This window comes from Drosophila arizonae, chromosome 5 (genome assembly GCF_054131065.1).
Source record: "Drosophila arizonae isolate 15081-1271.41 chromosome 5, UAZ_ARI_1.0, whole genome shotgun sequence".
Taxonomy (NCBI): Eukaryota; Metazoa; Arthropoda; class Insecta; order Diptera; family Drosophilidae; genus Drosophila; species Drosophila arizonae.
Window position 1 is genome coordinate 15,656,895 of NC_142925.1, and position 65,300 is coordinate 15,722,194.

Sequence of the window (65,300 nt, forward strand, 5' to 3'; positions counted from 1 at the left end):
TTTTAATGAGAAATAAAATAAATAAATGAAAAAATAAAAAAGTAAAAAAATCCTTTAAAACTTTCCCAAATAAAAAAGTAAAGAAACTTGTAAAATTCAACCAAAAAATGGTTATAGAAAATAAGTCGTATTACTTAGATATAAGTGGTATTATTATATGCATAGAACGAGCGAGTCGAAGTGGCATTGCAGCGATCCAGAATCTGAAACGAAAGCCCCAGCGCGTATAAGCAAAGCCTATGTGCTCCATTCATTCATGTTCTTTGCAGTGTAATTAAAAAATTAATTAAACAGTTTAAATAATAAAATAGTTTTAATTTTCTATGAAAATATTTCCAAAAATGAAATCACATTTCATAAAATTTTTATCGAAGAGAAATTTTTATTTTCGATTTAAAAGTTTTTAGTGAGCGAACAAAATATTACATATAATTTTTTTTTTTTAATATTTTCTTTTGTTTTGCATAAAAGTATAGAATTATGTTAATAAGGCTTAGCTAAGAAATAATATCTTTTTTTTTTTAATAATATTTTTTGTTCTTGTTTTCTTTATGTTTTATTTTTATTTATTTTATTATTATTATCATTTATTTATTTATTTATTTAATACTTTTATTATTATTATTATTATTATTATTATATATATATATATATATATATATATATATATATATATTTTTTTATTTTTATTTTTATTTTTTGTTTGTTAAAAATTCCTTAAAACTGAATTTTTCATTTGATAGTAATATACTAGAAACAAATTTGTTGTTATATAAACTCGGTTTATTTCGTTTGACTTTTGGATCAATTTAATGCAATTTCAATTTTCAATTAAATTTCAATTTAGTTTGACAATCAATTAAGCTTTCTGACTAGACTTGAGTTTCACTTCTGTTTTTACGAATAGTTTGAGCAATGACAAATTCAATGAGCATCAAATCTTGAGCTAAGCCAACAACGAATGCTCGTTTTTATTTGAGTCTCACATTGACACTCAAAGACCTCTAATTATATTGCAAGAATCATCTATAGAGGAAAATCCAAACACTCTTATCCTAATCATCATATATCACCCCTTCAATTATCTTTAGTTATGGCCATTGGCTCAACTGTTTATAAAACTCTTTAAGTCCTCAAATTCCCTTTATATAAAATTGAAAATTTTTTCCAGTTTTTAATAACTCTTTGCCCCCACAAAATTCAATTTTAGCTCTTATACATTTCACTTGAATACCCTCTAGACAAAGCTTAACTAAACAAGGTGAAATTAAACATGAAAAGCAAATTGAAAACAAAAAATTCCAAATATATTTATGAAATATTTTTTTTAATTTTCCCCTACTCTAATCCAACTGCATCGCTGCAGTGCCCAAAAAATAAGTTACAGAGATTTACCCACAACAATAATGAAACGAGAGAAAGAAAATCCAACAAAAAATAGAGCGTAGAACACATATTTTAGATGTACGTCAGAATAAAATGTAAGAAATTGAAAATAAAATACAAAAATAATAAAAACGAAAGAAAAACGTAAATAAACGCAATTGGGTGGGAAAAGGAGAGATCAGAGCGAAGTGACGGTAAATTTGTAATTGAAACGGGATTTCGGGAAGCAAAGCAGTTGGCAGCACCGCCGGATGGGCCCAGTGATGATGCGACCCTGGTCGGCAGCTGTCAAAGAGGCGAGGACGAGAAGAGAAGTAAACAAAAGCTCAAAAAGGCAAGCAAATGCGAGCAAACGCGAAGAAAACGAACCCACAGCGATTTATATGTCAGCTGGCCCAAACCGAAACCGCTCGTCAGGGGGCAGGCACTACTGTCAAATAGAAAGGGACCGGGTCCGATTCTGAAAAACAGACGCAGATAGCGACGCGCATGAAAAAGCAAATTCGTTGAAATTTATAAACGCGATAATCGAATCAACTACACACACACACAAAAAAAAAGCAAGAAACAAAAGAGAAAAAGAGAGAAAAAAAAGCCGTAAAATCAGAGCCGCAACTTTGAATTCCAATTGATTTCTAGCCAAGATCCTCATCCAAGAACTTTATTCTTCATGGAGCGCACCGCAGTGCCACGAGGCAAACGACCCAGAGTTCAGGTCTCCATGGACGACAAGGAGCGCGCCATCGCTCGCATACGCAATGGTGAGACGAAGGCGGGCATCTCACGCGAGCTGGGCGTGCCGGAGTCGACGGTGCGCGGGTGGGTGAAGCGAGCCGATCAGCGCATGGCGCGCGAAGCGAACGAAGGTAAGAGAGAGAGAGAGAGAGAGAGAGAGATATATATCCTATATACCCCATTTTCCCATATATATGTATATTTGGCTAGGCTCTGCCACTCCGTCGCCGCCCTTGATGATGACGCACTCCCTGAAGCTGCCCGCCAAGCGGGACTCCAATGGGCAGCCGCGCACCCGCTCCGCGGGGCCCATGAACGTGGCCGTGCCGCTGCCCATGCAGCTCTTCCAGCAGGCAGCCAACAGCCAGCTGCAGCTGAACGGCTGGCTGCACATCTTCAATGCGGGCATTCTCAACTTTACGCTGATTGCCACCGCCGCCTATTTGAGGGCGCGCGTGCGCGGCACCACGGATCGCCAGTCGCTCTGGCAGATCATCTGCGAGTATGTGGACGAGGCTGGGCGCAATGTGGCCGCCAATGGGGGGCAGTATGTGGCAGCAGGAGCAGCAGCAGGAGCAACAGCAATGCCACCAGCAGCAGCAGCAGCAACAACAACAGCTGCAACAGACTCATTCAGTCGTAAGCCTAGCCCATCGCCGGCCATGGGACGCAGTGGCGGCTTTGTGGCGCCACGACTGCACATCACGGCCGAGGATGACGAGGATGCCGAGCTGGAGCCGAGTCCATGACAACCGCATCGATTCGATTTATGTACATGTATATGCAAATAAAGCGCCCGTCAATGGGATTATGTTGTTTAAAGCAAATAATTGCATTTTAATTAGCAGCGAAATAAGTGCGATAATTGGCTCCCAGATCTGAGTCCAGTTAAACCCATGCAAATTTCCAATTGAAATTGTAGTTGTTGTTGTTGTATATTTCCATTGTTGTTATCCTGTCGTGTTCTCTCACCCTCACCCTCTCTCTCTCTCTGTCTCCGGTCAGAGTCACGTAATTAAGCGGTTTTATTTGCGGCTTTGCCACACATTAATTGCGTATGTTAAATGTAAAATTTATTTAGTACGCCAACAAAAAATGTAAAGAATTCACAATATATAAATATATATTTTTTATATATTTTCTGTTTTTTTTTTGTGTTTTTTTTTTTTATTCATTCACATTTGCATTTTTAGTTGCAGCTCGCAGTTCGCTTGACTGCGGATTAAACATGAATTCGTTTTAGTTTTTATCAAAGTTTTATTGGTTTTTTTTTCTTAATTTCTTTTTGTTCTCTTGCACAATTAAATATGAGCGAAAAAAATTAAAAGTATTTCAGTGTCAGAATATATTAATTTTATAGAATTCATATGCCATTATTATGTGTAATTAATTGAGCCTGTCGGCAGCTCTAGCAAATCGATTTATAAATAGTTTAGAGCATGTAACTGACTTTACAGTCAAATATAGGAATATAGATTCGTATTCCTATTCCCTAATAGAGGTTTGAGTAATTGCTCAACTAGAAAATTCGTTATATAGATATATATATATAATATAAGTATATAGTATATAGATATGGATATATAGAAGTTGCTTGAGTTATTTTCAATAATTTGTGGACTGAAAATATGGATAAGGATAAGGCTCGATAAGGATAAGATTTTCATATTTCTAATGAGTAACTTTCCAAGAGGTGCTATAAGAAAAGAGCAAGCACAATCGATAAATCTATGTCAGTCTCTACATAAAAAATAGAATAGAGTAGAATCCCGATAATTCGAAAGTGCAAGAGATAATTTTTTTTTCCATTTACACATTTCAAGGCGATAGAATTTTTTTCGATTTATCGCGAATTTCGATTTAGCGGGTTACAAATTATCGAGACTCGACTGTATTATATTGCATTTATATAGACAGAAATTTATATTGAAGAAATTATATAGACAGTGAATATATAGTCTTTGTGAAACATAAAGCTCTTCATATCGAAACATTGTTCTAGAACAATATCTATAGAGTAGACAACTACTACTCTACTTTATATCAGACTTTAAACTGCTGCCTTATGCTTAGCTGTCTAAAAATCTAGTGCTAACTAAACTTTATGAGGCTTAGTAGTATCAGAAGGAAACTCCCTCTATGAGCAGAGTCCAATTACTTTGAGGCATATGCAGGCTACATAAAGTGAAACACCTAATTGAAGGCTAATCAGAGGCGAGCGTTTCGCTCGCTTTTTACCTTTTTTTGGGCAAGCAAAACGAGAGAGAGAGAGAGAGAGAGAGAGAAAGGGAGAGAGGAAGCTAAGCCAACTAAGCCAATATCCAGTGGGCAATGTAGCACGCAGCGATTATCCGGCAGTTCATCGAAAAATATTACTTCCTTAACACGAAACTTTTTCCATTTTCATTTTGCACGCCGGACCATAAAAAATATGGAAAAAGGGCGGCCCAAGAAAATGGCGGCTGCTGCTGCTGCAGGCGCCGTGTCTAACTATGTAACATGTATGTATGTATGTGTGTGTGTGTAGGGGATTTGGTTTGTTTTGCGGATTTCTGGCGATTTTCGGAACATTTTTTTTTTTCTTTTTTTTTTTGGCTGCCTGCGTGTGGAGCAAGTCAAAGTCGTAGGCCTATCAAAGTTGATTATCGTGAAATATTTTGCGGGCATGAATTGAGCTGGAGATTTGTGCGGCCTGTGGCCTGTACCGGATTTAGCGCCTAAGCCGCAGGGATTTGCGACCCAGATTGGACACGCCGCAGCAGCAGCAGCAGCAGCAGGAGCAACATTGATTAACTTGATGAAAAAGTGCAGCAGAGCAAACGCATAAACGCGTTTTGGCATGCGAGCTGGAGCTGCCTCCACATGGCCAAGTCATAAAGGTGTGCGCAGCGCTTTTAATGGCCTGCAATAGAAACTGCAACTGAAGCTGGGCGCAAAGCAACGAGCATCAGTCCAAGCAGAATGGACGCAATTCCAATTGGAATTGCGGTTGGCAGCTGCACAGGCAGCCCCTACGCCACCCTAACACGCCCACCTGGCCGTGCTGGAAGTCATAAATCAAATACGTTTAATTAAACTTTTCCACGTGCCGCCCGAAGGGCACGAGGCGGGCGAAGCGGACAAAGGGGGGCGTGGCAAACTTTTGCGCGCCAACTAAGTAAAAATGCAATTAGAAGTGGCATTGGACACGTTGCCAGCGACGTGCATAATGTTTGCAGTTCCAGCCGCGAATTGTGAATCGTTAACAGACTGAGAGAGAGAGATAGAGAGAGAGAGAGAGTGAAAGCGCGCTCAAAAGTATGCTATAATTTGTGAACAGTGCACCACAAAATTAAACTAATCGAACGGAAAGCCATCGAGTTGTCTGTTTTATCAACACTCGAAATTCGATCATGGAAAATCAACAGATGAACGAGGTTAGTAAACAAACAGTTAATATTGCACTCTATTTCTGGTTAATGAAATGCTCTGAAAAGCTTTCGATTTGCTGCTCCTGATGTGTGGAGCAGTCGGTGAAATAAATTAATGAGCTATGCTGCATCAGGGAATAGAAGTTAAAATATATATTAACTTGAATATGAACAAATTCTAAATATATAAAGTAAATAAAGCAAGTTTTCAATATAACGAATATTAAATATTTTGAATAAATTTGGGTAGTTATGTTAAATATACTTATATGATATATGATAACAAAATGAGCATTATTTAAAGTTAATTTACGATTTTAAAAAATAGTTTGAATTTTTGTTTATATTTTTCTATCAACTATTATATTTTATTTATTTTATTTTTTAGTCTTATTTTTTTATAGTTATTGATTTTTTTTATATATATAAATACATTATTTTAAATAAATTATATTACATAATTTATTGGCGTCTTGGCGTTATTAAACTTGAATATTTTAGATATATAGAGTCGAATCTGATTTTAAGAGAAATACACATATAGCAATATTTTTATAAAAAATTATTTACCGCAAATAAAGATTTTATAAATATTAAGACATTCGAGATATTTATACCAATTGGTAAGTTAATCAATTGTAAAGTAAAAAAACCAAAAAAAAAAAAAAAAAATTATTGATACTCAAAATGCAAAAGCATTTTTTATTGTTTATAATACAGTTCAAAACCCTTAAAGTACAGCTTCACACAAAATCAACGAATGCAAATATCAAGTAATCGAAAAGTAAGTATAGAAAATAGCAGTTGGTTCATGAACAATTTCTTGGCAGAGCTCAAAAATTTGGTAAAGAAACAAGTGCTAACTATGCTCGCTCGCTCGGGCCAGCAAAGTGTGAGAATGTCCAAAAACTATGGGGAAACTTGTTAAAACTAAATAAATAAAGAAGCCGAACCACAAATACACTAACAGCGGCTGTAAATCATAGGGCAAAACATTTTGCCACCTTTAAACTAAAAACTGAGCGAACTGGGAGCCGTCGTGCTTAAAGTGGGAGTGGGAGAGGCGGAGCGTACTCTGGCTGCTGGGTTGAGTCATTGCAAAGGAAATCACGCAATAAACTAGGGGCGAAAACAAAACTTTAACTACTTTTTCCGTTAGCCGCGAAACTCAACTGGAAAAACTTTTCGAAACAATACAATTTATATTTATGCGATGTCGACGAGGACGAAAAGGACGACGAGGACGACGAGGACGACGAGGACGACGAGGACGACGATGGCGACGATGAGGACGAGTCGACGGTGACCCAGAAAAACGAAATGGCAAAGAAAATGCTGGACAGCATTCAGCACTCGCCCGTGCCAATGCAGAAGAGTTTATTTAAGTGTTGAAAACCACTTGACCCACTTTCTTGTGGTGTTGATAGCGGCCAGAGAAACTTCTTCATGTCAATTTAAAAGGCTCGTTGAGCAAAACTTCTACATGCAGGCCGACCAAAGAGCGAGAGACCACAATAAATTAACTGCATTAAAGCAGAATCGACATTCCGTTTCCAGAGAGCCCGAGACAAGCAGTCGAAGCTAAGGCTGTTAGCATTTTTCCATAATTTCAATTCAGCTAATGGCAGACAAAATGCTGGCCCCAGGGCTACATTAGCAGCTGCCCAAGAAGCACACTTGATTGGATCGCAGCTGGAGCGAGGAGCATCCCAAAGGATGTTCAACTATGCCAGCTCCTAATTAGTTTTGAGAAGAAATCTTATTGGACTCCGATTGGGCTGGCAGCATGTCATAAGCGAAACTTTCCAATCAATACAATTTACTCACATGAGCTGCAGGCTGAAGCAGAGGCTGAGGCTGAGGATGAGGCTGATGAACAATGAGTCGAGGTGAGGTAATTGGAAAAGCCCTGAGCTCAAGTTACCCTAAAGAAAATGCTGTGTTGAAATGAAAGATAGAAAATGTGAACTATGTAACTATCTGAATAATATATGTATATATTTTATTACAAATAAATTACAATAAATATAATAATAGATTCAGAATAAGTTAAACATCTCTTAGACAAGTTTCCTCATTCAATTTATCAAGCAAATCTTCACTTGTTCTACGCCTATTGTTCATCCAGCTCTAACCCCTTTAACAAAACAGGGTATTAGCACAAAGTTGATAGCAACAAATGACTGGCGGATATTGTGGATAGACCCCACAGAGAGACACACAGACAGACAGAGCGCATAATGACCCAAAATCCTATCAATCCAAATGAAAATTCCCCAGTCGTGCGGATAATTGGAATTAATACAAAAAGCAGCTGAGATATTTTGCTATCGAGCTGTGCTGTGCTGTGTGAGGGGGGGAGTGGGTCGAGGCTAATGATAGGGTTAGCTACAGAGACAGGCGTAGTTGTAGCTGTCATATGTAATATGATAGCTGGAGATATGGACCACCACATCCGCACATCCGCTGCCTGTTATTGAATTGTCTTGGACAACAACTGGCACAGAGTCCAGATTGAGTTGACACTGCGCCTGATATTCGATTCAATTAGCCAGCAAACAAATTAAAAACCAAAATGTGTTGAGCTAGAGCAATACATTTGCCTATGTTTAGGCAGTTGACAGAGGGAGAGAGAGAGATAGAGAGAGTAGTTAAAAGAGGGAAAAGAACATGAGGTAGATAAGTGACAAATTAATGTAAAAGTTATTGACAGACAGCAAATCTACAAATATTTCAATATCAATTTATTAATACATTTGCTTATTGTTTAGTATAAGACAGATTGCAAATAAAAATAGAAATAAAAAAAAAAAGTAAATAAACTTTATATTTTATAGTTTCCATTTGTTTGGAATGTTTTCTTTAAAATATGTGAGCGAAATGAACAATGCAGGCTGTAAGTACTGAAGAAAATGCCACACTTTATTATTAAAATTATTATTTTAAAAAATTATTAAAATTTAAAATTAAATAAATTAAATTGTATAAAAAAATTTCATAAATATGAAAAAAAAAAACAATTGTACTTATTACTATTAAAAATTAAATTTAAATAAATTAAATTACATAAAAAAATTCCTAAGTATAATCAAAATTGGTTGATTTAATATTATGAATATATTATTTATTTCTATCTATTAAAAATTAAAATAAATTAAATTACATAAACAAATTCATAAGTATAAACATTTAATATTATTAATATTTTATTTAAATCGTATTTATTAATATTTGTTAATATTAAATAAATCTCCTTTTTCCTGTTTATTAATATTTTTCCTTGATGTATTCCATTATCTATTATATGCTAGTTCCCCCTGTATATCACGCCCTTCACTTCAAATTCTCATTTTAAATTGATGGCGTACCAAAGTTTTTGCAGATGAGCGCGCCATTAGGCAATATTGTTAGGCAATATAAGCAATTGTGAAATATCGACTTTACATAAATATGGGCAGTGTATATAGGCGCATATATATTTTTCAATATGTCTGTTAATTATATAGAGAGCAATGAGTTCATAATGCAGAGATAAGAGATATTGTGAATCTATTAAAAGAAATGGAAATGGAAAGAACTTCTACTTTATGAAGAACTTTCACAATTTCTGCAAACTTAAATTCTTTAATTTTTATTGAAGTATGTTAAAGTTAGCAGCAGAAAATGTTACACAAAAATACGTTCATATACATATACATAGGCTATATAGTATATACATATATATATATATATATATATATATATATATATATATATATATATATATATATATATATATATATATATATATATATATATATATATATATATTTTTTTTTTTTTTTTTAAATTATTTTTCTTTAAATTAACTATATGTTGGTCAATATTCTTATAAATAAATTAATCATTTGTTTTTATTTTTTTTTTTTTTTTCATTTAATAGGAAAGCATTCAGAGCATATCTTTGCTCTATTATCAACCTCGTGTTCTATTATCAACCTTGTGACTACGTACAAATTCGAGGAACTTTCCCTGCATTCCAAAAGAAAAGGGTTTGCCTCCAAACCATTTTACTCCAGCCTATACAGCTCATGTCAATCAGGGAGGGATATAATCCTAATTAATCAATCAGTCAATGTATCAATCAGTATGCCTTGACACGTGAACAGTGAGTACAGTGAATGCACACGCATAACGGAATTTGGTGTAAACTTGTCACGCAAGATCAGATTATCAGCCGCAATGCCTTGGGGCTCACTTAGCTAATTAATTTTGCCTGGTCGGCCGAGAGGGGGGGGGGGGGGGCAGCCGCAGGTCTGTCAACTGTTTTGGTAGTCAATTAGTATTAGCCGCGAGTCGCAGCATGTTGCATCGTCGGCTGCGCCTGCTGCTCTACATCGGCTACAGCCAGGTGCTCATCTACGGGCTGCTGCCGTCGACGTTGCAGAGCAGCCTGGGCCGGGTGAGCGTGAGCAGAGTGTCCGCCGGATATCTGATCTATAGTGTGTGCCCGGCCCTGTTCGTGTTGGCCGAGACGCCGTTCATGATGGCCAGCGGCCTCTTGGGCAGCTATATGCGCCACAACATTGTCCTGCAGTGGTCCCAGCTGCTGATGACGTCTCTTCGCATTGTCGCCTTGCTCAGCTGCTATGGCACCGTTTGGCTGCAGCGCCGCCGGCTGATGCAGCTCTACGCGGACCTACTGCAGCGCTGGCACGCCCACTGGCCGACCCTGTGCCGAGTGAATGGTGCCAAGTCCCTGGAGCGCCTGCAACTGGAGTTGGCTGGCCGAATGCTACGGATGCTGTGCGTCAATTACTCCATGGTCATCCTCTCGCTCACCATGCAATTCCGCCTGCACGCGCGCACCAATCTGTTGTTTTTCCTCTTTCGCATTGCCACGATGCTAATGCTATCGGCTCAGCGAGTGAGTTTCATAACTCTGCTGATCCTGCTCATTCACCAGTTCCGAGCCGTGCAGCTGGCACTGCATTCGCTCAGCCGCTCGCGCCGCTCCCAGGCAGAGCTGAGCCGAGTGGCCCGCATACACAGCGAGTGGCTGCTGCTGGCCAGACGCGTCTTCAGCATCTACGACCTTGCCAATGCCAGCATCTTTCTGAACATGTTCGCCGTGAACGTGAGCATCTTCTATCATGCCATTCAGTTCGGCAACAAGACCATCAAGTCCAACTACGTGGGCATCCTCATTGGCGACGCACTGGTCAGCCTCAACATATTGAATTCCGTTCTGCTCATGAATCTGCTGGATGATGCACTGAGGGCCTGCAACGACTCGGCTCTGCTGCTGCTTCAATTCAACGATCTGCGTCGACTGAGCGCAGAATCACACAAGGAGGTTTGCTCTCATATTCATTCCAGATCAAGTTATATTTCACTATATTGTATTATATTTCATTTAATTGCAGCTGGAGCTCTTTGGCCATCGTCTGCGCAACAATCGCCTGGTCTATCGCATATGCAGCTGCGTGATACTGGATAAGCCCGCCTGCCTGAGCTACATGGCCGCGGTGCTGACCCATGTCATCCTGCTAATGCAGTTCGATCTGAAGCGTCGCCATGATCAGGGATTGAAGTATGAAAACTTCTTCAAGAATGAAAATTAGATATAGCATGAAAGAAGCTAAAGAAAATGATATATCAATAAAGCAAATCAGATGAGAGAGGCATTAAAACTAAATAAAATTGAGAAATGACATATTAAATGGAATGACATGACATATTACATTTCCCATATGCATGTCCATGATGTATTATAAGATATCAAAAAATCGGAAAGAATTTTTTATTTCAATTTGATTAATTATCGAGTCAACCTAATCTTAATTCTTCTTCTTGTTCATTAAATTCAATTCCTGTAAAAATAACAACTTAATAAAAATCAATTTTTTCTATTTGAACTTATATTTAGTATTAATTTTTTATGCACCGATAGACACCAACTAAATTTCTGATACCCAAGCTATATGACACTGCTTTGGTTTCCTGAATACCAACAGGCTGATTATCCATCATTACGCTGCTATTTGTGGAGTAGGTCAACAGTGATTCAACCTCAAATCAGGGTTATCAGAGCTATATCAATATAAGGGCGTAGTATAGGGAAGGAGGAGTATATAGGAAGGAGGTCATCAGTAAATCATGTGGTGTAAAGGCTTCACAAAATTCTCTTCCAGGTGTTTGTATATAAAACTATACACCTGATCTGAGATATTTTATTCGGAACATTAATTATTTATTTTAGCAGACCTTAGGAGACTATAGTATATATGAGCATACATATTTATATTTATATGTATGTGAATGTCAAATTAATCACATCCGTTATTGATAGTCATGTATAAAACATATAAAATTTTGTATTCCATATATCGAATATTCAAAGGGGTAACAGAGATAATCACTGTCCAAACCAAATCAATTTACTCATTTATATATTTTAATTTTCTATCATTTTTACTTATTTATACATTTTATTTATTTATCAATTTAAGTTTGCTGTCAATTTTTATATGTTTATTTAGAAACTTGCATATATTTTTATAATTAAATAAAATACAATCAAAACTCAAAAAATAAATTAAATCTCCAACCCAAATTAGTTTTTCACATTAAAGTTTATTTCACTTAAAATATAAAAAAGGAGTATATTTAAAAATAAAATACACTTAAAAACCCTAGCATTTAGCCCATTTCCATAGCACTCAAATACTGGGAAATGATGGGCAGCAAACAATTGTTTTTAGTGTCGCAAGGCTTTTAGTTGACACTTCACAAAGAGCTTTTGGCCATTATAAACAGGCATTAAAAGCTCTGCACAACTATTACGGGTCCGAAGCTTTTAAATAGCTTTTAAATGTAAATGTGAATGTGAATTGGATTGCTTCAATAATAGTTCTTGTATGCCAACTGCCATAGAATGAGCACATTCATGCCTATGGAGGCGTTCATCGAGTTCCAAAATCCACGATTCATATCGAATAGACCCATAATTTGTAGATTTCGCACTTTTCTCGGTTGCGGCTGCAGTCGGCGATTTAAATAGATCATAGCGAATTCTAGCTGTAAAATTGAGTTAAATTGGTATATTATGGAATTTATTTTAACTTTTATTAAATTATATTTATATATATTTATTTATATATCAATTTATTTTAAATGTCTTATTGATTGTATTATAAATTATTATTTAAAAAAATGTTTATTAACTAAATAATTGAGTTTTACATATATAAATAAATATATGTATGTTTAAGGTATTATAAATTTGAAACAGTCATAAATCATATTAGAGCGTCCAGGCAGGCTGGTATTGGAATTATGTAGATGGGTAATATGGGTAATATGATATGACAATGTGTCAGTCGATTATAAAATAGAGACCAATATATTTATAGTAATTGTAGTAGTAGATTATAAAGCAGAGTCTAATATATTTATAGTAATTTATACCGAGAAACAAAATACTGATATCCATTTTAAGCAATTCTATATTCTATTGTTTATATCTGCCAATGGAAACGTGCCTAAAATCTCTCCCTCTCCCTTCAACTCATTCTCTTCCCTGCATTGAAACGAAAGGCAATGGAACAGTCTTCCACTCTATACAGCTCAGGCTCTCTCGATGGCATACAGCCTGGTTGATGCCTTGAGAGACCATTCAAAGCTCTCAATTGTAACTCCATTACTCTATTATATTATTGCTCTATTACTTAATTACTCTACTCTCTCTACTCCTCTATCTCTCCATCATATACATATAGACATTCCCATGCTTACCTGATGCAGCATAGCCACACAATGTGTGTCGCTCCTGAAGTTCACATGCGTAGCTTTCAGAGCGAGCCACAGTTGCTGCAGTCGGACGGACAAATGTTTCCACTTCACTTGATTTGCGCCAAATATGGAGAAGGTTAGCAGGATGTCAAAGTGAAATGATAGGCAGACCACAGAGTAGAAATAACAACGCCATGGACTAATGAACTCTGCATCGGCAATGAGCACAACCAAGTTGAAGAACAGCGAAATCTCAGTCAAATAGTTGGTGAAGACGTTGAGCAGGAGTAGAGCCTGAAAGATTTTCAGCAGCTCGACGAGCAGCTTGTCCAGCTGCCGGCAGCTGTGCCAGAGCCGATGCCAGGCAGCCAAGAGCTGCCGCTGATAGACAGCGCGATGGCGGCCACGAGACGGCGGCAGCCAGCGCAGATCTCGAGTCAGCTCCAATGCCTCCTGCGACATGCACTCGAGCAGTCGATTGCTGGTGCCCACCACGCAGTAGGCCAGGCTGTCTGTGCAGCTGGCCAGCAGGTCCATCAGCAGCACGGCCACCGAGAGGCCGATGTAGATGGGCGGCAGGCCAGTCACGACCTCATCATCGTCTACGCCGCACATCAGCGCGCTGCCGGGGCCAAACAGCTGATTGAGCAGCACCACGAAGCGCGTATTGCTCAGCAGCAGCTTCCAGAGGTGGCGTCGCCAGTAGCTATAGTTCGCATGGTACTGCGTGAAGCGCTCCAGCAGCCGCATGTAGCCATTGCAGACGCGTCTGATGCGCTGCCGTCGCAGCCAAACGCTGCCCAGCACCACGAACAGCGAGCACGACTTGGTCAGAGAGACGCAGCTGTAGGCCATGGACAACATGTCCATGCCCTGGCAGCTGTAGTAGCTGTTCACCATGAGCACAAAGCAGACGGGCGTCAGCACCACATAGACCACATTCAGGAGCAGCCAGTAGCCCAGCATTAGTCCGTGATCCAACTCGAAACGCTTCCGCTCCGCCACATAGCGCAGATTGCACAAGCCAATGGCTCGACTTATGGACACAAAAACCGACAGCAGCTCCATTCTGCACAAAGTTCCAGCTGGGACTGAGTGGATGGCGAATGTCCGTCGCAGAGTCCTTTTTCAAATGACTTGTTAAAAGCCCCTTCGGGAATGCGATAATCACGGCATTTCTACTATTAAAAACAGGTGATTATATATAAACTGAGCAGAGCTCTGGAAACTCACATTATATAAATATTATTGTGATAAATGTAAAATGTCAATAATAACAGTTCTTCACTTGAAGCTCTGCTTAAAATAAATTAAGTATTGTTAATTTTATATGAATAAAAGTTGAAAGGCAAACGAAATAATCTAGATCTTTATCATCAAAAAGAGAAAATAAAATTTAATAAAAATGAATGCATTTATTTATTTATTTTTTTATATTTATATTCAGTACGCTTCTGACGAATGTGCTTATAAAAAAATAAATATTTTGTTATACATTTAATTTGATATTCAAAATAAAAATATAAAAAAAAATAAAACGCTGAATTAGTTAGCTGAGCCTTTTGATAAATCCATAAAAAATAATTAATATTTAAAAATTGTTTTTAAATTTATTAATATATTTTGAATTGTACATATATAATTTTAATATAATTTTCATTTCATTAATATAATTTGTTCTATTTAATATAACAAATCCAGAGCAGCATACCCGATGCCTTCCATCTACTAAACAACTATTTCCTGAAGTTTCTGCAAAAATGCTTAAAAACTGCAATAACAAAGTATATATTTTTTAAGTTTTTCTCATTTAAAATTTCTAAGCTTAACTCAATTATAAGACAAAAATACTTAGTAACGTAACATAGATCAGGTTTGTTTCTTAAGTCACATTCCGATATTCACTTTTGCATTAGGTACATAGTTAATATTGAGGGTTTTTGCCATTTGGCATTGGTTTAATCTTATGTTAATTTGAATAATACTTTGAGCTAATAATACAGGATAAGCATATGCTAAGGCAAAGCATATACTAACAGAGACTCGGACTAAATAGACTATATTGAAACCAAAGGAGCAACTTTAACAGATATCTCACAGTTGTGCTGCATTCCTTTAGGTATAAAATATTAGGCCACACTTCGATGACTGATAATCATAGCTCTAAAATTTGCAGAAATTAGAAAGGAATTTTAGAGACTAGGAGAAGTACTTGAAGATATCCTGGCTCAGGATTCCTGAGTTGCTATTACAGATCCTCAAAGTGCCCATAAAGATTTGTTCTGATTTTTGGCAGTGACTATAATAAACAATTCCTATAGCCAACAACTTTATGCAACTTTCCTACGGCATTTTCATCACTATCCATGGCACCCGGCCGTGATACCTATAGAAATAATAGTCATACGCCAGCTTGCCCAGGATTAGAATGATGAGGCTGGCGAGCACACAGTTGAGCCAGTCAATGGGATGGATGCGCGTATCGTCCTCGGCGCTGATGTTGCACATGTCGTGGCGGGTGAGGGTCAAGACCTTGGCCAGCCGCAGCTCGTCGCCCTGCATATAGGTGCAGGTGACATTCCAGGCGTCCCTCACAATGTCCTTGTACTTGGTGAGGAACTCGCGCAGCCGCATGCCAAACTTGCAGGTGCAATGCCAGGGATTCTTGCTCACCAGCAGGAGATTCGCATTCTCATTATCGTTCAGCGCATTGTCCATGGCGTACACCTGCAGCTTGCGCAGCTGATTGCCCTGCAGGTTGAACAGGCGGAAGTTCTGCAGCCAGTAGGTGTCCTCCAGCACGTCGATGTTTGAGATCAAATTGTTCTCCAGCTGCACGTCCACCACGTGGTGATAGAGGGGATTGTCCCGCAGCGGATTAATATCACTGATCTGCAAATTGCATTGTGAGTTGCTAAGCCGTTGAAGAGAGTTGAATTACCTTGCTTCACTTACCAGATTATTATTGATGTACAAGGTGGTTGTATTCTCTGGCAAATAGGCGGGCAGATTGTGAAACTGCAGATGCGAGCAGTTGACCGTGTAGAGTGGAATGTAGGACTTGGGAATTATGTGATGCATCAGGCAGGTGCAGTTGAGCAGATCTGGATGCGATTGACACTCTCTGCGTAGGACCTAAAATTTATATTGAGCTAACTATTATTTTGAAAATTTATTTGCCTTTTGGCCATCTCCTTGATTCAGTTATTAAATTTGATATTGTTATTGATATTGTGTAGTATTCCTTATATGAGGATAATTTAAATCATTAGAGAAGAGTGCTGAAAAAACTTGATATATTAAGAGGGAATATCTAAAACAATTATTATACAATATATTTGCATTCTTTGCATCCAACTATTACGTATACGTAATGTGTCTTTCCAAATATCACGTTTACGTAATCTGTCTGTTCAAATAATACGTAATACGTTTACGTATCTGCCTACATAAATAGTATGTATACGTAATGAGAAAACGTATAATTAGTCTTAGCATTCTTTGCATGCAAATATTACGTATACGTATTACGTAATACTTAAACAGTAAAAATATACAGCCGTACGTATATGTAACATAAAGAAAACGTAGACAATTCTTTATATTAGATATACTGTCTATGTATTTATTCTGTCTAAATATTACGTATACGTAGCCTACGTTTATTGTGTGTGCAAATATTCCGTATACGTCGTCTTTTTTTCACTATGAGACCTCATATAGCAAGTTCGATGAGACAAGCTCTAAAAATGCTTGAGTTATGCTCAAATAAAAAAAGTTAAAGGAGAGAATAGAAAACGCTAACAAGTGATTTGCAGTCTAAGCGCTAAATGGACTCAATAGCTGATCAACCTTATATAAATTTTATGGGCACGGCTAAGGTTTCTATATGTTATATGCACTACAATTAAATTATAGCTAAAACTTACTAAAGCTAGTCTATAAAGGCAAAAGTCATTTTCAGAGGGAACAGAAGATAACCGAATTAAAATCCTAAATTTAACTGTTATATTTAATTCAACTATGGTCATTCGCATTTTTTAAAAGTATTAACTCTTACGATCTCTACTCACCACCTTGTAGTGCATGACCAGCAGCATTTGTCGCTCCTTGTACTTGCGATCGGCGCAGATGATCTCCTCGCGATCCACTACGAGGCGACCCTTCTCTGGCTGGAGCAGCAGCCACTTGAAGTTGCGCGTGCAGTTCCACGGATTGCCGGCCAGGTAGAGCTGCTGGAAGGAGTGCGGCAGCATCAGTGGTCCGTCCAGTTGGATGAGCTGATTCCAGCGCAGATCTAAAATTTCCAGCGCATGAATGCGCTTAAACGTGCGCGTCGAAATATACGAGAGATTCGTCCACGAAATATTTATGGCCTGCAATACAATCCAAATTAGTTTCACAAGTCTCATAGCTGGCGAGACTCTTGTCACCTGCAGATGATACATATCCGGAAAATCAATATTGAACTCTGTGAAGCCGCTGTACTCGATGGTCAGGGAGCGCAGCTGGGAAAACTTTTGCAGCTCCCGCAGAGGATTGAAGGACTCCCGGGGCCAGCCGCATAACAGCATCTGTTGTGCCTGCACAACTTTGCCCAGCTTCGAGCTGTGAATAAATATAATCAGTTGTCAATTAGATCTATAGATTCCTTAGTATATTCCCCTACTTTAGAGCTCCCACATTGTTCATGCCGCCATAGCATCGGATCAGTCCATTGCGCGTTGGCCTCGTGCAGTTCCCATCCGCAGCCTCTGGCGCTGTCGTCCAGTTAGCGCAGCTCTGGCTGGATATCAAGGCGGGTATATTAGCTACTGCTGTTTTAGTTAGGGTGACATTGCCAGTGTGAGCATCCACGACGCCACAAAACCTGCCCACAGAAGAGAAGCGGTAATTAAAGCTAATATGCGCAGTATATACGCAGGTGTCTGCATTTGGGTCTATTTATAGACCCATGGCTGCGCCTCTCAGGTGATAATTGTTGTTAAGCCAAAACCTCAGACCAAAATACATTCGCTTGCCACTAATCATAAAAAGCGTGTGACTGGCGTTCATTTTGTTTTATTATTTTTATGGCATGCAGTAGTCGAGCGAGAATGTAAACAATTGGGTTTACCTAACCCATATAGTACCCCAGATGCCCGAAATACCCTATATACCCAAATATACGTTATCTATATTTGTATTAGATTAAGCAGAGTGTTAACATTATTAGCGTTAACATGATTCCGCTTCATTGATTGCATTGAAATAGATGGACGAATTAAGTTTATCATTTGAATTATATTTATATGTTATGTGGGCCAAAATAGAAGAAGAAGCATATAGGCATATAAGGCATAGCCGGAATATCTTTATACAAAGCATAGATAGAAGTATGTATAGAGATATCTTTCATCATGAACTCAAAATATATATTTATATTTTATATATTATATAGCATATCAATATATATATATATATATATATAATATATAAAATATAAATATATATATATATTTTGAGTTCATGATGAAAGATATCTCTATACATAAATGTAACTAAGTGTGCTTAAATACTTTGTCGATTACTAAATGTAAGAGCCAACAGTATGGGGCTCTAATTTGCTTTATGTATTAGCATGAAATGATACTGATTCAGCATGTGGCCACTTAGCACACTCCGAGATCTACATGTAATATATACGTATATGTATGTAGACAATGCATAATCGACCCCAAATGTCGAGAGTTGTATAAACAAATTCAGATAATTTAAAAATATAATAAGCTGGGTACGAACAATAATAGAAAAAATACATAAATATTGTTAAGAAATAAATATAATATATAGAACACAATAATATGTATACTTTTAATATTGTTGTACAAAAAAATACATAAATATAAATAAAAATTCTTTAATAAATTTCTAGAAAACTAAAAAATATTTTTTATAGATAATAATTTTTTTAATTACTGTATTTTTCTATAGCATTCAAAAAAATATTTTCCATATCAAATGATTAGCATTTACAATTTCTGCGTTATATTTTGTTATTTATTTCGGCTTTGAAAATTGTTTAGTTGCAATTAGCAACATTTTTAGCGCTGTGGCTTCTGAGCAAGTGTTAAAATTAATAATATACAAATGATAAAAAATAGAAGTAGCAGAATAAAATGTTATTAACTGACAAAATATTTGCATTGTAAATCAAATAAAATTGTTACAGTAGTTGTTGACTTGGCTCAAAATCATGAGCTCTCAATATTTGCTCAAATGTTTAATATGTTCTTCTTATGGGTGTTACAGGCAAAGAAAAAACTAACTTGAGAATTGAATAGGTGTGCGCCAGTTTGCAATAACAATTTAATTATATTAAAGTTCAATATATTTATCAATTTTCGCCCATTTTTTCGTATATGTGTGAAGGTAGATTGAAGCTCAAGACGCTTAAGACTAAGCTTATTGAAAATAATCATAATATCAATAAATCGATATATATATAATTTTCGTATAACAAATTCTATTGATATCGGAATATTTTTTTGCATATATATCGAATATTTATTGCAATATTTTGTATACTTTATACTTTCGTTGGCCACTCTTTTAATAAGAGAACCAAGCGCAAATGTGAAAATATTGAATATGATGAAAATGAATACATTTTCATTCATTCTGACTTTCAAAATTGAACAGCCAAAAAGAATTTTTGCCTTAAAGTAATAAAAATCAAAGATGTATTGATTTATCGATATTTTTAAGGTTGCATCAAATTGATTTTTTTTTTCAAAACTCAAAACATCATCGATACGATACTCTGAAAATATTCCACAACCCGAAAATGAAATGAAATCGGGCAATAAATACCCGAGATATAACTATAAATACGCGTCGAACAAGGCATTCCACTTGAAAATTGGATGAAAAGGCCACAAAATATGAAGTACCAAAGTTAAAGGCTTGACTAACTTTCGACTCGATCCGATTTTTATCAATTCGATTTGATATCAAAATTTTGGCCAAAATTTCAAAATAAACTTGGAACCTATATTTTTGAATGCAGGTCGAAAGACCTCAAAAGTACATATCGAAAATATATGTTATTAGGAAATCGGGCAACAAATACCCGAGATAGAGCTGTGCAATGATATTTGGTATTTTTTTAGTATTTTTTCGGTATATATCGGTTTTGAGTGCATTCATCCGAAAGTTCATAAGTCCAGGAATATTTTTGTATGCAAACTGATAAATACACGTCGAACAAGGCATTCCACTTGAAAATCGGATGAAAAGTCCACAAAATATGAAGTACCAAAGTTAAAAGTTTGACTAACTTTGCGACTCGATCCGATTTTGGTCAATATGTTTAGGGGTTACATCACAATTTTGGCCAAAAACTACATTAATTCGGAACCTATATTTTTTAATGCAATTCGAAAGATCTCGAATGTACATATCGAAAATGATATGTTATTAAGAAATCGGGCAATAAATACCCGAGATAGAGCTGTGCTATAATTTTCGGTATTTTTTTAGTATTTTTTCAGTACTTTTCGGTTTTGTGTGCATTCGTCCAAAAGTTCATAAGTCCAGGAATATTTTTAATTGCAATCTGATACTACGAATAAATACGCGTCGAACAAGGCATTCCACTTGAAAATCGGATGAAAAGGCCACAAAATATGAAGTACCAAAGTTAGAGCTTGACTAACTTTGCGACTCGATCCGATTTTGGTCAATATGTTTAGGGGTTACATCACAATTTTGGCCAAAAACTAAATAAATTTGGAACCTATATTTTTGAATGTAGATCGAAAGACCTCAAAAGTACATAACGAAAATGATATGTTATTAGGAAATCGGGCAACAAATACCCGAGATAGAGCTGTGCAATGATATTTGGTATTTTTTAGTATTTTTTCGGTATTTTTAGGTTTTGTGTGCCTTCATCCGAAAGTTCATAAGTCCCGGAATATTTTTGTATGCAATCAAAAACTAAATAAATTTGGAACCTATATTTTTGAATGCAGATCGAAAGACCTCAAAAGTACACATCGAAAATGGAAATCGGGCAACAAATACCCGAGATAGAGCTGTGCAATGATATTTGGTATTTTTTAAAGTATTTTTTCGGTATTTTTAGGTTTTGTGTGCATTCATCCGAAAGTTCATAAGTCCAGGAATATTTTTGTATGCAATAACGAATACGCGTCGAACAAGGCATTCCACTTGAAAATCGGATGAAAAGGCCACAAAATATGAAGTACCAAAGTTAGAGGCTTAACAACTTTTCGACTCGATCCGATTTTGGTCAATATGTTCAGGGGTTTCTTTACAATTTTGGCCAAAAATTCAAAATAAATTTGGAACCTATATTTTTGAATGTAGGTGGAAAGACCTCAAAAGTACCTATCGAAAATGATATGTTGATATTGGGAAATCGGGCAACAAAGTTTTTTGGAATTTAGTAATATTTTTTCAGTATTTTTCGGATTCTTGTGCATTCGTCGACCCTTCTTAGGACCCATGAATTAATCTGTAGCTCAAATTTTTTAGCATATAAATAATATATATTTTAATAGAATTAAGAATTTTTTCGATATTTTTATGGAAATATAGACATTGTAGACATTTATTTATGCATATCGATAGCTAAGACAAATCAAATTCCAAATGAAAAACAAAAAGTTGTGCCACTCGTTCTATAATAATTTAGTTATAGATCTAAAGAACAAAAACAAAAATTTATAATATATGTACTTTATTTTTCTATTGAAGCACCGCAGAATTCAATTCGCATTCAACTTCAATTGAAATGTGCTTCATGCCATTCGATTTGGTCACATTTTTGTTAGGTCAATTGAAAAATCATTAACATAAAATGAAAATAATGGTTGCCTTTTTATTATCATTATTATGTTTGCTTCTAGGTCAGTTACGTACTTAAATTTCTAAAATTAATTTTATGATTCAAACAAGATCTAAAAAAAAAATGGATCTATTTGAAATATAAAGAATTCGATTGCCTGCCTAAAATTACTGCGCAGACACTCGAAACTTGTTTATCACTTTGCCCATCGCAATGAAATCCACTTCGAAATCAGTCGCGTAACAACATTCAATTGGTTTTCAATTAAATGACTTGGCTTTTTTAGCCAGAGGTCAACATACTCTATACGCTAGGCCCTAACTAAAAGCTGGTGAAGAATATATCTTGAATAGAGATCTGTTGACAGATATCCTATGAATTATATATTATTAAGGGTATTTATTCACTCTTCTACTACGATTACTTTTCTATACAACTAACAAAATTCCAGAGTACATAAATTTAAAAATAGAATGTAAGTAAATATGGTTGGTATATCTAATGATATTTATCTGTCTGTCATATGTTAAGGTTTTATTTTCGTAGTCTTAAAATAGACCAAACGCTAAGATAATTTAAGCATATCGCTCAAATCAAATGAACACAAGCCAGAGATCTATTATCTATTATGCCAGCGCGCACAGAAGCAAGATAGTTCGAATCGCTTACGGCGAATATGAGAAAGCCAGAAAGCATAAATCTCAAGAGAGAAACATAAATAACCCAACACACTAAGATTAATGAAACTTTGGTGTTGCCAAGACAACGAAAAACCCATTAAGACTGAGCTTCATGAGCTGTTTGTAATTAAAATTTTTGATAGAGGAACTTTTGAAGACTGAATAATATAACAATAAAAATTATTTAAAATTTTATAGTTAGGAAATTCAAGATAAAAAGTCTGGCTCTAAGAGAATCTCTGTGAGAGTGAGAGCGAGTGAATGGGAGTGAAAGTGAGAGATGGAGAGGGATGGAGACAAAGTAAGTTTTAACATCTTTAAGTAAATTCACTTAAAATTTAAAAACTTTGAAATAATTCTCTTTGTATATGAAATAAAATTATTTTTTAACAAAAACATTTTTCTAATGGAAATTTTGTAAGTCAAATTCATGAAAATTTGATGAGAACAAATAATCTATTATCTATTATTATCATCAATTATATGGAAATTGTGAATTAAAATGCAAAGTCTCAATATTTTTGGCTACAAATATGTTTGTATATATAGTGTGTTGATCGATAAAGATTAGAATGTACTCAGAATGTCCCTTACATTGCCTTAAACACTATATACATGTGTAAACAATAACTTAATCTACAGGTACTCTATTTAAATATGTGTAAAAGAGCATTCACGATAAGCCGCATTTGGCGCTGCTTTGCGTAGATAAACAGAACAAAGAATGAAAACGGGTTGATTTATGAAACAGTTAAATATTGACACGGGCACATATGCAGCTCTAATAAAACCCGCAGTCCAAAAGGCTCACAGATTTTCTTCATATTACAACAGATGCGGCAAACATTGCGCATACGCCGTGTAAGCGAGCTGAGTTCACTTTGCCTATAAACAGATATATTTCTTTGTTTTTTATTTTATTTTTTTGGATTAATACCTGCCAAAAATAGCCACGAGCAGCAGAAGAGTAAACGCAAATGAATTTTCATTAATAAATGTGCTTTGATAGCTCATTGCCACTGGAACACACCGAAATCACAGGCACAAGCTCAGGTACGTAGTCGATGCGAACTCTGCGGAAACACGTGTAAACTTCGCGATGTTTAACGGAGCTTACATGACTTCTGTGGGTACAGCGCGAATTGCAGCTGATTTGTGTATATTTCCATATATGTAGTAGATAACAGTGTATGTTTCCATATGTTTAATACATGTTCTAAATCTGCCTGGGCAGTTGCGGTTTACTTTTTTAATCACTGTGCGGCATCCGTATCTCTCGCGCGCTCTGTGCTACTTTTCTCGCGTTTGAAGTTCAAATGAGGCGCAAATGCGAAACGCTGACATATTTTCTGTGTGTTGTGCTTTATTTGCTTTTTGGCGGCATCGCTGCGATCTCATCCATCAGCTGTTGGGAGACATCAGTGTGAGCCAAATGTGCGAGAGAGAGCGAGAGTTTTTATTGTTGCTATAAAATACGGTTGCTATCATAAGTAGCTGGAGCTGCCAGTGAGTGTGTGTGTGTGTGTCAGTATACATATAGCCGAGAGCAGCATCATTCCGATCAGCTGATTGTTCATAGACAATTGTTTACTACTATACGTCTATACGTAAATTTATTGACTACGACACACGCATACTAATTGCTTTAATTTTTGGCTTTGCTTGGCCAAAATAACTGCTTGTCTATAAAAAGTTAAATTTCTAACGAATTCTGACTGTGCATAACGTCTTTAGCTGCAAATGGACATCGCTCTGATCTAATCTGGTTTAACTAAAGCAATAAAACTATATTTACTTATACTCCTGTGCTACTTAGACAGGTTACATTTGTAGTTTCATGTTTATTGTTTATTTGTACATTTTGTAGTCAACAGCGCATTTGTAATTCTAAAGCGAAATCAAAAATAACTAAGGAATATAGTTAACAAAAACCATTTTGAGCAAACATCAAAATTTAAACCTATGCACATCATGTACAAAACATAATATAGTTCTATATAGTATGGTGCTGCTGCCTCCATCTTTCAGGTTTCTATAGTTTTCGAGCTACTTATATTTTGTATTATTTTCTGTATTTTGTGCTTTTTTGGACCATTTGAAATGCGTTTTATATTCTTATGACTATGACTTGAGAAAATTGTAAGCTCGCATAATGATGTCTTATTGAGCTAATAGTTAAAACTTTCCAATTTTGGTATACCATTCACAAATAGTTCAATATAGGTCAAGAAATATAATCTAAGATTCGACTTTGTCTGGAGACGTGATCTCGGCCGCCTTTACTGGCTGTGGATTAGTATTCTGTTGAACCTTCTCATTGGTCTCGGCCTGCTTTTGTCGCTCATAGATGCGCACATCCTCCAGCGTCATGCCGTACCACTCGTCCAGCCAGGCAAACGCCTGACGATGCCCCAGCAGCAAAATATCCCGAATGCCGCGCTGTATGAAGTCTTCCACTTTGGTTTGCAGGCCCCACACCTCGAAGCTGGCATGGACGACCTTGTAGGAGCACATGATAGGAGAATCCGTTTCACGCCAGCCCTCAATCAGTGGACCACGATCTGCAAAGGCGATAGATAATGGTTAGATATAAGGTTTATGTTTGGCCATGCATTAAATTGAATTTAGCAAATAAGATGAAGTAACTTGTCTTTTCTGACTTGAAGAACTTTGGATCCTCTTCGCGTTTGTAATGCTTGCCCGTTAGCTCATCAAATGCAATGTCCACATGATCCACAATACGAACTTTCAACTCATCTTCGCTCAGATCCAGACACTATATAAAATCATATACATGTGTACCTATATAAAAAGAAATTCGCTTAGGTTAAGCTAATGCTACTCACATTCTCTGTGCTGCCATTGTTATTCTCATATTTAGTCTTGATTAGAACATTTAATTTTGGTATGAAGGAACACTGCAAAATAAATAAACAGAATATAAAGATATAGAGTCCAATCAAAGTTCAGTTCAATTTAAATAATTACCGTGTATTCTGCCAATTGTTTAAAGTTTGTCGAGCACATACAAATATAAAAGGGGAAAAAGCAATAAATGATATATCTGTTGATTCGATCGATGTATGTTTATTTTTAGCTTAAGTTCTATAAAAACACAAATGTAATGTACCGACAGGCAATTAGCTCTACGAATTAATGAGGTGCTGCGTGGGTGCGTATCGGAAATCTGTTTCGATTCATTGGAAATTTGTTTTATAACAGAAAACAGAAAATAATGGGATCGATGCGGATTTGTGGAATAATAACAAATTAGGAATCAGTTTCTGTTTATTATTTTAAATATTCTGCATTGAGTCTTATATTTTAAGTATTTTAGCTAACTTAACTCTAACTGATATGATAAATAAAAAATATATTTGAAGGCAAAGGGGAGACCTCTAGCTGTATTTTATCAATAAAACGATAACGAGTTGATTCGACCAAGTATCCACATCCCAAAGTCATATCAATCACTCAAATCAAAACATGTGTTTAAAGAGAAGCCCCGTCTAAACAAACTCTGTTTACGGCTCTCATGTTCCGGGGCTTATCGTGAGTACTTTAACGTATTACAGACAATTGAGCTACAACTGGCTTAAAGCCTCATGTGAATTGGCCCAGCTGTTAGCAATTTAGGCACCTCTGGTACTGTAGGGTATGGGGTCGTTTGAATTGAATTGGGCACGGAGGGCAGCTCTAATCTCTATATGTATCGCTCGCTCTATATAGTGTATATCCCGTCATGCTTACAAAATTTATGCTGTAAGCGTTATCAGACGTAATCAATGGCTGTGACTGTGACGTATCTGGGGTATGACAAGTGCGATATGAGCTCATGGATATATACAGTGAAAACTAAGTTGACGGAAAACAGAAAATTCCAGACAGCAACACTGTACCAAAATATACTATTTAATGCTATTAAATAAATTCAGAAACTTTTCTATTTATGAAAACTGTTAATCTTCTAATTGCTGTTCTAACTTCAATTAAATCCCTAACCATTCTCTCAAAGCAGTTTCTACTGTATAATACTTTCGCAGGAAAGGTCAAGCGTCTGCCATATGGCACAAGGGACTTAAAGGCTAATGATATAAATAGAAGTAACTTGCTACAAAAATAAATCCGCCGTATATGTACGCTTACCTGTTAGCGTATAAGGATAGTAATTCCATGATTTTTCCGTCACATAGAAGACGCGCGGACATATGGCCTGAATCCAGTAAGGAAGCCGACTGAAAAGGTCGAAAAGATGATTAGAAAAGGATATTTGGACACGATTTTCGGCAATCGCACTTGGACAGGTGTATGCGCTTCTCCGTGTACTGCCCCTTGCCGTGAACGGGATCTTCGCATGGCTTGTTGTCCATTACCTCGACGCCTTCGCCCTCGTCCGATTGCTCCAGACTGTGGCGCGCAATCATATACAGCTGACCGATTTTGTACTGCGAGTGAATGCGAAATGCTGAATTGTTAATCAATTGGCAAATACGGTATTTACTTACCTCCTCAACAGTGAGCGGCATGCAAACACGATATTCCTTTATTAACACCATATCGTAAGGTATTCAAAATAAAAATGTTACACAAATGAATTAAACGTTACGAAAGAACAGCACACGAGACGGAACGCAACTGAAGCAACAACAAAATAAAATGTTCTACTAGCAGCTTGCCGATGGAGCTATCGATAGTGTAATCGATTGGTCGTGGAACAAGAGCTTCATATGTTTTTAAATGATTTCATGACTTAACTTTTAATTCTTTTTAAATATTACCTAACGTTTTTGTCATTTGTAATTATTTTATTTTATTATATAACTTTGATTTTTTGTTTTTGGTTTTTTTTTTTTTGTGACCTGACTCAGCTATTAATATTGCGGGCTGCTTGTCACCACCGTACTAGCCCTACCAATTTGAGTACATCGATAATAAAGGGACTAGCAGTCGGCAAACGGTCACACAGGTCAATTGCTAGGGGTTTTTTGCTAATAGCGAATCTAAGCGCTGCTCGTAAAAACGTTGAAGCGCGACAAAATAAGTAATAAAAATTAACTACAATTCCATAAAAGCATATATCTGAGGTACGCTAACCAAATGTATATAAAATAACCACCGCAATCTTACGAAATCGTGCATAAATGAAGTGCAAATGCAAGAGACTCTGCTGTGAAAAAGTGTCACAATAATAAATACACAAAAACCAATACACATGCACATTACATAGATTTGCAAGTGGGTGTAAGTGATTGAATGTGTGTGAGTGTGTGTATGTGTTTGTGTTTGTGCGATACATACTCATCATTGAATTCGAATGCATCTAGTATAATTAATGCCTAACCACGCTCACTTTTCCCGTCTACAGTTCACTGCGACGCGACACAGCCAGCATATCCGCCATCGGCTCGGCTGTGGGACGTGCAATGTTTAGGATCCGTGTCAAAATGGGTCCGCAACGCAATCACCACAACAACAACAACAATGGCATCAGCAACACCCATGGCCGCATCAATAAGGAATGGACCTGCTGCTTTGGCCTGCACGTACATACCGCTACGCTCATGATTGGCCTCTGGCATCTGGTAAGCGAAATTACGTCGCAATATCCTTGATCTTACTGCCTACGCATGACTGCAGCTAAGCACATACACACACACACACGCACACCCAGTCATACAGGGACACGCATACACCCATTCGAGTTGACCCTGTTCAGTGTCAGACACGAAAGGGAAAAATCAATTGTCGCTGCATACGCAGTGACTCTCAAACTGTTGCCGACTCGATTCGACTTTGAAAGTTGCACGAGCTAGACGAAGGTTGCCAACTTTCGCCACGCACTATTGTGACGTCACACGGCCGTTGCGGCGGACTCATCAAGTTTTCTGTATGCATGCACAGCTAACTGATTCGCAATGCCCGATTCGAGTCACCTACCAAATCACCTGATTATGTTTTATTGAAAGCATTTACAGTTGTTATTCACGCGCTTACGTCGTGATTAAATGAAGTTATTTACGTTTTATCGTAATTTTTACTGATGCATTGCAAAGTGTCGGATTACGGTCTAGAATTTCAACACTGATATGTTTATGGCTGCATTGCAGAGGCTTTTGTCATGATGATTACTGTATTTAATTAAAAGCATACTTTTAGATATATGTATATGTATATATGTATATTATATGCGCCATTTACATTGACCTTGCACATGCATAAGGTATTAGCATTTGGAAGTTTTCCATTTCAATGCTTTCCTGTTTTTCTAGCCCTAACTGTAAACATTCGCTTTGTTTACTGTTTGCTTAACAATATCAGTCCAGTTATCTCTGACAGACAAGTCCAACTCAACTGAGTACATTTTGGCCTGACTTGACTCCCATTGTGAAAGAGTAAAACGAAAGCAAAATCTTTTTTTAGCGACGCTTGATTGTAATTATTTATATAGCTGTTTTTTTTCTTCTGCAAGCAAATAGTTTTCTGTATATCGAAATTCAGTTTATAAACCATTTGCCCAAGCAACTTCTGTTCTCTCAAATCAAATATCTTTTGGAGCAGCTGCCACAATTGACATGTTTTGAAAAGTGAACCACATTTATTAGGAAATAAATTTTTGATGTATAATGTTTTCGGATCCACAACAATTGGTGGACATGTGGTCACCGCTACCCATCTCATGGGAGTCCACTGCGATTACAAGGCGATGCAGTCAGATGATGAAAGGGAAGTGAGGAGATCTATTGTCCGATATAATCCCCTGAGCGAGGAGTCGGAGTGTGGCGAGGGCAGCGAATGGGCGGATGGTATCGAGGCAGAATCCGCTCAGCCTCCCGTGTGCCTGTCCGAGAAACCATACAACAGCCTGGAAGAGCGTTCACTGCACTCGCTGGGCTACGCATCGCTCGACGAGTGGCCAGAGACGGAGGGAACTCAAGTGAGAGTAGATAAGCCGCCGCTCTACGATTTGCTGATGACGCTCGTGAGAAAGCATCTAAAAACAAATACCACGGTTACCATAGGCGAGAGCTGCCTGCACGCTCACCTCATCGTGCTGCAGTGCTACTCGGGTCTCTTCTGCGATATCGGCAGCAACACGCTGAACGTGGATCTGCCCGCAGATTGGGTGACGCCGCGTGCCTTGCGCCTCATATACGAGTGGATGATTGTGGATGGCCCGCTGTTATCACGACTCGGCTTGCTGGAGGTGCTACGTGCCGCCAGCTTTCTGCGGATAGTGCAGCTGGAGAGGCAGTGCGATCATTGCCTGGCGCACGCCATCACCGAGGAGTCGGCGGTGATGCTCTACCTGGAGGCACGACTCTTGCGCATGGAACGTGCCCATCGCTCGCAGCTGCAGCGTGTGGGTCGCTTCTTCCTGACTCTTGTCGCCTCGCAGGAGTTCCTGCAGCTGCCCCTGCGCGCCCTTCTGCTACTCCTAAGCTCGAACGGCATTTGTGTCAACTCCGAGCTGGAGGTCTTCATGTCCGCCGTGCGCTGGCTCAACTTCGATTGGCCCAAGCGGCGACTGAATGTCACTCAGCTGATTGCCTGCGTACGCTTTGCTCTGGTGCCCCCCTGGCTGCTCATCCGCCTGCACGATCGGCAGTGCCAGTACGTTGAGCTAAAGCGCATTATCTCGCTGCCGGAAGTGCTGCAGCGCCTGCACGACGGCATTGGCTATACGACGACTCGACTCTGCTATGGCGCCGATCGGGATGCCTTTCTGCAGCATCTGGAACGCACTGGCATGCAGCCCCCACAGCAGCGCAGCTGGATCTATGACGGCCAGTGCTGCTATCATCATCGACTGCACTGCCACATCGCCGAAGAGTTCACCTACGACACCTTCCTCAACTACCTCAACTGGCTGCAGACGCAGCATATGAACTACTGGCAAACCCTGGAGCCAGTCGACGCCTCAGAGTTGTGCCTCAGCTGTCAAAAAGAGCAAACAAAGAGCATTCAGAGTTAAGATTCACATATTCTATTTTTGATTCCTGCTTTGCAAATATATATACAGATATTTGTTCTGTGAAAAAACGCCTATGCCTCATATAACATCTCCGAAGAGGTGGAGTCTAGAGACCGTACTAATGTTTACACTATGAGAAATCTCTTCCTAACGGAAAAATATACTCTCTGCCCAAGCTTAGCCAAGGCAGTATGTGCTTCTGTTCTATAGGTCGTTAGATAATCACTGTTGTAAGTTATTGACTAAGTACAAGTGTTTATAATAATAATCTCCCTAAATGTCTTACACACATTTTTCATAATTCTTAACTTAAGCTCTCTGATAAACTCACATCAATGAACTCCCATCGGCCCCTCATTGCTCAACTTATCTACTATACTTATTTATATATTCCTTCATTGCTCAACTTATCTACTATACTTATTTATATATTCCTTCATTCTCCGTCTTTTCCACAGTTCTTAAATATTCTGGCTCTGAGCGTGCTGGCTGTCATTTGGCGCAATCCGGAAATGATGGATGAATTGGAGAGCGGCAGCCATGATTTTACCGTCGATCTGAATGCACCGGCATTGCCCACACCGTTGAGCAAAGTGGATCCACCCTACGCCTATCGTGATCATTCCTTCAACTATCGTAAGCGTTACCGTAAGCACCAGATCTAGTTCAATTCCAGGCAATCAATATTTAATTGGCAATCCTCTCTTTCCAGAGAACTTTGATATGGGCGGGCTGGTGTGCACCTGCATGATAGCCATCACCCTGATGATGATCTATGGAACTATCAAGGGCAAGCCGTCGCATCTTTTGCCCTTCTTCTGCTTGCAGTTGTTTGACTTTGCTATAACTACGTGAGTGGCCTGAAAATCTATTTGATATGCAAATATTTTAATGAATTACTTTTGCTTGGCTTGTAGTTTGACTGCTGCTGGTTACCTATGCTATCTGCAGGCCATTCACCGTTTCATCGCCGAGTCTCATCGGCTGCCGTGGCGCGAGAAGCTGCTGGAGCTGCCCCCAGAGGAGCTCGTTGTGGTTGTGCTGGTGGTATTCGTGTGCATCGTGTTCCTTAAGGCCTATTGCATTGGCATCGTCTGGCGCTGCTATAAGTACTTGACGCTCCGGCAACAGCATCTGCGCAGCTTGCTGCCCTGCGTCCTGCCCGAGATGGCTGTGCGCGGTGGCATTGGCGGAGGTGGCTTTGGAGCTGAGGAGCGAGCATATTCGACTCTGCTGCCCAACTATGATGAGGCAATTGCTCAATATCTGAAGCAGGCACCACCGCCGTCCTACCAGGTGGCCATGTCCAACTATCAGAATGAGGACGAGACTGCGGCTGGCGGGGCGCAGGCTCAATCAGACGGTGGCGGCAATACCCCACTGTTTGTGGCACTGAATGCTGGCGCTGGCAATGCTGCACCCAATATGGATGACAACCTGGACAACAACAACGACATGCCGAACAACAACAATACGGTTCATGTGAATGCCAACACGCCACCAATGCGGCGCAGCGAGCAAGCGACTCATGGCAGCGGCAACGTATCAGATGATAACAACGACGACGATGTGGATCTGGAGGTTATTGATGCTGGCATTGATGTAATCGAAGGTGCAGTTCCGCCACCGCCATACAACGATGTCGCAGCAGCTGCTGCTGCTGCTGCTGCTGCTGGCCATGCGCAAATGGGGGAATCGCAATCGTCGCTCAGCCGCCAGGTGAACATACCCGGCCAGGTGCCTGGACGCAACGAGAGTCAGGCCTAAGTTGTGATTTCTTTAAAGCGTTTACATGATTATTGTGTTGTGAGCAGAGACCTTCGCCCACACGCTTCCCTGTCTCTCCCCTGTCTATCTCTCTCTCTCTCTTTATATATACATATATATCTTGCCCAAACATTAGCACATTTGTATTTTGTTTGCAATTCATTCCTCGTACCCCACTATACCCTGTGCGCTCCCATAGGGACAAATCCAAACAGTTTAGTTTCTGCCACACTTTGTTCTGAATTTTCTATTAATATTGTATACAAAAAAAAAAAAAAAAAAAAAAAAGAAAAACCAAAAAAAAATATTGGCAAATGTTTTTGAATATAGAAAATCATTATAATGTATACCTCTAGCCGTCGCGTATTGTTGTTAAACTTGAACACGCGTTAGCCCTATCCCTATGAATAAATATTCTCTGAATTTTGCTCTTCAAGTTACCATGATATATATATTTATATATTAATATGTATATTGAAGCACTGGTTTTCATTTAATTATCATGTGAATTTTACCTAGTTAAGCGCGAGTAGTTGTTACCAAAAAGGAAAGTAAAGTGAAGAAAAGAAAGGAGAGCCACACCGGATGTTACACGAATCTAATAAAGGGAAGTCTATGCGAACGCATACTCTTTTTATGTTCTAAGCTAACTGTAAGACTTTGTGCATATTATAAACACAGTATGTCAATTTCCATTTAGGTTTTTGTCAAGCTTTTGTTTTTTATTTCAATTACCACACTTCAAAGACATCCAAAACAAATAACGAAAACTACAAAATATAACAATATTTTATGTATGTACAACATCTATATGTATACTGTATACTAAATATGCAAAGATATTCGAATAAATATTAGTTTAAAATGAAATTAATACGAATTTAATTATTGATTGTCTTTTTTTTTTTTTTTTTTGTGCATTTAGCAGGCAAGCCTTATAGGGAGTATATATGTATGTATTCCTGATCTGAGTGATGAGCAAGACTGATCTACACATGTCAACTATGGCTGTCTGTCTCTCTCCGCCTCTCTCTCTCTATCTCTCTCTGTCTCTTACTTGTATCTTCACTGCCGATTTGCCACTCTCTCTCTCTCTCTCTCTCTCTCTCTCTCTCTCTCTCTCTCTCTCTCTCTCTCTCTCTCTCTCTCTCTCTCTCTACGTCAATGTCTGCCTGCCTCTATATGCCTCTCTGTCGAAATGTATCATCAAGGCAAGTCCTTGAACAAGAGAGGCTGAAGGAGAACAATTCAGCTGTGTATGTATGTGTATAGATTGCTGCTAATACTCTTTCACGCATTCAGCTTAAGCATTTCTCACCCACACGTTCCCCTTCAGCTTTTCTCACCCACACATTCACATTCAGCTTATCTCAGAGCAAGGTTAAAATTTGAGCGCGCCCTTGAGTTGGAGTTTGAAGAGTTGGCTTCCTATATAAAGGCAAGTGTGTTCTGCTTCTCCAGTTACATTCTTGATCTGGACCTCAGACGAGCAGTGCGGCGGAACTTTCTTCTCTTTATGGTAAATATTTTAATGTAAATATCTTAATATAAGTTTGCATAGCAATAATATATAATTGTTTTATATCGTAATTGTCAAATATTATAAAATAGGAACTAATTTTGTTAAAGATCATAGTAACAATTGTCGTTTATTAAATAATCATCCGAATAATAATTATTATGATTATGATAATTTGGATTACAATCACTGAATACTCATTAAACTCATTAGCTGGAATATTCAAGCAACTATTACGAATTCAATTCGTGCCTTTATCAAAAGTCTGTGAGTACTAATGCGAGGAGAGTTCCGTATATTGAATATGAAATTATCCCAAGTAACCTTATAGTTAATGGAATTTAAGAACTATGTTTAATAAGTAGCAGACTTGCACTAATTATTAATTATTAAATGTCATTGGAACTAAGAAGTTTTTCCGTTATGTAGGGTATCCACTAGTTAATAATTAACTAACTACTTAATTGCGAAGGGTCTTCTAGAATTTGGGCGGCCACACGCCACTGGGCGTGGCTTTGATATATATTTATTCCGGTGACCATTTCATTCACAAACCAAATAATGGAATTATTCTGAATTTATTGGAGCAAATCAGTGATAAGATTTCCATTGTGTTTACGGTGCGGACAGCTAAATATAGTAAATCATGCGGCAAGTCAACATTAAATCAAACATCACGTGTTTTCATAAAGACTCGATTGATTTTTCACTAAGTCAGTGTGACGCGAATTTTCAACACAGCTCGGAATACCCTGTATATAATCAACTAAATATGTTCATAATTAATAATACAAATTTTTTATAAATAAATATATAGTAGATTAAAATAATTGACTGATTTATTGTTCAACTGTCATCCTACCCAAAATAGAATAAGTTGGAAGGGAAGAATATTTATGGAGCGGCTCATCGGTAAAAAGGATTAAATGGACGTTGTTTAAATCCAATAGAGGAGGCTAGGAGTCTGAGACTTGCTTCGCTATTCAGGCCTTCTTATAAGGTATGAGTATACCCTCTATTATTCGTACAAATAGCTACAGGGTATTCACGAAAAATGTCAACACTGAAATAGAATTTGTAAATGATTATTGTTTTTGTTTTTCTTCTTATTTATTTGTTGTAAAAAGCTCACTAATAAACGTATTATCAACTTACGTATCTGTTTGTAATCAAGTAAAAGCACTCTAGAGGGGAGTGCCCGACTAGACAGCCTGATTTGGACTAACGAAGTGTCTTTCGCATACTCGATTTATTATAAAGTAATAAAGTACAAAAAAAAAAAAGAAAAAAAATGAAAAATAAAAATAAACAATGGAACTTTCTAGCCAAAACAACTTTAATACTTAGGGATTGCATAATTTTAATTTATGAATTGGGTGTACAAGAATATATGCTTTTATCAAATATTATGATTGGGGATCCACGCACATATTTATAGATGACAATTAATTTTATTTTATTCTTAAATATACCTCACTTACCCACTTTCAATAAGCTCATGGTATTTCTGTGTATACAATTATTACAATAGTTTTTACAGATAAACAATTGTATTTTGAAGAAATCAAAAATAGACTGTCTGACCTTTTACTACCGGCATGTGTGTGCCATAAATGCTTCAAATCGTATCTTTATTATAAATTAATTGAATTTGATAGATTTGCTCGCAATTCATAAATTTGTACTAAAATAAAAAAATGCCAAACTCATCCCATAGATTAAATATTATTTAACAAATAGATAAATCTCACGCCATTTTCAACTCCTGTGGCATATATAAGCAAAGGCGATGTTATAGCCGACATCAGTTGAGTTTTCGTAGTCAACAATTCACCATGGTTAGCAAGGTTATCATCGCTCTGGCTGTGCTCCTCTGCGCCGAGGCCGTCCTCGGCGTTGCCGTCGTCTCCAAGGCAGCTTGGGGCGGACGCAACCCCACCAGCAAGACCACTCTGGGCAACTACTTGGGCTATGCCGTAATCCACCACACCGCCGGCAACTACTGCAGCACCCGCGATGCCTGTGCCCAGGAGCTGCGCAACATCCAGTCCTACCACATGAACAGCCTCGGCTGGGCTGACATCGGCTACAACTTCCTGATCGGCGGTGATGGTGCCGTCTATGAGGGTCGCGGCTGGAACGTTCTGGGAGCCCACGCCACCAACTGGAACTCCAAGTCCATTGGCATCTCCTTCATGGGCAACTTCAGCAACTCTAAGCCCACCGCTGCCATGATCAGCGCTGCCAAGAGTCTCCTGGCCGATGCCGTCTCCCGTGGCCAGATCAGCTCCGGCTACACTCTGTACGGCCATCGCCAGGTCAGCTCCACCGAGTGCCCCGGCAACAACCTGTGGAACGAGATCCGCACCTGGGCCAACTGGAAGGCCTAAGAAGTTCTCGAAAGAATTTTCGATATAAACAATTTTCAAATGCTGCATAATAAAAATTTATAAAAAAAAAATATAATTATCTTTACACAGTTATGAACTAATGTTTCAAAATCAGTTTTAATTCGTTGAAAAATGTTTGCTATAAAAAAAACATTACTATAATTATTATTACTATTATCAATTGCTTTCTACACTCCATCCCTCCATCCAGTTACAGTTAGAGTAATCTACTATCAAAATTTCGTTCTGGGATCAAGTCAATAATAATATCTCGTGTACTTTTGATTGTAGGGTATTCATAAATAAGGCCGTTTGAAGTGCAGACTATCTCCGTATCAGATCGTCTCTATTAGACCACTCAAAAGTCATTCAATAGCATAAACTTATCTGTATAAACAAGTCTGGACGGATTTATTTTGGTGCTCGCTTATCTAAATTCTTGTTGATTAATGACTTCATTACATTAATCCTTTGCTGTGACCATTGATCGAAGTGAATCTTGAAGAATTCTATTTTTATTTATATTTATATTTCTATTACTGTTATTATTACTATTACCAATAATATGTACATACAGTAACGAACAAATTATCGGCACAGCAAGGCTTTAAAACTTTATAGCAATTTTACAAATATTTTGAAACGTTTTTTTAATGAAACAAAAAATTGACCAAATAGAATAGGGGATCTTTTAAGTTATACAAAAAAAAAAAAAAACAAATTATTCCGAAAAACTTCATCATACATTTTTATACCCTGAACCAATTTTCAATGGGAAATCGGGGTATAATGGTTTTGTTGAAATGTATGTAACAGGCAGAAGGAGGCGTGGCAGATCCCTGTCTGTCCGTCTGTCCGTATGTATGAACGCGTCGATTTCAGAAGATATAAGAGCTAGAGACTTCAATTTTTTTTTAAATGTCCGTAATTACATCGCGGATATCAAGTTTATCATTAAAAATCGATAACTCATCCTGCTCTTTTTTTATCAATAAAAACCCTTATCGAAAACCAGTTATAAAATTATATCTTCTACACCTTTATTGCTAGAGTCTCCAAATTTTTAATGTATGCTTATATGCAATTTATACAATTTCGGTTTTTGTTAAAATTTACCCCCCACCCCTATATTCACCCCCTCACCCTCAGCTTTGTAAAAAGCGTATTTCAAATACTAGAGACTTGTGATTTGGCAAATACATGCATATTCATGTTATAATCATAATCTGAAAGTTTCATGAAGATCGTATGTCCACAAAAAGTTATTAAACAATTAAGTTCTCATAGTAAGCGCACACTGCGCCCATGCGTGTTTATGCGTGGGTGCTTGTGTGTGTATGCCTGTGTGTGTGTGCGTGTGTGTGAGCGTGTTTCTTGTGTAAGCTGAAAGACGCGAAAAATTATTGAAATAGCTATTACTCCAAGGGCTCAGGGGATCTCTTAGTCAAGCAGTCTCGACTAGAGCTTTCTTACTTGTTACTGTATAATTTAATAAATACCCAATTCTATTTAGTAAATTTTTTGTTTCACTAAAAAAAAACGTTAAAAAACAATTACAAAATTGCTTTAAAGTTTAAAAAGCTTGCTGTGCCAATAGTTTAGTTCGTCACTGTATATCTATCTCCTTCTATTCTACTCAATCTCTATTTATATCTCGCACACTGTTGTCATCATTGCTTGAATTTCCATTGTATACATCTTCCTTATGAATTATGTAAGTAGGTTCTGGTATTTTTATAAAATTTCAGACACAACTATTCTACTTATTATAATTTAGTATATATTTACGTATAAATATTCATAACTCTTCTACTTATTATAAATTAATATATATTTATATATATTTATATATCATTTAATATATATTTATATATAAATTTATGTATATATTTATATTTTTATTCCAGTAAGTTTCGTAAAGTATAAATCTTAAAATTGGTTTTAAATTTTGAAAATAACCTTAACTAATAATATAATATATGCATAGTTAAGCATCGAATAATTATGCTAATTATATGTAAATCTATTATTATATTTTTATATAGAGCCCAGCAAAAAGTGTGAAGTCAATTAGAATTCTTCTTCCTCTCATATTTTTGGCATATAGTAAAAATTTAAGTAATATATATAAAAAAAAACATTAACATTAATCATTAAATGTAAATAATTTAATTGAAATGCGTAGGCTTTCCCAGATAAAGCTGCTCTATTTTGTATTATCACCAACAACAACTTCTCATGTTTGACACGAGCCGTTGAAAGGTTTGGGCAGGCGCAGCAGCCATAAATCAGGCAAATCGCAATCTGATTGCTCGCAATTCATAAATTTGTACTAAAATAAAAAAATGCCAAACTCATCCGATAGACTAAATATTATTTAAGAAATAGATAAATCTCACGCCATTTTCAACTCCTGTGGCATATATAAGCAAAGGCGATGTTATAGCCGACATCAGTTGAGTTTTCGTAGTCAACAATTCACCATGGTTAGCAAGGTTATCATCGCTCTGGCTGTGCTCCTCTGCGCCGAGGCCGTCCTCGGCGTTGCCGTCGTCTCCAAGGCAGCTTGGGGCGGACGCAACCCCACCAGCAAGACCACTCTGGGCAACTACTTGGGCTATGCCGTAATCCACCACACCGCCGGCAACTACTGCAGCACCCGCGATGCCTGTGCCCAGGAGCTGCGCAACATCCAGTCCTACCACATGAACAGCCTCGGCTGGGCTGACATCGGCTACAACTTCCTGATCGGCGGTGATGGTGCCGTCTATGAGGGTCGCGGCTGGAACGTTCTGGGAGCCCACGCCACCAACTGGAACTCCAAGTCCATTGGCATCTCCTTCATGGGCAACTTCAGCAACTCTAAGCCCACCGCTGCCATGATCAGCGCTGCCAAGAGTCTCCTGGCCGATGCCGTCTCCCGTGGCCAGATCAGCTCCGGCTACACTCTGTACGGCCATCGCCAGGTCAGCTCCACCGAGTGCCCCGGCAACAACCTGTGGAACGAGATCCGCACCTGGGCCAACTGGAAGGCCTAAGAAGTTCTCGAAAGAATTTTCGATATAAACAATTTTCAAATGCTGCATAATAAAAATTTATAAAAAAAAAATATAATTATCTTTACACAGTTATGAACTAATGTTTCAAAATCAGTTTTAATTCGTTGAAAAATGTTTGCTATAAAAAAAACATTACTATAATTATTATTACTATTATCAATTGCTTTCTACACTCCATCCCTCCATCCAGTTACAGTTAGAGTAATCTACTATCAAAATTTCGTTCTGGGATCAAGTCAATAATAATATCTCGTGTACTTTTGATTGTAGGGTATTCATAAATAAGGCCGTTTGAAGTGCAGACTATCTCCGTATCAGATCGTCTCTATTAGACCACTCAAAAGTCATTCAATAGCATAAACTTATCTGTATAAACAAGTCTGGACGGATTTATTTTGGTGCTCGCTTATCTAAATTCTTGTTGATTAATGACTTCATTACATTAATCCTTTGCTGTGACCATTGATCGAAGTGAATCTTGAAGATTTCTATTTTTATTTATATTTATATTTCTATTACTGTTATTATTATTATTACCAATAATATGTACATAAAATTTCAGACACAACTCCTCAACTTATTATAATTTAATATATATTTATGTATAAATATATATTTATATATAATTTAATAAATATTCATATATAAATCTATGTATATATTTATATTTTTATTCCAGTAAGTTTCGTATAGTATAAATCTTAAAATTTGTTTTCAATTTTGAAAATTACCTTGACTAAGAATATAATATATGCATATCATAGTTAAGCATCGAATAATTATGCTAATTATATGTAAATCTATTATTATATTTTTATATAGAGTTCAGCAAAAATTGTGAAGTCAATTAGAATTCTTCTTCCTCTCATATTTTTGGCATATAGTAAAAAATTTAATTAATATATAAAACAAATAATAAATAACATTAACAATATTTTTAAAATTTATAATAATAATATTAATAGTAATAACATTACCATTAATTATTAAACGTAAATCATTTAATTGAAGTGCGTAGGCTTTCCCAGATAGAGCTGCTCTACTTTGTATTATCAGCAACAACAACTTCTCATGTTTGACACGAGCCGTTGAAAGGTTTGGGCAAGCACAGCAGCCATAAATTAGGCAAATCGCAATCTGAACTCGAAATTTATTGGATGCATTTAGTTTGCTTTGGCAAATCGAGTGCAAAATATTCAAGACTCTGATACGAGTATCAGGATTATACATTGATAGTAGTTTATCACCCCACAGCTCGAAGGGCCAAGTCTGCCCGTGGTATATAAGCAAGAGAGTTCCACCAGTTGGCATAGAAATCTTTTCGATTCGCAATCATGGTAAACAAGGCTATCATCGCTCTGGCCGTGCTGCTCTGCGCACAGGCCGTCGTCGGCGTTGCCGTCGTCTCCAAGGCAGCTTGGGGCGGACGCAACCCCACCAGCAAGACCACTCTGGGCAACTACTTGGGCTATGCCGTAATCCACCACACCGCCGGCAACTACTGCAGCACCCGCGATGCCTGTGCCCAGGAGCTGCGCAACATCCAGTCCTACCACATGAACAGCCTGGGCTGGCCCGACATCGGCTACAACTTCCTGATCGGCGGTGATGGCGCAGTCTATGAGGGTCGCGGCTGGAACGTGGTGGGCGCCCATGCCACCAACTGGAACTCCAAGTCCATTGGCATCTCCTTCCTGGGCAACTTCAACAACAACCGACCCACCGCTGCGATGATCAGCGCTGCCAAGGGCATTTTGGCTGATGCCGTCTCCCGTGGCCAGATCAGCTCCGGCTATACTCTATACGGCCATCGTCAGGTCAGCGCCACCGAATGCCCCGGCACCAACCTGTGGAACGAGATCCGCACCTGGGCCAACTGGAAGGCTTAAGAAGCCTGCGAAAGGATTTCCCTCAAATTCTGAACTTTTTTTTTTCCAAATGCTGCATAATAAAAACTTATACGAAAATTCAATAAACTTTACATGTGTCGAGATTAAGCGGCGAATGACTCAACGCAGGGGATTTCAGAAGCGAGCTCCATGGAAACACGGCCTAAGCTTTACTGGGCTAATAATTTCAGTCCTCCAGTGCTGAGTCACAGCATGAATCGATAAGCAGGAAAATCTTTAAATTTACAAATTTGCCAATTTCAGTTGGCTGTCTTAATAAATATAAAGTTATATAAATAATACTTATCTAAAGGTCCAGCTTAGCCTATTGATCAGTTTTTATTCAATATATAATCATTCTACTCTTTTATCAGATTAGCTTCTAGTTAATCAACGGTATTCTATTCTATCTGAGTATTTGTTTATGTCAAAATATATTCCAACTGATCTTTAAGCATATGTAAACAATCTCTAGCTACTGGGGAAGGCCTCCACGAAAATCCCCCATTGAAAAATATACGCCCAGTCTTACGCATAAATATATTATATTTAAAAAGTTTTTATTTTGCAGCCTGAGCTACGTAGTCGAGCGTCCATTTAAGCCCTCCAGTTGGCCCAGGTGCGAATCTCGTTCCAGATGTTGGTGCCGGGGCATTCGGTGGAGCCGACCTGGCGGTGGCCGTACAGAGTGTAGCCGGAGACGAGCTGGCCACGGGAGACTGCATCGGCCAGGAGGCTCTTGGCTGCTGAGATCTGGGCCGAGGTGAGTCTGTCGTTGTTGTAGTTGCCCAGGAAGGAGATGCCAATGGACTTGGCGTTCCAGCTGGTGGCATGGGCGCCCATCACGTTCCAGCCGCGACCCTCGTACACGTTGCCATCGCCGCCGATCAGGAAGTTGTAGCCGATGTCCGCCCAGCCGAGGCTGTCCATGTGGTAGGCCTGGATGTTGCGCAGCTGCTGCTCGCAGGCAGCGCGGGTGGTGCAGTAATTGCCGGCGGTGTGGTGGATGACGGCGTAGCTCAGCTTGTTGGCGAGCGTGGATTTGCCATTGGGCGAGCGGCCGCCCCACTGCGACTTGCTGATGATATTCACGCCGAAGACGGCGTTGGCGCACAGGAGCACGGCCAGAGCGATGAGAGCTTTGCTTGCCATAATTCTCGATTGGATTGGATTGGATTGTGTGAAGGCCGATCGATGTGGAGCTACTTTTATAGAGCCCAGAGAGAGGTGTGTTATCTCTTCCGAATGATTCGCACAGCACACGACACTTGATGCGCCAATATATAGGTATATATACAATATATGTATATACATATATATACATATATTCATAAGAGGGTTGGGGGACTTTTGATCTGATACGCAGACAATCTAGGGAAGGCTCTGATACTCGTGTGTCTCCCCAGCTGTGCTCGAATGAGTTTTTAATCAATCCGAGTGCCATTTAATTAATTTGTTCAAAATATACTCGACGAGGTTAAAAAAAAAAAACGATTCTTGTCATTATTTGAGCAAATCGTTTATCTGTTTTATAGCTCGATTAGATTTAGATGTGACTTTTCTGTGTTGGACCTACAAGAGTTTATTGGCTTTTTGAATATGTGTATGTGTATGTGTATATATATACATGTATGTATGTATGTATGTGTATGTACATGTATGTAAGTATGTATGTGCATTGATACTTGAAATACTTTAATATTTTTTTGATAACTGCTTGGCAATCAGCCTTGTCTATCTATCTCTTTGTATGGAAGCCTCTTGTAGCTTTATAAATATATATATATATATATATATATATATATATATATATATATATATATATATATATATATATATATATATATATATATATATATACTTGTACTTTTGTATATCATAAGCAATAAAATTTAATCATTTTATTTATATATATTTTGATTGATTTAACGAAATGCAAATCAAAACTTTTTTTTTACTTCTCTTTTAAGTAAATCTACTGGGTCCAGCTCATCCTAGCACATTCAAATCCTTTAGAGATTTGTATCCTAATATCAGCATTAATTGAACAATGAATAAGAAATAAAATCTGTATTTCAAATAAGCTACAAATATTTAAATGGGTTTCTACCAACGTCTGTCTCTACCATATGGTTTATAAATATCCCCTTCTCTTTAATATTATAATAAAACAAGATGCCAATCATTTTAATTGAATCATTCATTTATTGGTTAGTGAAGACAGTCAGTGTGCTCTAAGCCCTCCAGTGGGACCAGCTGCGAATCTCGTTCCAGATGTGGGTGCCGGGGCATTCGGTGGCGCTCACCTGACGATGGCCATAGAGAATGTAGCCGGAGGCGAGCTGGCCACGGCTGACGGCATCGTTGAGCAGACCCTGAGCGGCTGCGATCATGTTCGGCTCCAGGGTGTCCCAGTTGTAGTTGCCCAGGAAGGAGATGCCAATGCTGTAGGGATTCCATTCGGCGGCATGGGCGCCCATCGAGTTCCAGCCGCGACCCTCATAGACAGCGCCATCGCCGCCGATCAGGAAGTTGTAGCCGATATCGGGCCAGCCCAGTTCGTCCATGTGGTAGCTCTGGACGTTGCGCAGCTGCTGTGCGCAGGCAGCGCGAGTCTCGCAGTAGTTGCCCGCTGTGTGATGGATGATGGCGTAGTCCAGGTAGTTGCCCAGGGCAACGCGATAGGTGGGTGCACGGCCACCCCACTCGGCCTTGGAGACGATGTAGACTCCCTGGACGGCGTACTGGCCACAGACCAGCACAGCGAGAACTAGAGCGAACCCTGCCTTAGACACCATGGTTAAACTTTGCTTATTGTGTTTAGCTCCATCGACGTGGGGCATTTATAAATGCAATTTCTTGGCTCTCAAGTTCGGCTTATCGAGCTCTTAAAAAGATTAAGTCTCAATAATTTATATTGAGATTTTAATTTATGGTAATGATTCTCCCGTGGGAAGTACAAATAGTAGACCAAACCTAAATACTCCAATGATTTACGTTCCCGACTGGCCGAATGTTTGCTTATCGGCAAATGTGCATATATTATATGTTTTATATATATAATGTATATATAAAGCGTGGCTACACTATGTCTCGCTATTATCGGCTCACATATATTCGATTGATAAGCATGAAAGCCTTATCACACTAGCTGCTAGTGTCTTCCCGTCAAATGGTCTCAGATTCCATTTGCTATCCCACCTCGAACATAAGAGTTGAAGAAAGCTTGTGAAAATTCTATGATAATATTAACTGAAAGATTGATTATCCATTCTTTAAGATGACCTCAATAATCCAGCTTTAAATATGTATTACATGACTATAATTATCCAGCTCACTCATATACTTTATCTCGCTTAGCTAAATCTAGATAATTATGGACTCATTTTATATTGTAAATTCTTAAAATATACAAGATTTTTCTTATAGAAATATTCTAAGTATATCTATAAAAAACTTACATAAATAATAATTTTATACATATCTATAAATATATTTAATGTATTATATTAATATAAACTATAATTTTATATATAAAGTTATAATTTAATATAAATATATAATTTTCACTCTGATATTTCAAATCCATATATAAAAAATTCTATATATTTTGTTCGCATATACATACATATATACATATACCTATATACATACATATCTAGTTACCTTCGAGACAATAATTTATAATATACATACATACATATATATATATGTCAATTTAATACATAACATATACAATAAACATATTTATGTTTATACACATATATAAATATATGTACATACTTTTAGCTAGTTGCATACCAATACACTGGCACATAAAAGACAATCAACATGAATGTGACTTTCTCAATCGAGGATGTCTACAAATCGGTGAGTAGAAAGAAAGAGAGGGAAAGCGTAAGACTGAAACTGTAAGAAATTTGCTTGCAATCGAATCTGTACTGAAACTGAGTTCAATCCTCCAAGATGCGCTGTAATAGTCTGATGTACGTGGACTTCTCGCATCGCTGCTTCCTGTCCAAGGCCATAAAGCATTGCATCCAGGTGATGCAGTGCATCGACTACTTCAGGATTATGTACTGCCAAATGAACATCGAGACGCGAAGCACTGAGGTTGCTGTAATGTGCGCCTCCATCGTCATAATGGGCCTGCTGATGCTGGCGGTGGCCCACTTGGTGGACAAATAGTAAGTCAGGACTTTGTAGTAAGATTCACTCCATCCCATCCCCTCCCCCCTTAGCATTGCGCCTTTGCTGAAGATCGTCTCGATCGTGATGCACATGAACCAATATCTGGCGGGCATTACTCTACTCTGCTTCGGCAATCACCTGCCGGAGCTGATCATCAACCTGACGCCCGTCATGCAGGAGTCGCCGCTGTTCAACATTACCCTATCCAATGCGATTGCCGTGGTCCTAATTAATGGTGGCCTCATCTGCTACCTGAGACCCTTCAAGATCAATGGCCACGGCGCTGTGCGCGATCTCCTCTTCATGATGCTCGCCTGCGAGCTGGTCCTCTACGAGATGGATACTGATAACAAAATAACGCGAATCGAAGGACTATGTAAGTGTTACAGAGTGTGTGCTACAATTTATAGGCAATCGATTGGCAACCGTATATAAAGCATTGATCTTTATGAGAAGTTCAGTTCATAAGTCCATAAGTGATCATTGATTGATATATTGATATAGGATCAAGTATCTGACAGTCTGTGTGACTGATCTGTTATTATTAACCTTTGTTGATCTGCCTCTCTCCCTTTCACTCAACTATCAACTTAATAAAATTAATACATCAATTTTAATTTAACAGATATATTATAGTAATAATTATTATTATTCAAAATTAAATTAAATTAATATTAATTTAAATGATGATATTGTATATAAAATTAATTTAATTAATAATTTAAATTCTTTAATGATAATATTAAATACTATATTATTTTATATTAATTTTTCTTTACTTTTCCTTCATTTAACTATTTATTTTGCTTAAATGATTATATTTAATATTACATTAATTTAGTGAAATTAAAAAAAATGTTATATTTAATATTTTATTAGTTTAATTTATTGTATGTTATATTTCTTTGATTTGTTTTCTTTTGTTTATTTCTTTTTTATTTATTTTTTTTTTTTTTTCTGTTATCTTTTCACATTTTGTTTAGTTGATTTAATCTAATCAATTCAATTTATTTACAGCCCTTATCTGTTTGTATTTCATTTACTTGATTATCAATATTGTCGATCTGAAGTTGATGCGAAACACTCTTGACGGTAAGAAGCGCTCCAAATCAGAAACCCCACAAATTCGAGTATATCTATAATAAAATGCCTTTACCAGACCTTCGCCAAAAGGTCGACGCTTTGAGCCGAAAGACTCAGCCCACACTCAAGACGAAGAGCAAACTGCGGCACATGCAGAACAAGCTGGCTCACATGGAGCTGGATAGCAAGAATGTGGACAAGTACAATCACTCGGAGATCTTCATCTCGGCCAAGCTGAAGACATATTATGGCAAAAAGACTTCGTTCGACGATGATGAGCCTGATGATGTGGAGCTGCGCGCCCTCGAGAAATATGGCCAGACTCGGCCTAGTGTAATCGTGAGGGATAATGAGAAATACTTGCGCGACATCTTCTACAATCCAGAGAATCCCCGTAATATGTTTCTATTAAACGACCTATGGGACTCGATAAATCCGATCAGTTTGAGCGAATTCAAGCGGAGCTCGTACATTGAACGAATCTACATAGTACTGATCATGCCCGTCTCAATCATCTGCAGTCTATTCGTACCTGTCGTCGACACCTCCGTGAACAAGCACGGCTGGAGCAAGCTGCTCAATTGCATACAGATCGTGACGACGCCCTTCATAGTCATAACTCTCTGGCATGGTTTGTGCTAAAGTTTTCTATATGTATATATCATATGATATATCATTTTCATTGCAGCATTGACCTGCTTAGAGTATCAAAGTTCGTTCATAGTTTTGTACTTTAACATTTCCGTTTGGAGCTTCTGCGTCAGCGTGCCGCTAGCCATATTTGTCTTCTGGAAGACACGCACCGATAAACCACCGCGTTTTCACAAGGTATCCAGAAAGAAAGAAAGAGAGAGAGAGAGAGAGAGAGAGACTAAGAAAGACAGATGAAATTGATTGGTATACTTTTATTCACAGCTCTTCATGATACTCACGTTCAGCATCTCCCTGGTTCTACTGAAAATCTTTGCCACTGAGATCGAGGTGCTCAGCTGTGTGATTGGCTTGGTTTCGCACATGAGCGAGGATTTCGCATCCAGCAGTATTCGGGCATTTTGCTCGGCCCTTAGCGATAGTATATTCAATATCAGTTTGGCAATTAAGGGCTACGGCGGAATGGCATTCGCTGCCGGCTTGGCTGGGCCATTTTTCAGTACGTTTGCATTATTCGACTTAATAGAAATTGTTGAATCATTCGTTTTCGTACTTTTTTATAGGTTTTACGATCGGCTTGGGTCTCTACTTCTTAACCAATCCCAAGGTGAGCCAGCTCTACTCCAAGCGCTGGCTACTAGGCGAACAAGGCGATAATTCGTACTTTTTCTTCATGCTCATTGCCTTTTCAACTCTGCTGTGGATCGTCACTTTCAATTTCCTAGCTCGCCGTTCAGTTGCCATCTTCGATCTGATCATGTATATAGTCTATCTGATATATGCTATTCTCGTTGAGTGGAGTGTTATTCATGCATTCACATTCGACCCACAGTTCGAGCCCACATAAGTCAACTTTGATTGATGATTATCATTTATTTTGAATTATTTCAATAAAAAAAAATTCAAATGTAATACGTTATATACGTTGTAGATTATTTAATTTATATTTTAGCTATATTCTTAAAAAATGTGATATTTTATTTATATTTTATATATTTTTTTAAAATTTATTTGCTATATTAAATTAATGTAAGTCACATTAAATATGTAATTACAATAAAATAGATATTTGTCATAAATTTATAAATGCAACTATCAATATTTATACACACTTCTGTTAAAGCATTGAGCGTATTGAGAGTGCGCCATTTATTTTGGACACCACTGTCTGGCCACCGTTTCGAAAGCTTGCCTACCTCGCTTTAACCGCTTAACTGACAAAAGCTGCGAAGCTCAGCGATAACTGCATTCACGAGAGCTTTTGTGCGCTGGCATGAATCTTGAATGCTTTACGATTTAAATCAATTAAAATAAAATCATATTATTTTAGATAGATAGAAATAAAATACATATATTCATATTAATTATTTTAGCATTATTTTCTCCCTTCTCCATATAAAGAGTTTAATGAGCAAAGCTCGTTGCAGTACGTAATTAATTGGCACGATCTCATTAGATACGATATGTATGCAGTACTCACCTAAGAATCAACCATCACTCTTTCTCCTTTCCTCTCTTTAAGTAAATTTACCACTAACTTACTCAGATCACAATAAAATTTATTAAAAAATTGTTTGCAAAATTCTACAAAAAATGGAAAGTAGCCAAAAATTTGCAGACACAATCAGTGCAATTCGCTGATTTGAATTCGCAGCAAATGCAAAATCAACTGAGACATTATCATTACATTTAAGTGCAAAATGCATAAACATAAACAAGTGCAGCGCCCACCCGCATGCGGAAGAAGCAAGAAAAAAATACAAAAACATAAAAAAAAAATGGAGAAGGAAAAACACAAGAGGAAGCCAAATGCAAGGATTCAACTTCAAAGCGAAATGTCCTCAGAATTCCGGCAGCAATAAAAGCACTCAACTCCCATAGACTTCCTGCTGCTGTCTGTGCACTTAATGTGACATGTTTTTGCAACAGTTTTTGGATTCGTTTGGTTTCGTTGGCTCTGTTCCTCTTCTATTCTTCAGCTACAGCTCCAGCTCCAGCCTTAACTCAATGTCTGCTGCACAGGAGCTAATAGAGTGTGATCAACTAGAGCATGCTCTGTTCATTCACATTAACACGAGAGGGTGAGTGAATATTTATGTTAATAGTTGGCTCTTACAAATTGCTGTAGAAATTAGAGTATTTCAGTAGGCTTTGTGTTGAATCAACTTAATTTGAAAACATTTTCTAATACAGCAACTAGCAAAGCCAGCAGCTGCTTTTATTGCTTTGCTCTGCTTGAGCTTTAATGCATTTTACTTGTTATTTAAATGTTTTTTTTTTTTTTTTACTCATAATTTTGTTTCCTTCCAATTGATTGTTTCCGGTTGTGATAGTCGTAAAACATTTAAGATGCATATGGACTGCTTTGTTTATTAATAAATGAAAAGTTTCTGTCAAGCTGTTTTGAATATAAAACTATATACAGTTCATCAAGACAACTATAAACCCGCATTAACTACATTAGTATACGACTTTCTTGTCGTATGCATATAAATTTAAAAAGAAAATGTATCTATATTTTTGCTTATTCTTGTATATTTTTATTAATATTTAGTTATTGCAAAAAATTTCTGTTGTCTATTAACTTGATTTTAATAACAACTTCTGTTAATTATAAAAACTAAAACTAAAAAACAAAATTTCGATTGCAAATTATATTTCTATATTTTTAACATATGTAAATATTTTTGATTTTTTATGCCTTCATTGAGATCATGTTTAAATGTCATAGTTTGAAAAAATTCCATAAGAAAAATTGCAATAATTTATTTACCTTAAACTCTATTCAGTAGTCTGTTAATTTACATTGGGAATTGGCTTTAAGAAGAACAATGTAATGAATAAACTAGTTCAAGTGATCATATAACAATGATTAATAAGAAATGCATTAAGAGAAACCAGATTATAAACTAATTAAAAAGACGAAATATTTAGCAAGAATAATAATTAAATATATATAAAAAATATGTGTTTCTATTTATTTACGATATGTATACATATATGTATGTCGGGGCGTTCGTTTCTCATTCTGGTTTTCCATCTTAGCTACGCGCATCAACGAATTCCTGGTGGTCGCTAAACTCTTTTAAATGGTCTTACTCGTTCAATCGTCTTCGGCCAAGTGTGGTTTCTCTTCCACTCTCGAAACTTCTAATAATGGTCGCATATTCCTGTTCATCGAAAGCACAGCGACCCTGCTGCGAGCGACATGACTAGCCGTCTCGCTCTCACCCAGCGACACCCAGGACCACGTTCAGCAACAGCTATTGTTGTCTGTCTCTTAGTGACAGTGCATTAATTGCACTACGATACTAAATCAATCGATTTACACGATATCAATATATCGAATTGCAATTTCAACAACAGTTTAATATCGCATTGATGAGACGGTTACAAGTCCGAGTGTAATTAATTTCTAATAATAACATTCCGACATATATTTATATTAACTATGTGTATATTTTTATTCATATAAATATAGTTTATACTAGCGTTCATAATAATTTGATTAATACTCGCTCATACTCGTTTATACTTCCACTAAATATTTCATACAGCAACATACAGATTGATTTAGGTAAAACATACATTTGGAGTAAGCAAATTATAAACCCTAATTATCTAACATCTTTAAGTAGTTGTCAACATGAAGTAATGCCAGCATTTGGTTCTACAAAGCCCTAGTTTCTAGCCGATAAACAGGTGCTTAGCAGCATAACTCAATTAGCAGCGAGCGGAGAGCGGAAGGCAGGATGCAGTTGGTGCCATGTCTATGCGCCACTTTGGTCACCGGAAGCAACATTTAGAGAAAACATTTGCATCTCGTGTAAATTATGCAACTCTTAATTAATGAGAGCTCGACTCCGCTCGGCGGCAATGGAAATATTGTTGTTCTCTGTTCTACTGGAATGTCTCTAGCCTTGACTCGCTCCTCCCGCTTGCCCACATCCGATTTGCATATCATTTGCCACGGCAGAACATCTCTCTCACTCTCTCTTTCTATCTCCCTCTCTCTCTGTTGTGTACGAGTCAGTTGGCTAATGAATCTGCATCTGGTGCATTGGGAAGCACAAGCACTGTCTGTGGCTTGGCTGCAATTAGCTCAGACTGCACTTGACTTCGCTTAACTCGGCCCAACTAAGCAGTCAGCTCTATTGAATTGGTGTGAAAAGATTTATACCCTGTATATAAATGATGCTCAAGCGCAGGGTATATACCAATATAGAATATTTTCAATCAGCTCCCATATAAGCAAAACAGCTGAGATTACAATAAATTTGCACTCGAATTAAGATAATTTCCTCCTCCCCTTGACCCCATTTTCCATTAGCCAAAGATCTTCGTCAGGATTAGGGTATTTAGTAGTACAAGTATTTAATGTCAGGCTATAATATAATATCCACTTAACACCAGTTAAATCGAAAATTTTAGTAATTGGCACTTACACAAATGTAACAAATTTCCGCGTAATGTAACATTGTTTTTTTTTTTTCGTATCAATTCCAAGGTACTTTAATTTTCGACACGTTCGATGTGCAAAGATGATGCTGGAGCTTGCGGAGCAGCCCAAATCCTCGTTGTCGCCCATCAATACCGAACCGAACAGCTCCAAGGTGCAGGCTGCCCAAGCTGCCGAAGAGCCGCCCACAGAGCTCGTTAATATCGTCTCCTGCGAAACGGTGAGCTCCTCGCTGGGGAGCTGTGAACGCATACAGACACGTTGGACTGACTGGGTAGCCCGTATCATAAGTTGGACAGACGAGCTGGGCCAGTACGTGCGACAGTTTCTCGCCTATGTGGCGGCGAAATTCCGCTCAGTTTTCCTTCCGGGCGATAATTTCATATACCGGGAGCCGCCCCTATCGAATGAAAGTAGAATCCAATTGGAGACAGTGCCGCGCAAGACACTGATACTGGATCTAGATGAAACTCTGGTACATTCCTGTTACCTGGACCCGGAGACCCACGATGTGGTTGGCTGTACTTTTGTGCCCGAAACAGCCGTGCCCGATTACATATTAAACATACCGATCTTAGCCAACCTAAGTCCGATTGAATTCCAGGTGTTCAAGCGGCCATACGTTGATCTATTCCTCGACCTGGTCAGCAAATGGTATGACGTGGTCATCTATACTGCCAGCCTGCAGGCGTATGCCAGCATTGTGATCGACAAACTGGACGCAGGACGTGGCATCCTGCAGCGACGCTTCTATCGTCAGCACTGTGTCAACACGTCATCGTTGGTCAGCAAGAATCTATTTGTGGTGAATCGGGATCTGAATAGCGTCCTCATCATCGACAACTCGCCCAGTGCGTATCGGGATTTTCCGGAGAACGCTCTGCCCATTAAGAGCTATATCTACGATCCGAACGACCGGGAGCTGCTCAATCTGCTCCCATTCCTCGACGCGCTGCGCTTCACGAAGGATGTTCGATCGATTCTCAGGCGACGTGAACTCACATCCCTGATCAACTCAGAATAATTCACACATACACACACAAATACAAATATAACTACAACTACACATACATATATTGTTACACCCACCAACTGCCATCAAGTGGCCCGAGCTAACAGCGCTAACTGCGCCCAAGCCATTCACTCGGGATTGGCAATACACATGGATCATTTAAATTTCAGTTCAGAACAAATAATAAAAACACTTTTTGTTGTCCACATAGAGCGTATTATATATTTAAGGTAGAGATACCATTCGGGTACCTTAATGCTATATGTTAAAAGATAAAAATAATATAGGTGAACAACTCACCTTTTTTATACTCTTACACTTTAGCTTATTAAATTAAATGTGAATTGGTTTATTCATATATTAATTTATCATTATTTTCATATAAAATTTATATTATTTTTCAACAGCTGTGTTGATTGAATAGTCTGTCTGTGCTATGATGATGTAGTATGTAAGATTCCTGTATGCTATAAAAAATATTCTATTAATATTTTTAAAAATTTTACACTGGAGCAAAACTTTTTATATTGCGTAAGCCTATAAAAGGTATATAGTACTTAGGTATAGGTAACATTAGGAATTTAAAATACAGAGATAACTTTTATGAATGTAAAAAAATAAAAAATAAAAAAAATTTTCAACTTTTTTTTTTATACTAAAACAAACTGCAATGATAAATATGTAAAACATAAATTAAAAAAAAAAAAAAACAAATTAAAAAATAAGAAATAAAAAAATAAATTAAATAAAAGTTATTTATACTTACAATAACAATATGCTTATTTAGTTAGTTAGTAAGTAGTTTAGAAGCTAGCAAATAAGACAAATCAACGTTTCCTTAACTAGCTAACATTATTAATATAATATCCAGTGGAAGAGCAATAGACAATCTATGTTTAAAATGTACTTATATCAACAATAAAATAACAAATATTAAAATTCTATTTATTTCTATTTGCCTTCTATCTAACTATAAATTTTCTCTAATGCCATCAATTTCAACTTAAACAAACTCAGAAATCGACACAAAGGAAACATCATCAAAGTGCAGCAGCAAAAATATGCAAGTTAAATAAAGGCGTATAAAAGTCATAAGCCTGATATTGAGCACTCTGACAATGCTAAAAGAGAGAGAGAGGCAAAGAGTGAGACAGAGAGTGAGATTGAGAGAGAGATTCGCTCGCACCTCCATCAGCCAGTTACACCTGATGAATCGCCGTTGATGTCGAACATTTAAGCACAATTGACTCCAGCTCGACACACGGATGCAAGGCAGCAAAATTTATGGCGGCCCAGGTGAAAGTTGTGCGTTGCTCCCCGCCCCCCGCTCTGGCCATGCTGTAGACAGCAGCCCATGCAGCCAGCTCGGCTGCTGTCACTGCTGCTGCAGTTAAGGCAACTGGCTCAAAATTTATTGAAGTTGCACGGCTTAAGCCAGGAACTGGATATAAATGCTTCGCATATGAGTTACATTTTGCCAGCTATTTAATCCCATTTCAAGTCCGACGTGCTGTATGACAATTTGTTGGAGAAAAAGGCATATCTACTCTGAACTTAGAATGGATGGCTAATTGTCAGAGTAACTGCCATAAAAACCTTTGTCTGCAATCAGTAGGTTTTTTTTATATTTGATTCGAGTTGACTTTAGTTTGATGTATTTTACAGTTTTGCAGGGGAAAAACTTAATTGAAGCTGCTTGTTTTTTGCAGCTCTCAATTAGGGATGTATTTTAGTTAACATAATACCGTATGATAGCAACTATATAAAATATAAAATAGTTTAAATATATTAAACAATGCAAGATGAATATATAAAAATTAAAAATAAATTTATAAACAATCTAAAAATAAAAAAATAATAAAAATAATATGACAAAATAAATAAATAATACAAATTAAATAAGAAATAAATAAAATACAAATGAAATAATTGGCTTAAAATAATAATAATATAAGATAAAATATAAAAATAAAATAAAATAAAGTAAAACAAATTAAAAATAAAATATAAAACAATATAAAAATAATAATACAAAAAAGCGAAACAAATAAAATAAAAAGCAATATAAAAATAAATAAAAAATGAAAAATAAATAAAATAAAAATATGTATATAAAAATGAAAAATGAAAAAAAAAATCAATCTTTAAGTAATCATAAAAGTTTAATGAAACTAAAATAAAAACAAAATATAATTAAATTAAAAAATTAAATTTGATGGAAAATATATTAATGTAATAAACCACAAATATATAAACTCCTTTAATAGCAAAAGTAAACATAAAAATTACTTGATCAAACACATAAATCCCATTACCAAATACATTTCTAAGCATAATTTGTTCAAGGCTCTTCTAGTTTTATATTAATTTTTGAGGCCTGCTCATCGATCCAGCTCCTGAGATGCGGCACACTTGTGTAAGCAGCGGGAATATCTTTGTCGGCGCACTCGATGCCCCAGGAGACGATGCCGGCCAGCTGATAGCGCTTGTTCTGCCCGGCCATGCTGCAGAACAGAGGTGATCCTCCGTCGCCCTTGCAGGTGTCCTTGCCCTCGACGCCTCCGGCGCAGAGGAAGCTCGAGTCCAGCTTGAAACGTCGCCCCAGCACTGTCCGGCGCAACAGCCTCTGGCAGTACTCGTGCTCCAGCACGGGCAGATCGATGCGCTTCAGTATGTGCTCCATGCGGGGAGCCGAGAAATTACGATGGCCCCAGCCGGTGGCAAAGCACTCCGCCTCACGCAGATCCTTCTGCAGCGCCGTGCTCTCGGCCGCCGGCAGACAGAGCGGCTGCACGTGCGGCGCCAGCTGAAAGGGCTGCTCCAGCACCAGCATGGCGATGTCATTGTGAAAGTTCAGGCTGTTGAACTGCTCGTGGCGCCAGAGGTTGCTTATGCGACGGCTCTGAAAGGCGTACGGCTCCTCGTTGCTATTCAAGTCATATTCGCCGGCTCGAGCCAGCAGCTCGTCCGCGCCAAGCTCGGCCACATTGTGGGCGCTGGTCAGCACCAGCTGCGGATGGATCAGTGTGGCGCCGCATATGTATTTGCCCTGCAGGTCCATCACGGCCACCATCCAGGGGAACTCGGCGAAGCGCGCCTCGTGGTCATTGTAGCCAACCAGGGCGTAGTAGAGGCCCGTCGGATTGCTATAGCCGCAGCCCTTGTACTTGAAGTCGTTCAGCTGGCGTCGCACTGGATTATCCTTCTCATCCAGCTGCAAGAGTTGCCATTCATTTAGATATCAATTTCAATTTCAATTTCAACTCCAAATGCCTCACCTGATCGCCAATTGGGCAACAGCTCTCGAATATGCCGCAGCCCGAGTTGCTGGCATTGTCAATGCGCGGCTTCAGTATGAATCGGCCATCCTCGTTGACGGTGCCCGTGCGGCACAGGTGCCGCGGCACACACAGACTCCTCACGTCGCAGCTCTTGTAGTCCAGCTTCGCGTCCACATCGATGGGCATGCCTGTTGGCATCTGCTTCGATCGGCGCGTCGCCATGCTGGCCTCGTAGCTCTCCAGCTGCGCCTTGTCGCAGCAGACGAGTCCCGCCCCACAGCTGCGTCCCAGAATGCGAGGTCCAAAGATTCCACTGCCCGAATCATCCGTCTCGTTGCAGCGTTGCTCACTGATGCAAATCTGATCGCTCTTGCAGAAGCCCAAGCTCCAGCAGGCATCGCCCAGAAGCAGCAGCACCAACAACTTCAATAGGCGCTCCATGCCAAATAAACTTGAATTGAGCAAGGGGAACAATTTGTTCATAATTAATAATTGTTAATAATAGAAGGTAAGATACAGTAAAAAAAATGTAAGATAATTGAAAGTGAGTAAACAACAAATATCAATCGATGAAATAAAAAAAATAATAAAAAAATTATAAATAAAAATTATTAATTATAGGTATAGTAATTATAATAATACTAATAATAATTTTTAAATATTTTTTTTAAATAATAGTAATAATAATAATAATAATGATAATAATAATATAAAATTTGTATAATTCTCAGATAAGTACAATATTTTCTGAAAAATATATAAAAAATCGAGCAACAAATATTCGTGAGCGAATTACAAAATTAGCAATAATTTTTTTTACAGAGCTCGCATGAAATATGCAAATACATGTAATAAATAGGGGAGAGAAAAATGAATACGCTAAAAATTCTCTGAGTAATTAACTTAATTCACGTATAATACATGTGGGAAAATAGGTGAAAATTCGATTGGTTGTCGATTATTTATTTCATTACTACAATTATTATTTAAAGAATTTCTTTTCTTGTTGTCTCCTTGCTTAAAAGCAATCAAAGTGTATTCAAATTGCAATACAGAGAAACCCGACAGCTGATAGAATCAGATACATTTCCATATATGTCTATAATATTACGCAAACTATTTGAATTTAATTGAATTTTAAGTTGCACACAAATTTTTATTATATTTATTTACTCACATATTTCAATGAGATGCTGAGTATCGACTAAGTGAGGCAATCTCTTAGACATCTATTTTATAGGCACAAATTAAAAACATTTATAGTATCGAGCAAGCATCAAGAGAATATTATATTACTTGGCTTCAATGATTCTCTCAGCTCATCAATTAAATGTCTTTTGCGCTCTCTCTCTCTCTCTCTCTCTCTCTCTCTCTCTCTCCATCTGTTACACTGTAGACTCTCTCCCTCTCTATCTTTACTATTTGTTTCGCCTTTGTTTCACGCTCAACTCGAGTCAGCTTTGAGCAAGATTGCTTTCAAGCCGGTTCTATAAGATACGAGAGTTCTAATTCTAGTCAATCAGTTGAAATTGAACGCGAATCGCATAGTGTCTAAAAATTGAGTCTAGTCAAATTTATAAAAATATTATGTATGTTGCTTGTGTTATATATATGTACATATAAAACAATTAAATTAGTGATAGAAAGTGACAAATAATAAAAAAAATAATCAAAAATAAATAAATAGATGTCAAGTTGCTCAAGCAGACTCCAAAGTGACTGAATAAAGATACCCTGTGTTAAGTGTCTAATTAGCTGCGCACTTTTCGATTTCCCATTTGTTTCTCCTCTTCGCATCTCGCGTCTTGCATTCTTTATTGTCGGCTAAGTTAACTCTCTGGAAATAATCATAAATAATCAAAACTCAATTAAATGTGTGCATACTTTATAGTAATATTTCAATTATTTTTACTAACTTTACTAAAGTGAGAGCGTCACAAATTTAATTTATTTTTATAAAATGTGAATTATGCCATTTATAAATCTTCTCATACCTAGCAAGCCGTATTAAAAATTGCATATATAATATATATCAATTATGAATTTCGTTTTGAAAAATAAATTTTATTTATTTTTTATTTTTTTATTTATTAATTTTTTTATATATTTTTTTAAAATTATTTTATTAATTTTTATTTATTTTTTCCTTTTTTTTTTGACCTAATATATTTGAAGAGTGCTTTAAAATTGGGGTTTAGGGAAAAAAGTTTTTAAATAAATTTATTTGTATTTTATTATTATTATTATTACTAATATTTTTTTATTTTGTATTTTTTACTTTAGTAATTTTTTTTTAAGTATTATTTTTTTGCTTTCTAAATTTATTGCATTCTTTTTAACTCTTTTGATATATTTTTTATTAATTTTTTTTTTTAAATATACATATATTGAGTTTTAAAATAAATATGTTGTTTGATTTTATTATTATAATTATTATTATTTTTTTTCATTTGATTTACATTTTCATTGATTTTTATAAAAGACATAACAAATGAAACTCTTTGAATATTTATTGATAACCCAAACAGATTAAGCTTGAGGCTGTGTTTGCATCGATAAGAATATATGTAGTTATCAGCGCGAAGTGCAATCAATTTCTTTATACTCTGAACAAATTTAAAATGGAATAATTAAGAACGAAGCCGTTGGAAGCGGCAAAAGAGAGCAGGAAAGCATCCTTTTTTTTTCATTAGGTCGGTCAACTTAGACTGAGCTCTGAAAGAAACTATCAAATCAATAAATTTTTGCATAAATATTAAATTAATAAAATTAAAAAAAATAAAATAAAAATAAAATATATATTTATTTATTATTTTAAATAATATTATAATTTATATTTAATAGTATGAGAGTTCTTAAAAAAATTTGTAGGTATTCCATGTAACGAAGTATTTATTCCTATAATATCCAATCTCCATCTTATTGAATATTATTATTGAACATGAAATATTCATCAAATTCTTGCAGCAGCTGAATGAAGTTCCCCTGGTGCTACTGCCCACTGTGGGTGGTCTGCGTCCTCCTGCTGGCGAATGGACAGCAGGCGGCGAAGTCGTCGTCGCCATGTGGCACCCTGGAGCTGTGCGTCACGGAGCAGCGCTGCAACGAGTCGGACGACTCGGGCCACGGCATAATCGGGCCACGCATGGCGCGCACCTGTGGCGAGGGACTGGTGTGCTGTGACCAGGAGCAGCTCGAGAGCTGGGATGCCATGCAGGTGACGGCAAAGGCAACGGCAACGGCAACAAAAACAACAGCAGCAACAACAACACGGGGAGCCAGCACAACGATGACGGAGGAGGAGAGCATGTACGAGTCCTGCGGCGAGAATATGGAGTGTGTGCCACGCAAGCTGTGCCGCGACAATAAAATCATCGACGATGGTCGCTTCATCCTGAATCCGCGCATCGGCACCACAACCTGTCCCCGAGCCCTGCAGCGCTGCTGCGCGGTGGATCAGCAGGTGCGTAAGCAGTTGCTCAAATGATCATCAATTCACAAATTTACCTGTCTGCAGGTGGAAGCCAGAGACAGTCCCTACGTTCCGAAGCTGCGTGAATTCAAGTACCAGGGCTGCGGCTGGAGCAACCCGAAGGGCCTCATCCCGGACGAGGATAACTACGAGTATCAGCAGGATGTGGCGCTCTTCGCCGAGTTCCCCTGGATGGTGGCCCTGATGACCGGTCGCCAGCAGTACTTCTGTGGCGGCACACTGATCCATCCCCAGTTGGTGCTCACCAGCAGCCACAACATCAGGAATCAGACAGTGGACACGCTGCTGGCCCGCTTTGGTGAATGGGATCTGAGCAGCGTCGATGAGCCGCACGAGCATCAGACGCGTCGCATCAAGCAGATTATCATGCACGAGGAGTTCGATCCCGATAGCTTCTTCAATGACATCGCCCTGCTTGAGCTGGAGCAGCCCGTTGAGATTCAGCCGCACGTTCAGCCGATCTGCCTGCCGCCGCCCGAGACGCCCAAGCTGCAGGCGGAGCTGCGTGAGGCTCTCTGCTATGCCACCGGCTGGGGCGGCCGTCAGCTGGGCAGCCCGAGCAACGAGCGGCTGCTGAAGCGCATCGACCTGCCCGTGGTCAGCCGCATGGAGTGCCAGGGACTGCTGCGCCTCACGCGGCTGGAAAAACGCTTCCGCCTGCGGCCCAGTTTCCTCTGCGCTGGCGGCACCAAGGGCAAGGACACGTGCAAAGGTGACGGCGGCTCGCCGCTCTTCTGCACGTTCCCTGGACAGGAGAATCGCTATCGGTTGGCCGGCATTGTATCGTGGGGCATCGACTGCGCCAATGAAGATGTGCCAGCGGTCTATGCGAACGTTCCCTACCTGCGCAGCTGGATCGACGAGAAGGTCAAGTCCTTGGGCTTGGAAAAGTTAGCATCGCATTAAAAATAGAGATATAATTATAAAGATTTAACAATAAATTTTATAAACAAAATAATTCTTATCGAAATGAAACCCAAAATTATACAATAATTTTTTTTAATAAATTACATAATTAAATTAAAAAATAAATAAATAACAATAAAATTAAAAATAATACAATAAATAATTTTTTAAATATTTAAAAATATGTTAAATTTAATTTAAAAAAAGAAAGTAATTATAAAAAAAAGAATTGATACATATAATAAATTTTATTAAAAGAAAAAGAAAGTAATTATAAAAAAAATAATATTTTTAATAAAAAATAAACGGATTAGGATATATTAAAAAAAAAAACATTTAAGTTCAACCGCATAGCAAATTATTAAATTCGACATAATTTTCATATTTTTATAGGAAATGCAACAATTAAAGCTGCATAATATAGATAGACATGTTTGTATTTTATTTTATTATTATTATTATTTTTTTTTTTTTTTTTTATCAGAAATATTCATAAACCCTTACACAGACTATGAGAAATTGAAATGAATACTATTATTATTATTCTGTCTTATTTATTTTATATACATTAAAAACATACAAAATTCAACAGTAAACTAAAACTTATATAAAAAGCCAACAATTTTCCATTAAGAAAATTTGCCGAGTCAAGCTATTCACAAATTTCGATTTCGATTTCCATTTTCATTTCATTAGTATCGAACAGAGTCGATTGATGAGATGCATTAGCCAACAGCAAATATTGAAAAATTCTTGCATAGTTCATTATAATGGAAATGCTCGGAAAAGTTGTGTTCCCAACCAGATTTATTGCCACAATTAATGTTGCTAAGTGAAACCAAACAAAAAGCTGTATAAGCTGTATAAGCTGGAGAGGAAAATGAAGAAATAGAAGACGGAAAATGAAAAGGAAAACCAAATTATCGTTGTGCACTGAACTTTAAATAGAAATGGCTAAGTCGCCCCAGACCCGGGCGAATAAGTCTCAATATTGCCATGGCTCTAAATTAAGTGGGTTTTGTTGCACGAGCACAACAACAGCAACAACAACAGCTAAACACAAGACGTAGCCGAAGAAGAAGAAGAAGAAGCAGCAGCTGCAAACAAAACAATGAAGCCACGAGGCAACAACAATCTGCCTTGGACAGCGAACCAAAAAATTGAGAAATTACATGCTGCGAAATAGCTAGGGAATTGATTTTGGTGGTGGCTCATTCAATGCTGCCGATGACGGTGCCTGCTGCCTGCTGCCTGCTTGAATGCCCCGCCAGACTGACTGCCTGCCAGACTGCCAGCCACTGGTGGTGCTGGTGGTGTTGGTGGCGTTGGTCTGGATGCGCCTGCTGCGGTCATGCCTGTGTTGCTGGGAATATTGCTGTTGCTGCTGTTGCTGGTATTGTTGCTGCTGTTGCAATAGCTATGGTATTGCTGCTGCTGCTGCAGTTGTTGCTGTTGTTGTTTTTGTTGTTGCTGTTGTTGCAATGACACTATTGCTGTTAATGTTACTGCTGTTGCTGCTGCTGCTGTTGCAATAGTATGGTATTGTTGCTGCTGCTGCAGTTGTTGCTGTTGTTGTTTTTGTTGTTGCTGTTGTTGCAATGACACTATTGCTGTTAATGTTACTGCTGTTGCTGCTGCTGCTGTTGCAATAGCTATGGTGTTGTTGCTGTTGCTGCTGTTGCAACGGCTAAGACTAATGCTGGTACTGCTGCTGTTGTTACTGTCGTTAGTGTCATAGCTACGGCTGTTGCTGTTGGTTTGCTGCTTCTGCTGCTGTTGTTGCCTTTGATATTGCGCCTGCTGCAGTTATTGCTGTTGCTGTTGTTGTTGTTGTTGCTGCTGCAATGGCTAGCACTGCTGCTGTTAATGGTATTGCTGTTACTGTTGTTCCTGCTACTGCTGTTGCTGCTATTGTTGTTGTTGTTACTGTTGTTGCTGCTACTGTTGTTGCAGTCGCTAATGCTGCTACTGTTGCCTTTGCTTTCGCTGCTGCTGCGGTTGTTGCTGTTATTGGTGCTATTGCATTTGCTATTGCTGCTGCTGTTGCTGTTGCTGCTACTGTTGTTGCTGCTGCTGCTGTTGCAATTGCAATAGCTATGGTATTGTTGCTGCTGCTGCAGTTGTTGCTGTTGATGCTGTTTCAGCTATTGTTGCTGTTGCAATGGCTAAAACTGCTGCTGTTAATGTTGCTGTTACTGCAATTGTTGCTGTCATAGTTATAAATGTTGCTGCTGCATTTCCTGTTGTTGTTTCCGTTACCTTTACTGTAGGTATAACTTTTGGTGTTGCTGTTTCAATTGTTGTTGCTGTGGCTGCTGCTGCTAGTATTGCAATGGCTAGAACTGCTGCTTTTAGCTGTGAATCGCCTTGATGTTGTTGTTACTGTTGCTGCTGTAGGCATTACTGTTGCTGTTGCTGTTACTGCTACTGTTGCTGTTGCTGTTGGCATTGCTGCTACCATTGGCATTATTGTTAATATAACTACTATTGCTGTTGCTGTTGCAATGACAGTAGCTGCTGCTACTTTTGATTATATTGTAGATGTTGCTGTTGCTGTTGTCTTTTCTTTTGTCTTTTCTGTTGCTGTTGCTGCTTCTACTGATGTCTCTACTGCCTTTATAATGTTTATGGCTATTGCTGTTGCTGTTGCTGCTGCTGTTGCTTTTGCTGTTGCTGTTGCTGCTGCTGTTGTTCTTGTTATTAATGTTGCTGTTGCTGCTGCTGTTGCTATTCATTTTCCTATTGTTTTTACTGCTGGAATTGCCAAGGCTGCTGCTGTTTCATAAGTTTTTTCCGTTGCTGCTTTTGCTTTTGTTGTTTCTATTGCTGTTGCTACGGTTGCTCCTGCTGCTGCACATGTCTTTGCTGTTGTTGTTGCTTTAGTTGCTACTGCTGTTGCACTCGCTGGTGTTGTTGTTGTCGCTCTGATTGTTACCTTTGCCTTTTCCTTTGCCTTTGCCTTTGCTTCTGTTGCTGTTGCTGCTGCTGCCCCGCCGTAGTCTGCGCTAAAACCCATTTCTCAAGTAAATTGCTAAGAAATGTTATTTATTGGCACTTTTCATGCAACTGCACTTGCACAGCTTGGCTCGGCTTGGCTAGGCTCGGCTGGGCTCGGCTTGGCTTGGCTTGGCTGCAGGTTTATTGATTTTGCCCGAGCAAATATTCGCCTCGATTTTGGAGTATTTGCATTTGGGCCAGCGGGCACTCGCACTCGCTCCTGCTCCTGCTCCTCCTGTTCCTCCTGCTGCTGCTGCTGCTCGTATGCCATAATCACGCCTGATTAGTTTTCATTTCTTGGTCTTAGCTATCAAATATTTACCAAATTGATTATCATTTAATTATAATAAAGCATAATGTGAAATGCAATTGCAATTGCCTGTCATCTGTGTAGACAGCAGCTGTGTGTGTGTAGAGTATCAATGTCGACATCTCTTTATATATATATGTGTGTGTGTGTGTGCGTGCAATTATGATGGCCCTGGCCGCAATTGTGTGTTGCATACTTTGAGGCACATTTCCTTGCCGGCTAACGGCACTTGCACAGCCTCCTCTCCTCTCCTCACCCCTCCTCTGCGTGCGTTTGTGTGTGTGTGTGTGTCTGTGCACATAGCATCAAATTACAAATGATGTCGTGCCCGAGGGAGCGAGCGGGCCTGCCGCAGAGCCGCTTGACAGGAGGCCTCTTGCTCTGTGGCCAACCAACGGAAGTAGAAACAGATGCAAATAGCAGTTAGGAATGAGTGTATATTCATGTAGTTATCTACGAGTGTCTGAGTGTGTGTGTGTGTGTGTGTGTGTCAGTGTGACCATGCCTGGCTACATGAAAAACAAAACATGCCACTAATGCTGTACACAGCCCATTCACATGCACACACACACACACAAACACAACGAACCACATGAACAATTGACACTGGCTAATTGCACTGGAAAATTCGCTAAATGCAAGCATAAACACGTTGCCAACTTCATTCTGTTACCAGAAACATAAAGAACAAGTTTGTCTAGAGAGTCGAGCGGAGAGTAGAGAATATAACTAGGAGTGTTTTCAAATACAGTCGAGTCTCGATCAAAAATCGAAAATCGCGATAAATCGAAAAAAAATTCTTTGCCCCTGAATAAAATTCGTTCTGAATAATTCTCTATACCTTTTATTTCTGTGTAAAGCGGATAAAACTGATCGATCACCTTGTCATTCTACTATATTTATACACACCGAACTCAAGGAACCCTTTGGCAGCCCTCTCAAGTATATATATTCTTAATCAGGACGACAAACGGAGCTGAGACAGTCCATGTCTATATCTGCCCGATCATGCATTCATCCATCCGTCCATCTATCCTCCCTCCCATCCCTCCATCTACCCCTCCGTTCGTCTGTCCGTATTTATGAACATATAGGAGCTAGCGCGCATAGCGATTTTTTTATCGATAACTATTTCTGTTCATTTGCTATCGATTAAAAATCATTTTCAAATTCAGCAAAATTTATCATTTATTTAATATTATTGTATATATATATATACTTTCTTTAATATGTATTTGATAGAATATTGACTTGTGTTGTGATTAAGTTTACTGTTCATTTTATTAGGCTAAGCAGTAATTTATGTTATTTAAAATATGTTGATAGATTCATATTATACAGTAATATACATAGGCACTCATATGAATGTCATTATTACAATCTAAATGTATAATGAAGATTGTCTACATCCATGAGAAGATCTATTCACCTGTGCTTGCATGCATTGTCCCTTACGTAACGCAGAATTCTTGAAATATCAGTT

The 65,300-nt window shown here is 38.0% G+C and overlaps 16 protein-coding genes across 24 annotated transcripts; 10 read left to right on the plus strand and 6 right to left on the minus strand.

Annotated features, from left to right (window-relative positions):
- Positions 1-660: 660 nt before the first annotated feature.
- On the plus strand, positions 661-2,945 carry dany (distal antenna-young). The gene is made up of 2 exons (XM_018011077.2): positions 661-2,252; positions 2,332-2,945. The coding sequence occupies exons 1-2, from the start codon at positions 2,057-2,059 to the stop codon at positions 2,868-2,870; spliced, it is 735 nt and encodes a 244-aa protein (XP_017866566.1). The 5' UTR covers positions 661-2,056; the 3' UTR covers positions 2,871-2,945.
- A 6,928-nt stretch (positions 2,946-9,873) lies between these two features.
- On the plus strand, positions 9,874-11,293 carry LOC108614956 (putative gustatory receptor 58b). Its single transcript, XM_018009176.2, has 2 exons — positions 9,874-10,866; positions 10,937-11,293. Exons 1-2 carry the CDS (start codon positions 9,874-9,876, stop codon positions 11,132-11,134), a joined length of 1,191 nt encoding a protein of 396 aa, XP_017864665.1. The 3' UTR covers positions 11,135-11,293.
- Positions 11,294-12,211: 918 nt separating this feature from the next.
- Gr58c (Gustatory receptor 58c) lies at positions 12,212-14,549 on the minus strand. Its single transcript, XM_089470837.1, has 2 exons — positions 13,308-14,549; positions 12,212-12,590 (listed from the first exon to the last, which is right to left on the minus strand). The coding sequence occupies exons 1-2, from the start codon at positions 14,370-14,372 to the stop codon at positions 12,414-12,416; spliced, it is 1,242 nt and encodes a 413-aa protein (XP_089326963.1). The 5' UTR covers positions 14,373-14,549; the 3' UTR covers positions 12,212-12,413.
- Positions 14,550-14,888: 339 nt separating this feature from the next.
- swi2 (Protein singed wings 2) lies at positions 14,889-24,523 on the minus strand. Of its 2 annotated transcripts, none has more exons than XM_089469337.1 (6): positions 23,956-24,523; positions 17,974-18,174; positions 17,738-17,912; positions 17,378-17,680; positions 16,260-16,439; positions 14,889-16,196 (listed from the first exon to the last, which is right to left on the minus strand). In XM_089469337.1, exons 1-6 carry the CDS (start codon positions 24,036-24,038, stop codon positions 15,648-15,650), a joined length of 1,491 nt encoding a protein of 496 aa, XP_089325463.1. In that variant the 5' UTR covers positions 24,039-24,523; the 3' UTR covers positions 14,889-15,647. The 2 variants fall into 2 exon arrangements, with proteins under 2 accessions (XP_089325463.1, XP_017866545.1); XM_018011056.2 differs by having other exon boundaries at positions 23,776-24,523.
- A 141-nt stretch (positions 24,524-24,664) lies between these two features.
- On the minus strand, positions 24,665-27,609 carry rdgBbeta (cytoplasmic phosphatidylinositol transfer protein 1). Its single transcript, XM_018011075.2, has 7 exons — positions 27,344-27,609; positions 27,135-27,283; positions 26,985-27,073; positions 25,827-25,834; positions 25,685-25,756; positions 25,485-25,614; positions 24,665-25,399 (listed from the first exon to the last, which is right to left on the minus strand). The coding sequence occupies exons 1-7, from the start codon at positions 27,392-27,394 to the stop codon at positions 25,077-25,079; spliced, it is 822 nt and encodes a 273-aa protein (XP_017866564.1). The 5' UTR covers positions 27,395-27,609; the 3' UTR covers positions 24,665-25,076.
- A 152-nt stretch (positions 27,610-27,761) lies between these two features.
- LOC108616099 (uncharacterized) lies at positions 27,762-33,447 on the plus strand. 4 transcript variants are annotated; one of them, XM_018011065.2, is made up of 5 exons: positions 27,762-27,922; positions 28,204-28,420; positions 31,269-31,458; positions 31,523-31,661; positions 31,728-33,447. In XM_018011065.2, exons 2-5 carry the CDS (start codon positions 28,262-28,264, stop codon positions 32,575-32,577), a joined length of 1,338 nt encoding a protein of 445 aa, XP_017866554.2. In that variant the 5' UTR covers positions 27,762-27,922; positions 28,204-28,261; the 3' UTR covers positions 32,578-33,447. The 4 variants fall into 4 exon arrangements, with proteins under 4 accessions (XP_017866554.2, XP_017866555.2, XP_089325464.1 ...); XM_018011066.2 differs by having other exon boundaries at positions 31,269-31,446; XM_089469338.1 differs by lacking the exon at positions 27,762-27,922 and adding an exon at positions 27,929-28,079.
- Positions 28,427-31,262, plus strand: LOC108616097 (kelch-like protein diablo). The gene has a single exon (XM_018011061.2). The coding sequence runs from the start codon at positions 29,455-29,457 to the stop codon at positions 30,808-30,810; it is 1,356 nt and encodes a 451-aa protein (XP_017866550.1). The 5' UTR covers positions 28,427-29,454; the 3' UTR covers positions 30,811-31,262.
- Positions 33,448-35,879: 2,432 nt separating the features above from the next.
- On the plus strand, positions 35,880-36,562 carry LOC108620603 (peptidoglycan-recognition protein SC2-like). Its single transcript, XM_018017505.2, has one exon. The coding sequence runs from the start codon at positions 35,932-35,934 to the stop codon at positions 36,484-36,486; it is 555 nt and encodes a 184-aa protein (XP_017872994.2). The 5' UTR covers positions 35,880-35,931; the 3' UTR covers positions 36,487-36,562.
- Positions 36,563-38,917: 2,355 nt separating this feature from the next.
- LOC149268566 (peptidoglycan-recognition protein SC2-like) lies at positions 38,918-39,600 on the plus strand. The gene has a single exon (XM_089470532.1). The coding sequence runs from the start codon at positions 38,970-38,972 to the stop codon at positions 39,522-39,524; it is 555 nt and encodes a 184-aa protein (XP_089326658.1). The 5' UTR covers positions 38,918-38,969; the 3' UTR covers positions 39,525-39,600.
- A 1,244-nt stretch (positions 39,601-40,844) lies between these two features.
- LOC108616112 (peptidoglycan-recognition protein SC2-like) lies at positions 40,845-41,538 on the plus strand. Its single transcript, XM_018011080.2, has one exon. The coding sequence runs from the start codon at positions 40,880-40,882 to the stop codon at positions 41,432-41,434; it is 555 nt and encodes a 184-aa protein (XP_017866569.2). The 5' UTR covers positions 40,845-40,879; the 3' UTR covers positions 41,435-41,538.
- Positions 41,539-41,962: 424 nt separating this feature from the next.
- PGRP-SC2 (Peptidoglycan recognition protein SC2) lies at positions 41,963-42,638 on the minus strand. The gene has a single exon (XM_018011076.2). It carries the CDS (start codon positions 42,584-42,586, stop codon positions 42,032-42,034), a length of 555 nt encoding a protein of 184 aa, XP_017866565.1. The 5' UTR covers positions 42,587-42,638; the 3' UTR covers positions 41,963-42,031.
- Positions 42,639-43,616: 978 nt separating this feature from the next.
- On the minus strand, positions 43,617-44,269 carry LOC108616111 (peptidoglycan-recognition protein SC1a/b-like). Its single transcript, XM_018011079.2, has one exon. It carries the CDS (start codon positions 44,230-44,232, stop codon positions 43,669-43,671), a length of 564 nt encoding a protein of 187 aa, XP_017866568.1. The 5' UTR covers positions 44,233-44,269; the 3' UTR covers positions 43,617-43,668.
- An 815-nt stretch (positions 44,270-45,084) lies between these two features.
- Positions 45,085-48,278, plus strand: LOC108616090 (mitochondrial sodium/calcium exchanger protein-like). 2 transcript variants are annotated; one of them, XM_089470257.1, is made up of 8 exons: positions 45,085-45,345; positions 45,401-45,621; positions 45,676-46,001; positions 46,643-46,717; positions 46,785-47,339; positions 47,397-47,536; positions 47,624-47,858; positions 47,923-48,278. In XM_089470257.1, exons 2-8 carry the CDS (start codon positions 45,401-45,403, stop codon positions 48,204-48,206), a joined length of 1,836 nt encoding a protein of 611 aa, XP_089326383.1. In that variant the 5' UTR covers positions 45,085-45,345; the 3' UTR covers positions 48,207-48,278. The 2 variants fall into 2 exon arrangements, with proteins under 2 accessions (XP_089326383.1, XP_017866543.1); XM_018011054.2 differs by having other exon boundaries at positions 45,085-45,304.
- Positions 48,279-49,351: 1,073 nt separating this feature from the next.
- LOC108616105 (CTD nuclear envelope phosphatase 1) lies at positions 49,352-53,036 on the plus strand. The gene is made up of 2 exons (XM_018011074.2): positions 49,352-49,440; positions 51,867-53,036. Exons 1-2 carry the CDS (start codon positions 49,367-49,369, stop codon positions 52,840-52,842), a joined length of 1,050 nt encoding a protein of 349 aa, XP_017866563.2. The 5' UTR covers positions 49,352-49,366; the 3' UTR covers positions 52,843-53,036.
- Positions 53,037-55,023: 1,987 nt separating this feature from the next.
- On the minus strand, positions 55,024-57,402 carry LOC108616101 (phenoloxidase-activating factor 2). Its single transcript, XM_018011067.2, has 3 exons — positions 57,289-57,402; positions 56,109-56,562; positions 55,024-56,044 (listed from the first exon to the last, which is right to left on the minus strand). Exons 2-3 carry the CDS (start codon positions 56,550-56,552, stop codon positions 55,172-55,174), a joined length of 1,317 nt encoding a protein of 438 aa, XP_017866556.1. The 5' UTR covers positions 56,553-56,562; positions 57,289-57,402; the 3' UTR covers positions 55,024-55,171.
- Positions 57,403-57,551: 149 nt separating this feature from the next.
- LOC108616096 (phenoloxidase-activating factor 2) lies at positions 57,552-60,579 on the plus strand. 4 transcript variants are annotated; one of them, XM_089470243.1, is made up of 4 exons: positions 57,628-57,700; positions 58,956-58,978; positions 59,079-59,574; positions 59,629-60,579. In XM_089470243.1, exons 3-4 carry the CDS (start codon positions 59,086-59,088, stop codon positions 60,508-60,510), a joined length of 1,371 nt encoding a protein of 456 aa, XP_089326369.1. In that variant the 5' UTR covers positions 57,628-57,700; positions 58,956-58,978; positions 59,079-59,085; the 3' UTR covers positions 60,511-60,579. The 4 variants fall into 4 exon arrangements, with proteins under 4 accessions (XP_017866549.1, XP_089326371.1, XP_089326369.1 ...); XM_018011060.2 differs by lacking the exon at positions 58,956-58,978 and having other exon boundaries at positions 57,552-57,700; XM_089470245.1 differs by lacking the exon at positions 58,956-58,978 and having other exon boundaries at positions 57,555-57,700; positions 59,082-59,574.
- Positions 60,580-65,300: the final 4,721 nt, after the last annotated feature.

Coding starts and splice junctions, on each gene's coding strand:
- dany (XM_018011077.2), top strand. CDS start 2,057: ATGGAGCGCACCGCAGTGCCACGAGGCAAACGACCCAGAGTTCAGGTC. Junction 2,253..2,331: donor GGCGCGCGAAGCGAACGAAG/GTAAGAGAGAGA, acceptor ATATTTGGCTAG/GCTCTGCCACTCCGTCGCCG.
- LOC108614956 (XM_018009176.2), top strand. CDS start 9,874: ATGTTGCATCGTCGGCTGCGCCTGCTGCTCTACATCGGCTACAGCCAG. Junction 10,867..10,936: donor GCGCAGAATCACACAAGGAG/GTTTGCTCTCAT, acceptor ATTTAATTGCAG/CTGGAGCTCTTTGGCCATCG.
- Gr58c (XM_089470837.1), bottom strand. CDS start 14,372: ATGGAGCTGCTGTCGGTTTTTGTGTCCATAAGTCGAGCCATTGGCTTG. Junction 12,591..13,307: donor GTGTGGCTATGCTGCATCAG/GTAAGCATGGGA, acceptor TCAATTTTACAG/CTAGAATTCGCTATGATCTA.
- swi2 (XM_089469337.1), bottom strand. CDS start 24,038: ATGGAAACATACACTGTTATCTACTACATATATGGAAATATACACAAA. Junction 18,175..23,955: donor GCTGTACCCACAGAAGTCAT/GTAAGCTCCGTT, acceptor TTCTGTGGGCAG/GTTTTGTGGCGTCGTGGATG. Junction 16,197..16,259: donor TGTACATCAATAATAATCTG/GTAAGTGAAGCA, acceptor TGCAATTTGCAG/ATCAGTGATATTAATCCGCT.
- rdgBbeta (XM_018011075.2), bottom strand. CDS start 27,394: ATGGTGTTAATAAAGGAATATCGTGTTTGCATGCCGCTCACTGTTGAG. Junction 27,074..27,134: donor AAGCGCATACACCTGTCCAA/GTGCGATTGCCG, acceptor CGACCTTTTCAG/TCGGCTTCCTTACTGGATTC. Junction 25,615..25,684: donor ACAATGGCAGCACAGAGAAT/GTGAGTAGCATT, acceptor GATTTTATATAG/TGTCTGGATCTGAGCGAAGA.
- LOC108616099 (XM_018011065.2), top strand. CDS start 28,262: ATGTTTAGGATCCGTGTCAAAATGGGTCCGCAACGCAATCACCACAAC. Junction 28,421..31,268: donor TGATTGGCCTCTGGCATCTG/GTAAGCGAAATT, acceptor TCTTTTCCACAG/TTCTTAAATATTCTGGCTCT. Junction 31,459..31,522: donor CAACTATCGTAAGCGTTACC/GTAAGCACCAGA, acceptor CTCTCTTTCCAG/AGAACTTTGATATGGGCGGG.
- LOC108616097 (XM_018011061.2), top strand. CDS start 29,455: ATGTATAATGTTTTCGGATCCACAACAATTGGTGGACATGTGGTCACC.
- LOC108620603 (XM_018017505.2), top strand. CDS start 35,932: ATGGTTAGCAAGGTTATCATCGCTCTGGCTGTGCTCCTCTGCGCCGAG.
- LOC149268566 (XM_089470532.1), top strand. CDS start 38,970: ATGGTTAGCAAGGTTATCATCGCTCTGGCTGTGCTCCTCTGCGCCGAG.
- LOC108616112 (XM_018011080.2), top strand. CDS start 40,880: ATGGTAAACAAGGCTATCATCGCTCTGGCCGTGCTGCTCTGCGCACAG.
- PGRP-SC2 (XM_018011076.2), bottom strand. CDS start 42,586: ATGGCAAGCAAAGCTCTCATCGCTCTGGCCGTGCTCCTGTGCGCCAAC.
- LOC108616111 (XM_018011079.2), bottom strand. CDS start 44,232: ATGGTGTCTAAGGCAGGGTTCGCTCTAGTTCTCGCTGTGCTGGTCTGT.
- LOC108616090 (XM_018011054.2), top strand. CDS start 45,266: ATGAATGTGACTTTCTCAATCGAGGATGTCTACAAATCG. Junction 47,537..47,623: donor AACCACCGCGTTTTCACAAG/GTATCCAGAAAG, acceptor TTTTATTCACAG/CTCTTCATGATACTCACGTT. Junction 47,859..47,922: donor CTTGGCTGGGCCATTTTTCA/GTACGTTTGCAT, acceptor ACTTTTTTATAG/GTTTTACGATCGGCTTGGGT.
- LOC108616105 (XM_018011074.2), top strand. CDS start 49,367: ATGTCTGCTGCACAGGAGCTAATAGAGTGTGATCAACTAGAGCATGCT. Junction 49,441..51,866: donor ATTCACATTAACACGAGAGG/GTGAGTGAATAT, acceptor ATCAATTCCAAG/GTACTTTAATTTTCGACACG.
- LOC108616101 (XM_018011067.2), bottom strand. CDS start 56,552: ATGGAGCGCCTATTGAAGTTGTTGGTGCTGCTGCTTCTGGGCGATGCC. Junction 56,045..56,108: donor GTTGCCCAATTGGCGATCAG/GTGAGGCATTTG, acceptor CAACTCTTGCAG/CTGGATGAGAAGGATAATCC.
- LOC108616096 (XM_018011060.2), top strand. CDS start 59,086: ATGAAGTTCCCCTGGTGCTACTGCCCACTGTGGGTGGTCTGCGTCCTC. Junction 59,575..59,628: donor GCTGCGCGGTGGATCAGCAG/GTGCGTAAGCAG, acceptor ACCTGTCTGCAG/GTGGAAGCCAGAGACAGTCC.